The sequence below is a fragment of the Phalacrocorax carbo genome, chromosome 1 (genome assembly GCF_963921805.1).
Source record: "Phalacrocorax carbo chromosome 1, bPhaCar2.1, whole genome shotgun sequence".
NCBI lineage: Eukaryota > Metazoa > Chordata > Aves > Suliformes > Phalacrocoracidae > Phalacrocorax > Phalacrocorax carbo.
The window spans coordinates 181,044,343-181,116,431 of NC_087513.1; the positions used below are offsets into that span (position 1 = coordinate 181,044,343).

Here is a 72,089-nt window from a genome sequence, read left to right on the forward strand (position 1 = left end):
TCTTGGGACCAAAGTCTTGCATCCTGCTTAAAGGCCAAGGAAAGTAACATTACATGGGGATTACAGGTTCAGCAAATATGACTTCAGACTGGTTACTAATATGATCAAGAGTTTGGGAAACCTTTTTTGTGGAAGAAGACTTCATCTTAGTAAAATGGAAATGGAAAGAAGATCTATTTTAGCTAAAGAATAAGTCTCCACACAGAATAAAAGGATATGCACTGTCAATTAATAACTTTTGTTCATAAAAATGGTTCTTAATATCCAAATGTTTCACTATTACAGCTGTGAGTCATGAGAACACAGGTGAGTGAGAACATATTTTTAAACTGTAGCTTCCTAAATTTAGGATGAAATTTTATGATAGAGTTGCTTACAATAGCAGGGATTAGAACCAAATGACCCATGAGCTTCTGGGAGGTGCTTCAGTAGGGACTCAGGTCTTTTTAAACCAAGCTACAGCTCTTGTTTGGCCTATAAGTTTCTTTGCATGAAAACTAGGGCAGAAGGGGCATTTCTGAAGGGGAGGGAAAGAGCTGCAGTGTACCTGCAACCATTAGCTTAAAAGCACTCCCAGATCCAGTAATACAGAGATAGCCATTAAATGCTTTTCCGGTTCTATATGCTATGTTCTCATGTTGGTAAAGGATGGCATTTCCAGGCACACCAACTGAGGACTATTTAAAATGAACACTTTAAACAGCAATGGGGTGAAAGGGCAGTCTGCTGTGTTGTTAACCCCTCTGTTGTTAAAATGTAAGGTTATATTTCTAATTGTGACTTTAATGGCTACTTCCTACTCTGTGTTTCTGTTCCCCATGTGCTCTCCCCTTATATCTGCTACTTCAATGACTACAGCAAATTTTCTCCATGACCATTAGTACAGTAGAACAAATGCAGTGGTGGAAACACTATTAATTTTTTTCATTATTCACATACCACCAGTGAATTTGTTACTTGTTTTCTTATTACTGAGTCCATATCATTCAGCCAGAAAGCATAATTTCCAGTTTCCAGCTTGCATTTATTTTATCTCAGAAATCTTACTGAGCTGGTCAACATGCCAATGGCCACAGTGGTGGGCAAGAAAGCAGGAAGTGCCAGGCCACCTCTCAAAGCCGTAGATCTTTACGTTTTTATTATTTTTTTTTTATTGATAAGGAGTTAAGTTGAGAATGGGGAAAATGGAAAGTAACACCTTTTTATTTTACCCTCTTACAGAGAGTAAAAGATTAGGGCACATTTCTTGGAGATTTTTTTTCATTATTGTAGTTATTGTTTTTTTGGATTATTTGCTTCCACTGAGTTATTCTTTGCCTCTCAATGTGCTCATGCTGAATTCAGATTCATATACTGTATGGATGGAAAGAACCATTACGATTATCTATTCCAACCACCTGTGTAACAGGCCATAAAATCTGAACCAATAATTCATGCATCAAGTTCATATCTTCTGCTTGAGGGACAATAAATCTTTTAGAAAGACATCCAGTTTTGATTTAAAGTCTTGATTCTCTCTGACTAATGTTTACGCCTTTCTAAGCCATCCAGCAGGCCTGCAAAGGGGCTGTAGGGGAATGGTATCTTGAGGTTCTCCCTCCATTGACTTTCATGTTAGAACCGATCATTTAAAATTGACTTTTACAGTATTTTTTCCAGTACTCAACAATAATAAAAAAAAAAGAATATTGAATCATATTTTCTCCTCTCCATAGACCTAACTTCAACAAAGATTCAATGAAGGACATGATTTGGAAAATAAAATCACTTGCAGGAGCTTCATATTAGCAAAATATATTAGGGAGTCAGTGATGACGTCTGCACAAAAAATAATATATATATCGTATTTTAAATAATCAATTCCAATTGGACTTTTATAAAAAAAAAAAAAAAAAAAGCCTTTACCTTACAGCTCCAGCTACTACAGAAACAAAGCCTGGGCAACAAATTATAAGAAAGCTAGTCAGAAAGCCCACCTTGATCTTTGTCCTGCTTCCACTGATTGCTAAATTACATGAAGTAGATACACACTTCCATCAGTCACACTAAATCTTCCTACAAGATTGTACTTATATAGTTTTTGTGGCTAATCAAAGAAAATGTCTGCAAACTTTGTGAAAGTGACCTTTTTTTGGTGTTCACTAAAAGGCATGGAAGAGGCTTATGAGTAGATTTCTGTTCTTCAGAGATAAAATAATTTACATTTAATAAAAACAAACATGCAAACAAAACCTAAAATAAACTAAATCAACTTGAGAAAAATTCAGTTTGCCTTATGATGAACCTTATTTTTGAAAGCATACTTCTTTTCAGATCAAAGGAAGAACAAAGCTTGCTTTCATTCAGAATGAAATAAAAAAGTCTATATTCAAGAGTCTTACTAAGGTTCTTTTGAAGAAAGAATAATATTTTTTTTTGTGTCTGACTACAAATCTAATGAGATGTTATATATCCATTTTCTCTACCTATCTAGAAAAAGGGGACATTAAGGGAGTCATTAGTCATAAAAAATGTTGCTAGAAGAAACTTTGAGAAGTCATCCAGCGCATTCCTCATTCCAAAGCAGGATCACCTACCAGTATGTTGCTCCTGATTGACACTTCCTCAGTCTGATCTTAAATGCTTCCAAAGACAGGGTGTTATGAGATCCTTAGGAAAATCTATCCTAACACTTTGCTGTCCTTACAGTTACAAATTGTCTTCTGTATATCTGAACTACAGCTGAGTTCCTACAATTGCCTCTCCAGTTGTGCTACCTTTAACTTAACTTGTTGGGCACATTGCTGGCCACAGAATCCAGCTAAGGCTTGAACAGTACTGAGTAAGCAGAACAATTACTGGATGTGTTTTGCAGAGGATGCTCTGCTTGAACATAGCAGTCTGATATTTGCTTTCTTTGTAAAAACATGACACAGTTGACTCATGCTCAGTTAGCAATCCGCTATAATTCCCAGATCATCCCCATTTGGCCAGTTGTTCCATGCCTTATATTTGTGCAGCTGATGGTTCGTACATAAGTAGAGTACTTTTCACTTGCCCTTTAATCTTGTTATACTGGATCAAAATCAAATTATCGGCTGTTGCATTCGGTGCTCCTTAGTGATAGCTAATTGAAGAAATATTGCTGGACTTGTATTAATTTTCTGTGGAAAATTACTTTCTGACACCAGATCTGCACAGCACTGTATCTGTATCATCCCATTCCTTTTCTTCCACTGAGTCTGGCTTCTAAAGCAGTGAGTTCTATAGATTTGCTATATAATGAGAGGTGTATACCTTTTTAATTCACATTACTAGGCCATGAAAATGCTGAAGAGGGTGTTTTTTTATTTTTCTTTACTGATATATATATATATGACATACAACATATTTTGCTGGTTAACAGAAAGACATGAAGAGGCCTGGAGGATCTGACAATCATATTACTGTTCGTAAACTCTTTTAAATCATGAGATACAATAGCAGGACTTAGATCCTTGTCAGGAAGTGTGTGATGTTATTTTTAGTTATAGTTAATTTCTTTCTGCTTCAAAACTATTAATACTCACATACACAGATGCTGAGTGAAAGACTCCAAATGTCACTGTCATGTATACCTGGGGTCATTGCAACAGAATTGTGTGGAGCACAATCCAAAGGGTTTAGTCATACACCATATTGAATATTTTACTGGGATGCACCAAGATATACATATGGAATAAGAAAAAATAAATTATTAAATTGCATATCTGACCAATTAATGTTTGTACCATAGCCAGCTAGTTCTCAACATAGCTTTGGTATAAATATGTGTTTTACATGATACTGTGAAGGATTCAATGACTGTGCTAACCAGGACTCCATTTAAAAGAAAAGACATTGCCTAGTAAATTTGAACTACTTTGTTTTCCAGCATCTATACAATTTCATTTTTTATATATTTCATATTTATTTTTATATTTTATACTAATGTATATAACTAGTTGTAGCATTATGATAAGCATACTAAAGTAAAATCTTTGGAAAATTATAGGTGATCCACCCAAATCCCAGGAGCTTTTATGTAATAATAATAATAACAGTAATAGTAATGGTAATAGTAACAGTAATAACAATAATAGTACAATACCTTTTTTTAACTATCTGCCAAAAATCTCATGCTGCATCAGTAAACTTAGTACAAGATCAAACCTTTGTGATGGGAAGAAAATCTGACTGTGAAGCAGAAGGATTAAGTGTTTTGTCAAGGATGGTGCTGCAGTTCTGAATTATTTACAAAACATGGAATCCAAAATAGTAAAATTCAGAGTTTCAGAGTCACAGTTTGTAAACTGCACATCTGAGAAATACACTATTTGATGCTTCCCAACTTTGGGGCCGAAGTTAAACACAAGTCATTTCTCCAGTCATGAATACTTCTATTGATTTTGGACTCGGTGTAAAAGAAAACTCAGCTGAGGTCACAAAGTTTCTAGTGTGGCAGCCACAGTGCAAGTGATTAAAACCCTGTCTCTCACCTTAAGCGTTCCAATTCAGTCTTGTGAAGTTTAACACCTCACCTCAAGTCTCAGCCAAGTCTCAAGGGACTTTGAATTGACATCGCAAACACACCTCCAAGTTTAACAAAGAAGCCAAAAAAGACAAACAAGGAAAAGAAATACTTATATGCCAGGAGGAGCTATTCCATAGAGATTCAACCCAAAGGAAAGCTGGAAGAAAACACTGCAAAACCACATTTTTTTTTTCCTTTCAAGGCTGTAACTAGTCCCTGCTCCTACCATAGCAGGGCTCAAGAGTGTCCAGATAAAACACTCTCATCTTTTACCTTAATGAACTCTGAACTGACAAGTCTTTTATGACAAATTCAGTGTTCTAGCAATAGCTTCAAAACTATATGAGATTTGGAGCCCCATTTAAAGCCATATCTGGTCTGTCTTGCCTCTGTGACAAGTTCTCTCAGTTCTCATCTGGGTCACTAAATGGAGATCCCATGATAGAGAAAACTGACATCCCATTCATCTTGCTTTGCATGAGTGCTTTGCCTGTCAAAGGAGCCACATAACAATGTTAGTTTTATATACTCTCAAGAAATGCAGCCCCAAATTGGCTGCCAAAAACCAAGCAGAAACAGCACAGACATGAGAATAGAGCAAGATGAGGAAAAAAATTGAAAATTTAGATGACTACAAATAAAAAACAAAAAGGGGGTTGTCATGCTTCTTTTTTTTTAACCACAAAGATGAATTGTCGCCTTTTCCCTACATGCTAGTCAAAACCAGGTGCATGAAAAATGTCATGGAGTTTAAGGTCAGACAGGATGATCCAATCATTTAATTCATCCTTCCCCCAGGGTCTTATATGTGTTCCAGTACTCTTAAATTGGGCTCACTGACCTTGATTAAGATTAGTTATCCTTTTCAGCACCCCAGAACAATTGACATAGGTCTCCATTTTAGATAGATGTGGAAGAAAGTGAAGCACACGAGGAACAGATCTGACTACTTCTGTGTAGAGGGATGAAGAATCCTTTCAGACCCCAGCATATGTCTGGCTGAAGGTGGTGGGGTGTGTCATTTGACTTAAGGTTTTTTTTATTCAAAATGGTATGTGTTAGGGTAACGCTGAGGAGACTGCTTTTTGTTCCCCAAAGCCCTTCAAAACAAGGAAGTCTACCACAATTTTCAAAAAGCCACAGATTTCAGGGGCAGAAGAATCCATCAGGCACTCTGCAAAGTTCAAGCTCAACAGAACAAGAACTAAGCTAACTAAGGTTATCAGTGGGAAACCTTCATTAAAGGGGAATGTCACAAGTGGCACTCAACAGGTTTTGAAGTTCACGAGGATTTTTTTCCTTTTAATTCGAAACAAAAAATTAATTCTAAAATGTGTGAATGACACAGATGAGCGGAGTGGTAAATCACATAGAGTATAAGGCTCTTAGATGCATGAGTAATCCAGAGTTATCATCAGAGTAATACAGAGTTAGTGCAAGAATTTGTTAAGCTGGACCCACTAAGTATGTATATCTGTCTAAGAACACTTCATTTTCAACAATGTTCTTGACATGGTAAACACGTTTATTTCTGAAATAGGAATGCATTCTCACTGAACAGGGAGAGTCGTTACTTTGAAAATGACTAAGGAAATTTAATACAAAAGCAACTCAGACAAAGTCTGAAAGGCAGAAACAGCAATATGCTCTTTGGGTGCATAAACTATAGGAGTACTACTTCTGTGAGCAGGAGTAAGACAACAATGTGTCTCCTTTAGTGTTGCTTGGCATGTGTAATCTTAAAGATAATGAATAAAGTTTTGCTGAGGTTCTTGAAAGAACTGTTCAAAGCCTTGAAAGGCTGTAAAAAATTATTCCTGGAGAGCAGAAGAGAATGATTTACTTTGAAAAGAGTTTAATATATTTAGTTTATCAAAAAGAAAATGGAGATGTGGTTTGATCACAGCATTTATATTGTGGGGTTTTTTAACAAAACCATTGTACTAAAATATCAAAAGAATGAACGAATATTTTTGCTGTGTCATCATGCTGAAACTGCACAACCATTTTGAAGATAAGCTTTTAGTCAAATACAAATTATGGGAACAAACAGGTTAGTAAAAACCTTAGTTTGTGATATACATCATGTTAAACAAGAAATTATTGTGAAGCATTTATTTTTAAGTTCTATATATATATCTATAAAAAAGAAATTAGCTAAGAAGAAAGTGGAAAATTAATCATTTGTGCAACACATAAACATTCGGCTATCAGCATTTTAACTCTTGTGGTGGTAGAGAAGGGAAAGGAGAGATGAGAGCAGGAAAGAAAAGCCTTTTTTGCTATTAATCAAGATAGAGTAATTTTCATTTGAAGGCTACAGGATTCTTTCTCTTGTTGCATTTTGATTATGAAAAAAAGGAGAATTGATTTTATTTGCATTTTTCTGAAATATTTAGTAGGTACTAAAATAAAACCTTTCAGATTTTTGGCTACTTTGGCAAGATTCAGCCTAGATAAAGTGAATAGCTTACTGTGGAAAGTTTAAAAGACCTTATGCAACTCTTAATACACAATATCTTGCTTTAACTAGTGTCTAAATGATGTGCAAGTCAAATTAAAGATGACATTTGTCATCTATACAAGTAAAGTGACTCATGCACAAAATTAAAGAAAAAACACTTTGTCATCAAAAAGTCTTTTCTTTGCTGCTTCATCTTTAGACAGCACATGAGGAAAGAAGGGCACAACCACTTAAACCCTGATAATGTCTGAAACTAAGAAACAGATATAAGCCAAATCTAGTCAACTGTAAGTTCTTATTAAAGATGAGTTATAAAGAAACGGTAAAGTCACTAGGCTCAAAGATAACCAATAAAAAGATTAATTGAAAGGGGTGGATGAATGGCACGCTTCACTTTACAGGAAAAATAAATACAGACAGAGACTTCAAATTTCAGAAGCTTATGTTTGCAACATTTTGGTATGTTCTCTACTGAGACTTACTCTGACATATCTCATTGCAATTCTTTCTAATCTTTTAACGATCATAATCCCGATACGTATATAAGAAATTATATACAATGTTTTCCTTCATTCATATGAATGGACATGTATTTTCGTTCAGTTAATTGCAATTTTAAACCCTATTACCCGGCCCAAAGGGAAGAGGGGTTGAGACTGCAATGGATATACCTTTAAATTGTAATGTTTACTGTAGCAGGAACAACCTGAACCAGTGGAAAACAAATCTTACAAGAAGCAGTGCAAGTGCAGCTGCAACTCGACCTGAGCTGGTTTTGGTGCCCAATAATTCCACACAAACATACCACCTCCCCTGTCCTGAGTGACCACAACAGATGGAGCCCAAAGTCATGGACTAAATTAACCCAGTGGACACTTTGTAGATTTTTGTGGACATTTTATGGATATTTTATGGACATTTTACAGGGGTGGTCCGTAGACTAAGGGAATGATATCTGTGTAGCATAGCAAAGGATGGGAAGGGGTGTGGTGATTAATGAGGTTGTACTGGATAACATGATACCTGAGTGTGATGTAAATCGTATGGAATAAGGGGTGGAGAATGTGCTGGTTTTGTCTGCGGCAGAGTTAATTTTCTTCATAGTAGCTAGTATGGGGCTGTGTTTTGGATTTGTACTGAAAACAGTGTTGATAACACAGGGATGTTTTCATTACTGCTGAGCAGTGCTTACACAGAGTCAAGGCCTTTTCTGCTTCTCACACCACCCACCAGTGAGTGGGCTGGGGGTGCACAAGAAGTTGGGAGGGGACACAGCCGGGACAGCTGACCCAAACTGTCCAAAGTGATATTCCATATCATATGACATCATGCTCAGCATATAAAACTGGGGGAAGAAGTAAGCAGGGGACATTTGGAGTGATGGTGTTTGTCTTCCCAAGTAACCATTATGGATGATGGAGCACTGCTTTCCTGGAGATGGCTGAACACCTGCAAACTGATGGCAAATAGTGAATGAATTCCTTGTTTTGCTCTCTTTTTGTGTGTGCAGCTTTTGCTTTATCTGTTAAACTGTCTTTATCTCAACCCATGAGTTTTCTCACTTTTATTCTTTCAATTCTCTCCCTGATCCCACCAGAGAGGAATGAGCAAGTGGGGCTTAGTTGCTGGCTCGGGTTAAACACCACAACTGGTCTGGATTTTGGGTCTCAGATAAATTTTTTCTGTCATGAGGACTTCACAACACAATCATAAGATGGGTTTTTCAATTTTTAATCATATCAGTATACTTCTAAGCATGTCATTTTGTCTGTACATTTAATTCAGGTAATACTACAGTGTTTGTAAAGAAACATCCCTTCTTTAAGCCATTTACTGGAAAGAAAATTTTGCACATCTAAGTCTTGAAAAAAAAAAAGAAAGAAAGAAAAAAAAATCTCTCAAACCCTACAGATTTCCATAACAATCCTGTTATAACAGCACTCAGAAGAACTAGAGGTACAACCTGACAGCTTCAATGCAATAAACTTTTAGAATCTTCACCAGAAAATTGTGGGAAATATTTGGATTATAGGGTCTGATACCTTCACCACTGTCATCACCATCATCATCATTACATACAAATGTTTAAGCATTTTCAGGACAATGAACCTTTTTCCACTTTAAAAACTTTAGAAATTTTTGTTATGTATTGTACTGTATCTGGAACGGAGCATAAATTATACAATAGTAAATAACAGTGGGATGATTAAAGTCAATAATCTTTTTAAAGGAAGTGAGAATTTTAAGTAAAAAAAAATAAACAGCTAAAATATGAGTTGTTAATTTGCTTGGCTTTTGGAGGGGTTGGCAAGAGGGATAGCAACTTCCCTGGTAGTTTTGCTACGACTGTCATGAAAATTAATTTGTGTGTTTGTTTAAATGTTTGCCAAGGGTACAGAGAATGACAAACGGGATTCTCTTAGTTATGTTAACATTACGAATGACAGTAGTTGTTAATGTAAGCCCGAAATTAATTGCACTGAAGCTGTAAAGTCAAAACTTATTGCAAGTGTGAGTGAAAACAGTATTTTAAGTCCAGTACATCCTTGAATGATACCCATAGATTTTTTTCATTTCATCTCAATTCATTTTTTGTCTTTGTTTTACATTAGTCATTCTGCAGTAGCAAAAGTGCAGGAAGGTGGTAGACAGACTTGTGTGTAAGAGATTTTCCCTGATATGGCATCTTATGGTAACATGTAGACCTGAAATTCCATAGCAATAATTCTGCTGAATATTAAAGAAATTGCTTTCAAAGGTGTAATGCCTCTAGGCACTTTACTCAAGGCCTGTGCTTCCTTCCTCTGTCTCTTGAAGGGGGCCTCAGCTCTACAGAGCTACAGCTGGTCCTTCTCTGCAGGATATGTAAATGTATATATCATACTAAGATATCATGGAAATATAATACATCTGAAACATGCAGTTCATAATACTTAGCAAATGCTTCCACAGTTTTTAGGTGCATACTGTGCAATCTTTTTGCCTCCTGTCTTCTAGACAGTTTTCCTTAGGGTTAGCTATGATATTCCAATGTCTCAGTAGTTTCCAAAAGCTGATGTTGTTTATGATATTTTGAACACCCTCTCCAAAATACTTTGTTCATTTCTTTAAATACAGAATACATCTTCTTACTGATTCTACACAATTTCAGTCTAAACTGTAGATGAATGATGAATTTAAATTTTCATGTTTTCCATTAAGGCTTTAAAAAGGATCTTCATGCCACTGGGATATGGGCATTCCCACTTTCAGGTAGTATTCAGTGGTTTTTTGCTTTTGACAATAGTTTTGAAATTATGTTCCAGAAAAATCTTTTAAATATTATGGCTCCCTTAAACCTCATATACTTGTTTTGAGATAAATGGATGTAGAATTTTACAGAGGAGAGTAAGTAACAATTGCTACTTACAGCTAACTTCCTTAATTCCCTGAGATATTTTTCAGAATGATTTTCAGCGGGCATGTGGAGAGGACATGATGATGTAAGTATGGTTATGTTAGCAAAGATTACCCAGAAGACTGTAATTCTTTTATGGCTTCACTGTCAGTTAATAATATGGCATGCTGATAAAATATTTTTACCACAACATCTTAGACTGTATTTCATACATATAAAAGTTTGAAGCTTACAGGAAAACATGAATTTATTGGTTATGCAATCTACCGCTGTGACAATTCTGGAAAGAGAAGTCTTTTATGTCTGCAGAATAGGTACAGAACAAGCAGTGCATCTGCAGACTTCTTGCCAATGTTCCTTAGTCTTGACCTCAGGAGGCTACTTCTTGAAATGAGAATGAATCTGTGCTCTTTCCGCATCTTTTTCCTTTGCCGAGACTGCTGTTGAAGTGCCAGTTACTTTCTAAAGTATGTAGTGTCTTCAGGAAACTATAATTTTAAAATATATCTGAAACTCTTAAGTCGAAACTGTCCAACGTACAAAACCAGTGAAGGAAAAGAGGCAAAGGAATGGCACCAGGTATGAAAACAATTCATTACCTTTTTAGTAGATTTTAGCTCTTAAACCTTGGTAAAAACATAGAGGCATACCATACAATATTTCTGTTTCTGAATAATGTACACTTTTATGTTTTCCATGATACCATCTTCAAAGTCAAACTCACATGAAAGGGTTATAAATCAAATATTTGGAAAAAAATACAGCTATAAGCAGACATCCCACAACCACCCAGACAAACTTTGTCATGCAAGTCCAAACAAGTCAAATGAGATTTATCTCACATCCAGACAAGTGACAGTGGATTTGTTCTTCAAGCAAAGAAAAACAACAAATCTCTTGGCTTCCTTCACCCTATTTATTTTCTCGAGTTTCAAAATAGGATTTATTTACATGTTGCGTGTTACGTATTTCCCTATTAACTTTGGCTTGTGCGGTTTGTTGAGTTAAACTTGTTTTGTGAACAAAAAGCACAGTAGTCCAGGTTTTTCTTTCAGTGGAACTAGTATCTATTTGGGACCTGCTCCATAGAATAAACAATTAATTCTATGCTTTTACTTGACTCTGTTTTGTAAGTTAGAACTGCTTTAAGACTGCTCTGGTTTACTTTTAACAAGCAAACCTTAACTGGTATTAGATACTCATGCCTTTTTGCATAACAAACATTACAGTCACTCACTGCTCTACTGATTTTGTCTGGGATAGAGTTAATTTTGTTCATAGTAGCTTGTATAGTACTATGTTTTGGATTTGTGATGAAAATAATGTTGATAACACACTAATGTTTTAGCTATCGCTAAGCGCTTACACAGTGTCAAGGCTTAGCCCCGCCAGCCAGCAGGCTGGGGGATACACACAAAGTTGGGATGGGACTCAGCTGAGACAACTGACCCCTAACTGACCAAATGGATATCACAAACCATATGATGTTGTGTTCAACAACAAAAGATAGGGAAAGAAGGTGGAATGGGTGTTATGACACACATTTGGTGTTGTTATGACATACATTTGGTTTCGTGACATTTGTCTTCCCAAGTAAGTGTTATGCATAATGGACCCTGCTTTCCCAGAAGTGGATAAACACCTGCCTGCCAATGGGAAGCAGTGAATTTATTCCTTATTTCTCTTTGCTTGCATGTGCAGCTTTTCCTTTACCTATTAAACTGTCTTTATCTGAACCCACAAGTTTTCTCACTTTTGCCCTTTCAATTCTTCCCCCAATCCACTGTGGGGGGAGTAAGTAAGCAGCTGTGTGGGGCTGAGCTCCTTATCAGGGTTAATCTACAATAACTGCAAAAAGTTCAGGACCATTTTAAACCTGGTAAGATTTTAAATGTAGTAGGATAGAAATAGATACTCCAGAATGGCTACCATGATAAGTACAGAACTCTGCCTTAAGTAAGGTAGAGTTCTTGGGCCATTCTACAGGTTTTTGTAGTTTGATGACAGCAAAAACTGACTGATTCAAATTTAACATGTGATGTGTAGTAGAGACCTTACAGAAAGCAAATCCTCCGTAGCCCACAGGGACTGTTCTTTGTTCCACAGGCTCATGGATTCTTGTGAAAAGAGCAAGTAAAAAATGGCTGTTCATTTTCTGACATCAGATTGGCCTTTGCCTGCCTTATAGGGATGAAATGAGGTAATAAAATATCCTGAATTGAAAATTTAGAATCATAGAACAGAATCATGGAACAGCCTATGTTGGAAGGGACCTGAAAAGATCATTTTGTCCAAACTTTCATGGGAAAGGGAGCCTAGATGACATTATCTAGCACCCTGTCCAACTGCACCATGAAAACCTCCAGTGATGGGGATTCTACCACATCCCTGAAGAGGTTGTTCCAATTGTTTTAGTTGTAAAAGATTTCTTTCTTATGTTGAGATGAAACCTCTCCTGGTGCAACTTGTACCCATTGCTCCTTGTATTCTCCATGTGGTTCCTCGTGAAGAGAGAGCCTCTTTGTCCTGTTTGTAGACAACGTTTAAGTACTGGAATACTATGATGAAGTCCCCCACAAGCCTTCTCTTCTCCAGGGAGAAAAGACCTAGTTCCTTCAGTCTTTCCTTATAGAGAAGGTTCTCCAGCACCTTGATCATTTCTGTGGCCTTCCTTTGCATCTGTCTTGAATTGAACTAGACACAGTATTTGATGTGGGCCCTGATAAATGCCAAATAGAATGGGATGTGCATGTCTCTATCTCTGCTACTAATGCCCCTGTGGATGCAGCCGAGGTTCCAATTTGCCTTTGTTGCCACAACAGTGCACTGCTGACTCATGTTCAGCCTGGTGGCCACCAAGACCTCCAGGTCCCTTTCAGCAAGGCTGCTCCTCAGCCACACAGATCCTAGCCTGTACTGGGCTCTTTGGTTATTCTGTCCCAAGTGCAGGACTTTGCACTTGTCTTTGTTATATTTCACACTGTTTTTTCTAACCTACTCTTCCAGCCTGTCCAGGTATCTCTGTAAGACTGCTCTCCCTTCTGATGTGTTCATCTCACCACTCAGTTTGGTGTCAGCAAACCTGGTGAGGGTGCTTTCAATCCCATCACCTAGATCATCCAGACTTCTAACAGCATGAAGCCCAGTATTGATCCCTGGTAGGTCTCACTTGTGACATGCTGCCAGCCTTAATAAAAAACATTGATCACCACCTTCTGAGTGCAACCTGTTAGCCAATTTCCCATCCAGTTTGTATCTTGCTGGCTTGTACAGGAGAAGACTTTGGGAAGCAGTGTTGAATGCCTTGATGCAGTCCAGGTAAATAACACCCACTGCTCGCCAGATGTTGACAGAAAGTGTTACTTTGTTGTAGAAGGTGACAAAGTTAGTCAAGCATGACTTGCCTTTGGTAAATCTGTGCTGGCTTTTCCTAATCACCTGCTCTATTTGGCTTGCAATGGTTTCTAGGAATCAGTCCATTAGTTTCCCAGTGATTGAAGTAAGGCTAATGGGCCTGTAATTTCCTGGGTCCTCTCTCAGGCCCTTCTTGTAGATGGATACGACATTTGCCCTCTTCCAGTCATCAGGGATATCCCCTTATCTCCAAGACTTTTTAAATATTATAGACAGTGGCTTTGTAACAATGGCAGACACTTAACACCTTGGAGTGAATTCCATCCAGACCCATAGATTTATGTGGCTTGAGCCCTTGCAAGAGGTTGCAGACCAGCCCTTCCTCCCCTACTGGAGGGTTGACACATGCATTGTCGTAGGTACTTGATCCTGTGATCTGGGGTCCACCTGCACTGGTAAAGACAGAAGAAAAGAAGGTATTGAGAACCTCTGCATGTTAACATTATCACTAACTAGTTTCTCTGCCCTGTTTAGTAATGGGCCTAAGTCTTCCCTGTGTTTCTGCTTACTGCTCATTTACCTAAAGAACCCTTTCTTCTTGTTCTTGACATCTCTGGCCAATTTCAGTTCTAACTGAGCCTTAGCCTTCCTGACTGCACATCTGCCTGCCCTAGCAAGGTTCTTATAGGTATTGATGGCTCTTTGGCTGCCTTTGCACAGCCAATAAGTTTAGTTTTTACTTTTAAGCGCACCCAAAGACTCATTATTAAGGCAGGGTGTTCTCCTGTTCTGCCTTTTTTCTTCCTTTTTCTGTTCTTGTGCTTCCAGGAGGCTGTTCTTGAATAAATCCCATCAATCACAGGCTACTTTGCCCTCTGTGGGTGCTTCCCATGGAATCCCTAGGCTCTGAGCTCATTGAAGTTGGCTCTTCTAAAATCCAGGGTCTTTGTCCTACTACTGGTGTTCTGTAAGCTCATCAGGATCTTAAACCCTACATTGTTGTGGCCATTATATCCAAGGCTACCATTGGTAGTTATGTTGTTAAGTAAGTCTTCTCAGTTTGTGAGCAGTAAATCTAGTCTAGCAATGCACTCTTCCTAGTTGGCATGTCCAGCACCTGTAGCAGGAAGCCTTCGAGGAACCTGACGGACATGTCTTGCACTGCTGTGTTGTTTTCTCAAAAAATGCCTGGGTAATTGAAGTCGTCCATGAGGATCAGGTTCTGTTGGCCTGAAACTTCCTTGAGCTGCCAAAATAAATGTTTTCTTGACCTCATTATCCTGATTGAGAGGTTGGTAACAGATACTTAAGATAAGATCATCCTCGGTGTTGATCTCACTAATCTTGATTTAAAGGCATTTGATAAGAACTTTCATGGTCTCCATAGCTCACCTACACACACTCAAATTTTTCTTACATAAAGTGCAACCCCACCTCATATTCTTCCCTTCCTATCTTTCCAAAAGGATTTGTTACCATCCATTGTAGTCTTCCAGTCATGTGAGCCTTCCCACCAAATTTCTGTTATTCCTAAGATATCATAACTGTCAAACTGGGTGAAGAGCTCCAGTTCCTTCTGTTTGTTGCCCCAGACTACATGTGCTGGTATACATATACTTGAGGTGGCTGGACTCAAGGTTCTTGCTTTTGGAAAAGGTTGGGGAGAGTTACTCGGTAGCCTGGTAGGTCTGTTCATCCACTATGTTTCATATGAATATGCAGGTGTCACAGCTTTGGATACTACTTTGCAAGTTTGATGTATTAAAACATGATTCACTAAGTCAGCTGATCTGATAGCCAAGATCTGTCTCTCTAGATAGGTTGATCCCATCTACCCAGTAGGTTGTGTTCTTTGAAGAACATCCTGTGATCATAGAAACTAAAGTTCTGGTGATGAAACCAGCCATGAAGTCAGGTATTGATCTACATGTTCTCAGAATCACAGAATGGTAGGGGTTGGAAGGGACCTCTGGAGATCGTCTTGTCCAACCACCCTGCTTGAGCAGGCACACCCAGAGCAGGGGGCACAGGAACGCGTCCAGGTGGGTTTTGAATGTCTCCAGGGAAGGAGACTCCACAACCCCCCTGGGCAGCCTGTGCCACTGCTCTGGCACCCTCACAGGAAAGAAGATTTTTCTCCTATTGAGGTGGAACTTCCTGTGTTCCAACTTGTGCCCATTGCCCCTTGGCCTGTCATTGACATTATTGAAAAGAGCCTAGTCCCATCATCCTGACACCCACCCTTTAGATATTTATAAGTATTGATGAGATCCCCCCTCAGTCGCCTCTTCTCCAGGATGAACAAACCCGAGCCTCTCAACCTTTCCTCATAAGGGAGATGCTTCTGTCCCCTGATCATCTTGGTAGCTCTCCACTGGACTTGCTCAAGCAGTTCGGTGTCCTTCTTAAACTGGGGACCCCAAAACTGACCACAGTACTCCAGATGTGGTCTCACTAGGATAGAGTAGAGGGGGAGAATCACCTTTCTCTATCTGCTGGCCACACTCCTTTTAATGCAGCCCCACGATAACATTGGCCTTCTTGGCCACAAGGGCAGAGTGATGGCTTAGGTCAGCTTGCTGACCACCAGGACTGCCAAGTCCTTCTCAACAGAGCCGCTTTCCAGTAGTCCAGCTCCCAACTTATACCAGTGCATGGGGTTGTTCCTCCCCAGGTGCAGCACCTTGCACTTGCTTTTGTTGAATTTCATGAGGTTCCCCTCGGCCCAGCTCTCCAGCCTGTGCAGGTCTTGTTGGATGGCAGCACAGTCTTCGGGTGTATCAGCCACTCCTCCCACCTTGGTATCATCAGTGAACTTGCTGAGGTTACACTCTATCCCTTTGTCGATCATCTAGGTCATTGATGAATATGTTGAACAGGACTGGACCCAACGCAGACCCCTGGGGAACACTGGTAGTTATGGGCCTCCATCCAGACTCTGCCTGGTTGACCACAAAACTCTGAGTTCTGTTGATGAACCAATTCTCTTTCCACCTCACTGTCCACTCACCCAACCCATACTTCCTTAACTTGTCCATGAGGATGCTATGGGAGACAGTGTCAAATGCCCCACTGAATTTGAGATAGACAACACGATGTTGACTTCTGCCTGCAGCCGTACCCCTGACTGGCAAGACAAAGAAGCTTACTTTGGCACCTATCCCTTTCACTTGTGCTCACAGGGCTCTCTAGTCCTGCTTGATCGTGCCCAGGTTTCGCTTTACCATGTCATTGATGCCCACATGGAAAAGAAGTAGGAGTTAATAATCTGTGGTTTTAACCAGTTGTGGCAGTCTCCCTGAGACGTCCCAGATCTTGTCTCCCAGTAAGCAGCAAGATTCCCTTGACTGTATATCAGGCTGGCAGATGGGTTCCTCAGTGGCTCTCAGCAGAGAGTCACCCACTTCTAGCACTGGCTGCTTCCTTTTGCAGCTTTTTGTGTGTGTTGTTAGTGCTGTTTCTCTGAGTGGCTCTTGCTCGTTGGTTTTGTCCACTGCCAAAGCTTCATGTCTGTTGCTGGGTGGTACATACAAGGAAGGGGAGTGAAGTGGTATCTTGTTCCCATGGGTCACCGGAGACCATGGCACTGTCTCCAAGACCATGGCACCTTCTCTAAGGTGCTGTCTGTTCACTGTCGAAGCTCTTTGCCTGGTAGTCCTTGGAGGTCACTGCCATGGGGCCTTAGTATTTCTCCTTGCAAAGTCTCACATAATACTCTCTTGTTCACCCTCCTTAATACAGTGTAGCCTGCTAACTTCCTCCTGCAGCTCCTCCACCCTCCACCTGTGTGACTCCACCAGAGCACACCTTGTGCAGATGGAGCTCCCACCCTTCTCCAAGCAAGCGGCAGGGGTGAAGTCTTTGCAGCCCTCCAGCTGGACAGCATCTTCCATGATAGGAAGCTCTGTCTGGGTGGCCACCTCCACTGGTCCCAGACTAGCCTGGCTAGGCAATTGATTCCCCTCTGCTGCAGAGTGCAGCCCTCACCTGGTCTCTACCACCATGATTCCCACAGCGTCAAAGCACTGCCTAATAAGCCCTTCTCATTCCCTGGAGACCTCAAGCTGCTGGGTAGGCTTGCAGAGCTGGCAGCTACCGGTGGTGACCTTCAGAGCTGCAGCCTAAGCCTGCAGGTGAGCAGACCAGGCAGCAGCCTGACAACAGGCAGAGTGCGCCGCCCTTCCCATGTGTCCTTCCAATGTACTGTCGCACAAACTGCTGACACCACTCTGAACCAATGTTTCTCCCTCTTTGTACACCCTGTTTGTGCACCCTGTCTGCAGTACTCCCTTGGGGATAGTTATATGTGGCTTTCCACTGTTTCAAATGGCTGCGGAGACAGTCAGCACCACACAACTCTTGCCTGCACCTCTTGTGAGACCTGGCTGTTCCCTCCATATACACACAGCCCAAGGGTGCCGGGGGCCCAAAAACCCCTTCAGCCACCTCCCAGGGACCTCGCACACTTCACACTCCTCTCAGCATGTGGCTTGTGGCTACTGCTGCTACTGGCAGTGTCAGCTTCCCATGATTTGGTCTTCTTTTTTTGCATCTCCTGAGTATAAAAGTCAAAACCAATAGAAGCTTCACTCCAGATAACAGGTTAGGCTGCTGTCTAGCACCTCTGCAGAGATGTATCTGCAGAAAATACCAGCAAACAACAGAACTGAATCTTCATTTCAGTGCCATGTTAAGGTCTGTAACAATTATCCTTATTGTTCCTTGTTTTTCTTCTCCTGAGTTCTAGCAAAGGGCAACCATGTCATCCTGCAGGTATGTGGAATGAAGGTCTTTTCCAGAATACTTGCAGCCAATATACAACTAATACAGCTGATGTTATCAGAGAAAAATTATTTTTTTAATTTTAGCTTCCATCTCTTAAAGCTTTACTGGATTTATTAAACATTTTTATTATTGAGTTGGTAAGCATTATTGGTTGATAATTCATAATCTCTTTTTTGCTCTTCGTGGTTTTGTGATTCAGTTTTAGAATCTTTTTCATGCATCTGTTAGCTTTGTCTTCATTTCGTAACTTCTGATACATTTTAAAAGCCGTGCCTCTAGGTACTGATCATTACGTGCATTCTTTTTTTATTAAGTAGGAGTTTAAAAACATCTATGTTCATATGATTTAATTATCTTGAAAATAACTCAATTTAATACCTTCCTGAAGTAGGTTACACATACCAACTTACGCAACATAAATTGTTCTGAACTTAAAACCAGACATGATTATTATTAATGAGATCCTCAATAGTTATACTGGATGGGAAAACTCAGCATACAGTATTGTCTCTCTTGTGTTAGGTATCTAAATTTCTAATATTTGATTAATACTCTTACATCCAAACTCAGGTGTGTATCTTTAGATACCTAAAGCCACACTAAACTTTACACTGTAGGTAATTAACTATGGAAACAAAAACCCTTTGTTAATGGATTTCACCTAAATACTAGCTCTTATTTTGTCTTTTCCTGCATCAAAATTCTATCTGTGTATGAGAAGTCTGTTTTGGATAAAATCTTCTCCTGCTGTTTTGCTTGTTTCCCCATAATTGCTCATCTTTTGGCGGTGGGTCAAATCCCGGTCCCATTGACTCAGTGGGAGTAGAGCTAATGATGACATCAATGGGACCTAGATTTGGCATCTTCTTCATTTATACTGTGTCTGATCAGCTCTGTTAAAAAGAAACATGTTCTGAATCAAATGAGAGGCCTGGCCAATTCTATCTGAACAAAATTGTGGCTTGTAAACCCTTGTCAGAAAGAGGGTGCTCCCCAGCAACATATGAATCTGTTAGAAATCCTCAACAAAGTTTTCCATCTGGAGCATACACAGGCTACATTAAGTCTCAATCATGCAAAATCTTGTATGCTGAACCCCACTAATTTCACTTAAATCAAAAGGACCATCAATGGGAATATATATTAGTCTCACTGTGATGGAAAAGTCCTCCTGCTACAGCTTATGCAGCCAAGGTAAGCCTTGATTTTCCATCTAAGGTGTTGATTGGTGTCAAGTTTAATTCAGAACATGCTGCTTGGATCTGACAGTCTGATAGAATACGATTCCACATTCTAGTCTTGTGAAAGTCAGTGGCAATAATCCCATTGACATCAATACAGCTATGATTTGGCAGAGACAAGGTCTTGTGTCCGTTATGTTATCATAATGACACATAATGACACATCTCTGGATGTTACAGTGCAGTGAATAGTACACAATCATCCAGAGGAACTGGTATCAGAACTAAGGAAGAATACTTTTCTACCTTTGTGAGCATTTGGAAATATTTTTGTCACAAACATCTATGTATTTACAAAAAACCCAAAGAATTCAGAGAGTTCACAGCATCATTCTCTTCAGATTAATAATACACTAATCTATTGTACAGTATATATAATTAAAAAGTAGTACTGTTTAACAGAAGAAAAAACAGTCAAATAGAGTATTACTATAGTGATATTTCGGGGTTACTTTGGTTTTGGGGAAAATAAGCTGTTGCAAAGGAAGAATGGATGTCATTCGTTTAATTTAATTTTAGGCATCATTAAATCATATAAATCTAAGCTGGTGATCAGAGGACCTTATATATAGTCACTGGAGGGATACTGACATCTCCAAGGGTGATCTTAGATACTTGTTTTAGAAGGGAATGCAAGCATTATTTCTATTCAAAGAAAGGGAAATGATATGACTAGCATAGACATAGATAATTACTTTTTCAGATGTCTGAAGGTATGTAAGATGAATCCTGTTCTATGAAGTTAATTAAAACACCTTACAAAATATGAGGCTGTCAGATTACTGTTTTCATGCACATTTCCTCATCATCCAGTCTTCTAAGGGGTTGTCTTCACTCCTGAGAAGACGACAAGCAAACAAACAAAAAGTTGTGTTTATTATAGACTCAGGGAAACTAGCATGAGTAAAATGAGAATACTTTTAACACAAGGCATTCACTTTTACTCTGAAGTAAACTTACCCAAACCAGCTTTAGGCAGAGTAAAAGGCTGATCTTAATGTGCTTGCAAATCTCTAAACTTCCAATCCTTTCTGTGTCAGAGAGGGCTACCAGCTTTTTTATGCTTGTGAGACTCTCTATTATTACCCCTTTCATTTTGATATTCACTACCCCCTGCGGTAGGACAAGTTCTTTTTGATTATACCTTTCAAAATGTCTATATGAATATGGGATTCAAATAGATTTCCTAGGCAATTCACCCATATCTGATTATTTACCAGACTTCAGGAAAACACCTTTGCTGGGAGTAATTGTTTTATGCCAGTACAGAGAGCTATCACATTGACATGTTAAGTGTGTGGCCAATCTCAGGCTCTGTCCTTTGGCCTTTAGCTAACTTCACTGTATTAATGCTGATACATTAATGCTTTGCTAGTCAAACTAGTTTCTTTTAGTGATTTAATTTTAGACATTGACAGATTCTGAGGCCTGAGGTGACAATTATGATGCTCTAATATGACTACATAGCATAGGATGAGAATCCAAACTGAAGTCCAGTGATTTGCATAGACAACCCCCTCCCCTTTTGCTCCCCAAAAGTCATTTTACATCACAGTCCCCAGAGATTGTTGTCTGTGGTTTCATAATGCAGCAAGAAGTTATGAAGTTCTGCCATGCTCATTTCAGAAAATTCACAATTTAGTGATATATGTTCTAGTGAGGTATATAAACAACTTCTCCCCTGATATTCTGATAGAAACATTTATTTCAATATACCACAAACACTAAAATAGCAATATTCCTCTGATTCAGCACTTGAATTTTGTAAGTTCTAATATACAGTTTTATTTATGACAATTAAAATGATGAGGCTCCATCTGCTTAAACAAACATTCCTACTACCTAAATTACTAAAGAATAATCTTTGAAGGGACCTAGTACCAACTGTGTCTTTACTTACTGATTATCTTACACTAAATCAGAATATGTTATGAAAAATGCAATCTAGGTACAGAATTTATATTCTTTCAACAAGAGGTGTTGTCCTCTTATTGCAGCTTAGAAATAAGTATGATAAATGTAATGATTTTTACACCAAATCTTGGTCAGCTCTAACAAATTCTGAGTGTCTCATTTTAGTGGAAATCCTTTATGTTTACACTGTCAAATAACGGAAAACAGAGCTTGACTATTAATTTCTCTCCCTGTTTTATGAAACTCCTTAATGAAGGCAGTATTGGGTTTACGTACTTGTCCACCTACTGTGATTCTTCTTAATTAAGGTTATAGAACTTTTAAAAATATCCATAGATGTTATTTTTATTTTTTTTCATTTAAAATAAGCTCAAATTTAAATCAAGGAAAGGAGAAGCAAAGAACCACAAACTCCTGAAATTAAATACAGGGAGAAACTCCAAAATCTCACAAAGCAATTTGCCACTAGCACTAATTACAGCTATCAAAACGGTTCAATATCACAATTATAAGAAAAAATACCAATAAGGGTCTATTCTTGCCAGTGTCATAATTATAATTCTGCCACCTTCTGGAACCATTATGAGAAAAGTACTTGAGTCACCAGATAATTCTGTCATAGCAGGAAAAAAGACGATTTCCACTGTATGCCATGACTTGCAATGAGACTCATGTCATTATGGACTTCTTAATCAAATCTGGATTGGAAGATCATTCAAGTCTACCTGTCATTTTAAATCAAGTGTTTTAACCTTGGGATACAGCTGACAGTAGTATTGTTGTCATTCTTTCAATCAAAGTCATAAATTAGTAAAAAAAATATTTTTACAAAGTCTACCCAGAAGTTAAATTGCAAATGGTTGGTCCCTTTTGTACGGTGAGAAGTTAAACCATTTTTATTTTATAACAGTGTTGGGGATTGAAAACAAAACAAACCAAAAGGTAATGAATTGGTCTGTATCTAATACATAAAGCAGCAGCCAAATTAAATAATTTCTATTGTCCAAACCCTTATATAAAAAACCATATTTTATTCTCATTTTAAAATGGTGAATTAAAATATAGACCATTTACATGGTGTCAAGATGAGGTAATATATCAGGAGAATTCTTTATTTCTTATGAAATATTAGTATATACATTTCTGATGTCTCCCTGGGGTCAGTGTCTTGCCCTCCTTCAATATTCAGAGAAACTATTGTGGTTTGGTTTATTTTTGACTCATTCTTTTCCTGCTATATTTCAGCTTGGTTCAGACATACGTAAATGAAGATACTGCAAGAAAACAACGTAAGCAATGTTGAAAAAGTAGTGTTACAGTAAATGCTTAAAAAAATGGAAACTGATCTTTGAAAAACAAAGAGAAAAAAGCAAAAATTAAACAATAAGGAGATTAAACATGGGAGCTTAATATTATACAACAGATGGAAGCTTTTGCCTACAACATGAAGGAAATAAGGCAATAAACAATAATACCTTTAATATGTATCTGCATTTACTTATCATGCTACACGAAGCCAGCTTTATTGCTGATGGCCTGAGGATAAACATCTATGTTCTCAGAGCCAATATTACCTTTAATATTTATATAAGGGTTGAATTATGTGTAAAAACTAGAGAGATTAGGGATTGCTGGGCATCTGCTTGTTTGGCCTTGAGTGGGTTCTTATGATAAACTTTTATTTGTTGATATTATTTTTAACTTTCTTTAATTAGCTTTTTGACAATATAACAGAGGTGTTTTAATTCTCCTTTTGTCTCTAGAAGAGATAAACATAATAAGACAGAGAATAGAACTAATAACAGTAGCTTTGCAGCCTGTTTTCTGTATTCGTGCAGCAGAATCCAAGTATTTTTGAGATAACGGCTGAAGAATAATATTTATGTGTGTGTATGTGTTGAGTGTGTGTGCTTCTGTGAGAGAGAGGAAATTACAAGATAAATCATTACATGACACATATTAGCTGAGATAGTCTGGTTTATGTGTATGTGTCCATGTAGCTGGATTATTTGCATTGTTTTGAACATACAGAAAATAGCAGCAGAAAAACCTTTCTTCCTTTCTCCACAGTACTGTGTCTCTATCAACCATTTTCAAATGCAAAATTTGAGTCAACACAGTCTGCTTATACATAACTTTTAACACAATAGTCCCTAGTACATAAAATCCTTCATGACTGAAGACTTCAAATCATATTTAATTGACTGTACCTGTTAAGCTGACATGTCACACAGAGAAGAACATGAAGGAAAGAAAAAGCATCAGGAACAAAACTCTCTAGTTATCTCAGTGCAATCATTCAGTATTCAGAAATCAGGTTTTCAGACCATCCAAAAAAACCATGTTGGTGGCTTAAAAATCTCAGATTTAAGAAATGCTGAATGCTGACAACTTTGATTTACCTTTACCTTCCTACTTGTGAGTAGGATATTTTTTCTCCTGAAGACTCAGCAACTATAATCTCAATAGAGGAGACCAAAAGTATTTGTGGGGAGAGAGGAGAATCACAGCTGTTAAAGGGAAAAAAAAGTATGATAGGAATTCTAACAAAAACAAGAGATCTAACTAGACACATGCAAAGGAAAGATTGTGCTAACTGGGGGAGAGGAGTTGCTTGAAAGACATTTTGGAAATATTTTTGGGAATGACAGTTAATGGGGAGAAAAGCATAATGCTAACCCCTTGGAATTCTTCCAAAACTTCTTTCTCTGTGCTTACCTCCCCATCATCCCAGTATTGCCAATGCTCAGGAATCTCTTACAAATTACTTGATTTTAGGGGTGGAGGAAAGTTTTAGAAGAACAATTCTTGAGAAAGACTGTTCTCACTCAGCAGGTAAGCAAAAGGGCTGCTGCTGAAATTGGCAGATGAATTTTCCAGTTCTCTTGCTGTTACAGCATGTCAGTAAAGGAGAAGAAGACAGGTCAAGAGTTTTAAAATTCTGTTGTTTCTGTTTTCTTCCTGTCCTGGAAAATGGGAAGAACCAATGATAGAGCAGAGATGAAGTTACAGGGAGGCAGAGCTATTCTAAAAATGGCACTATGCAGGCAGAAAGGTTTAATGACCAGAAGGGATGTGAATTCTGGAAAACAAAATAGATTTGGAGACTGAAACAGTAAATTAGCAGAAATAATATGGGCTAAAGAAAATGTAAACATACCTTTTCCTCCAAAGGGCTAAAATTCCCTTTCCTAGTGTTGGTAAGAAGGTGAACAAGTCTATTTGCTTCATGAACATACATATGCCCAGAAATGATTCAGAGTTAAAATGAGGTATTAGAGAAGTATAATCTCTATAAGAATTATTTAGGCAACCAAGTTCATCATCCCTTAAGATTCATGCTACTGTTTTCTCCTCTTTCCTCCCCACTCCTCAACACAATCACCAGTACAAACTGATCTTCATCCCTCAAACCTGTTGAGACTTCCTGGAAAAACCTGGTAAGGGAATTCTAGTCTCAATAATATACTTTCCACTAGGACTAACTCTCCCCAGTGTTTTCAAATCTGACATTTAAAGCTACGAGCAAATTATTTGTGACTGAGCAAATTAGCTAATTAAATAATTGGCTTAGGGCTTCATAAAATTTGGCTGCTATGGAAATGAGGCTGTCTGCTATCTTACAAGCTTCATCTAAGCATTAAAAGTACTTCATGTCTCTACTCCAGCTGAAACTGCAGTAGTTGCGGATTTGTTTTTAAAATGGTTGTTTATGGAGTTGTTCTTGCATAGTTTCCAAAACTGTATGTAGTGGGATACTTCTCCTGAGAAGGACTGTACCCAAATAAGACTGCAGTCTACCTTCCTCATACCATATGTTTACACATCAATAACTTTATAGAACAATTTCAAGTGGAATTCAAAATCACAGCTGTTTTTCAGTAGTTAGTGTATTATATTGAGATTTGGGCCTCTAGATAATGCAGAATGAAAAAAAGTAAGGAGTCAATTTTATTTGGAATGATTCAGGATAAAGATAAACCATCCCATCTTTCCCAAAATGCTAGACAAAAGCAAGACTGTATAAAATAAGTTAATATAAGTTTAGAACAAATTCAGGGTGATTTCACTTTTCCTAGCCCTTTAGCCATCTGTCCTTCATCACTTCATTAAGTTGTAAGGATAAGTACTACTGCTGTACACAAAAAGGAAATGTGTACCTTCATACTTAATAAGACAGAATAATTAAATAGCCTGTTAGAATCAGAAACATATATAAAGTGAAACATAATTGAGTGGGGGGTTTCTGTCTGTCACCTATTAAAGAACATGGCACTGGTACATGTAAGAGACTGTATATAAAAATATTTTACTGTTGTTGGGATCCTCTGAAGTCCAGCCCAGCACGGCTCCCCTGTGCCTTCATCTCTGTTATAGAGTGTGCAAAACCGCACCTACTCCCTGCCACCACTGAATCTCTTGGACTGGTACATATGGATGAATGTTGCATGTTTTCCAATATGCAGCTACTTCTGTCCATTATACCTTAGAACATGTGAGAGAAGAAAACCAACCATCTACATGGGAAATAGTCAGGATCTCCTCTGAGACTCAGCAGCCTGAAAAGCCCCCATGCCCACCTGCATTAGAGAAGCAGGCAGTCTCTACCCTCACTATGAAGGTAAGCAAAACCTCAGGAAAAGGGGAAGGATACTGGCATGAAAAGGAAGGCTACTGCCCCACCTAACTGCTTAAAACTGCAAAATAGGTTCACCATTCTCAAGATGAAGAGGAGTCAGACATATCTCCAAGCAAAGAACCTGGTCCACCTAACCCTAAACTATGCAAGACTGGTAAGAAGAAATGGCAAATCAAAGACACCCATCTGCCAACCTGACCAGTCATCTTGAGAGATATGCTGCCTGCCAAGGAACAGGATCCGGAATGTTGTGGAGGGATGGCCAAAACTCACCAGGCCCTCTGACTACCACACCCATTGTTCTTATTCCTGTGGCAAAAATGATACTGCCAGGGGAAACCTGGACAGTATCAAAAGTCCCCTGTAGGGACTCTGGGCATGATAGACAAAGGCATGTGGGCCCAGGTGGTGTTGTTAATCCTGCTGGTGAGGAGAAAGGCTGTGAGGAGAAGGGCAGTAACAGGACAAGTCAATAATTAGCTGCAGAACTGCTGTTTAAGACAGGTTTGGCTTCTCTAACTATGGGACCCTGTTTGCAGATCAGCATCTGCTAAAGAGAGGTGCTATCCACCTCATTAAGCAGGACAAAGCTATTTTTGTCAATGGGATGCCTGACCTCGTAAGAAGGGCTTTAAACTGAGAATAAGAAATGGATACAAGGCACCATTATGGAAAAATCCCTCAAAGCTTCTCCAGGAACTCAACATGCTGAGGTGCCTCTTTAAAGTGCCTGTACACACAGATACACAGTCATTGGAATAAATATGTTAAGTTAGGGACATGTGTGAAGCTGAAGGGCTACGATCTTCTTGGGATTGTGGCAATGTGGTGGGATGGCTTCCATGACTAGAATGTTGCAGTGGTGGGGTATGGGCTCCCTAAGAAGGACAGGAAGGGAAGATGTAGAGGGGAGTTCCCCTCTGTGTGAGAGAGCCCATGGAGTGCACGGAGCTCTACCTGGGGATGGGTGCAGAACCAATGGGGGTTTATGGGTTGCGACTAAAGAGAGGACGGACAAAGGTGACATTACAGTGGGTGTCTGCTACAGGCAGCCCAACCAGGAAGAACAAGTCAATGAGGACCTCTACAGAAAGACAGAAACAGCCTCCCGTTCACAGGCCCTGGTCCTCATGGGGGATTTCAAGCACCCTGGTGCCTGCTGGAGGGAGAGCACAGCAGGGCATAAGCAATCCAGGAGGTTCCAGGAGCACATTGGTGATGTCTTCCTCCACCAAGTGGGAGGAGAGGCAGTGAGGAGAAGTGCTTTGCTGGACCTTCTACTGACCAACAAGGAAGGTCTCACTGGGGATGTGAAGATCAAAGGCAGCCTTGGCTGCGGTGATGGTGGAGTTTGGGATCCTGAGGGTGGAGGGTCAAACACAAGCTCACAGCTCTGGACTTCAAAAGAGCAGACTTTGGCCTCTTGAAAGGTCTGCTTGGAAGAGTCCCATGGGATAAGGCCCCGGAGGGAAGAAAGGACCAAGAAAGTTGGCTAATAGTTGCCTCCTCCAAGATCTGGGGAGCTCAATCCCAACAAATAAGAAGTCAGGCAAAAATGCCAGAAGGCCTGCGTGGATGAACAAAGAGCTCCTGGCCAAACTCAAATAGAACCAGGAAGCATACAGCAGGTGCAAGCAGGGATGGATAACCTGGGAGGAAAACAGAAATATTATCTGAGCACCCAGGGATGAAGTCAGGAAAGCTACAGCCCAAATGGAATTAACTCTGTCCAGCAATGTCAAAGGCAACAAGAAGGACTTGTATAAGTACTAGGTGATGAAAGAACGAATAGGGAAAATGCAAGCCCATTGCTCAATGAAATGGGTTTGTGGACCTGGTTACACAGGACATGAAAAAGGCTGGGGCACTGAATGCTGCCTTTGCCTCAGTCTTACTAACCAGCCTGGCCTTCAGGAACCTCCGTAATGAGCAGTGTACCCCAGAGGTCTATAGTGAGTCCAATCCTGCTCAGCATCTTCATTAATAATCCAGCAGAGTGTACCCTCCAGCAAGTCTGCTGATGACACCAGACTGGGAGGAGTGGCTGATATGCCAGAGAGTCATGCTGCCATGCAGAGGGACCTTGACAGGCTGGAGAAATGGGCCAACAGGAATCTGTTGTAGTTCAACAAAGGGAAGTGCAATGTCCTGCACCTGGAGAGGAAGAACTCCATGCACCTGTACAAGCTGGGTGCTAGCCAGCTGGAAAGCGGTTTGGCAGAAAAGGACCTGGGGGCCTATTGGACAGCAACTTGAACATGAGCCAAAACTGTGCTTTTGACACAAAGATCGTTAATGGTATCCCGGGCTGCATTAGGAGTGATGCAGCATGTTGAGGGAGGTGATCCTTCCCCTCTACTCAGCACTCGTGAGGCCACACCTGGAGTTTTGTGTACAGCTTTGGGCTGCTCCGTACAAGAGAGACATGGATATAATTTGTGGGTAAAAATTAAGGGACAGCCAAATATGGGTGACACTGTTGTGGGTTTTGCTACAGGTCACCTGATCAAGAAGAGGAAGTTGATGAATCCTTCTACAGACAGCTGGAAGTAGCCTTGCAATTGCAGGACCTGGTCCTCATAGGGGCTTTCAACCATGGAAAATCAACACAGTAAGCCATGTATGATCCAGAATGTTCCTGCAGAGCATTGAGGACAACTTTTAGTTGCAAGTGTTGGAGGAGCCAACAAGGCGAGATGTGCTGCTTGACCTTATCCTAACAAACAAGGAAAGGCTGGTTGAGGATGTGAGAGTTGGGAGTAGCCTTGGCTGTAGTGACCATGAGATGGTTGAGTTTAGGGTACTGCGAGGTAGAAGCAGGGCTATGAGTCGGGTTACAACCCTGGACCTAAAGAAGGCCAACTTTGGCCTCTTCAAAGACCTGCTAGGAGGAATCCCATGGGCTAGGGCTCTGGAAGGCAGGGACGTCCAGGAGAGCTGGACAGTATTCCAGGACCACTTTTTCCGAGCTTAGGATCGGTGCATCCCTAGAAGGAAGAAGTCAGGCAGAGGAGCCAGGAGACCCACATGGATGAGCAAAGAGCTTCTAGAGAAACTCAAATGGAAGAAGGAGGTTCACAGTATGTGGAGAAAGGGACTGGCCACTTGGGAGGAATATTGGAATGTTGTCAGGGTATGCAGAGATGCGATGAGGAAGGTCAAGGCCCACTTGGAATTAAATCTGGAAATGCATGTCAAAGGTAACAAGAAGGGCTTCTTGAAATACATCAGCAGTAAAAGGAAGACGAGATACAGCAGGCCCACTGCTGAACAAGGAATGGGCCCTGGTAACACAGGATGCAGAGAAGGCAGAGTTAGTGAATGCGTTCTTTGTTTTGGTCTTTACTGCTAAGGCTGGCCCTCAGGCATCTCAGCCCCCAGAGAAGAGAGGACAAATCGGGACAAAGGAAGACTTATCATCAGTTGATAAGGACTGGGTCAGAGATCACCTATGCAAACTGTATCTTCACAAATCCATGGGCCCCGATGGGATGCACCACAAGCGCTGAGGCAGCTGACAGAAGTTCTCGCTGAGCCACTCTCCATCATTTTTGAAAGATCATGGAAGACAGGAGAGGTACCTGAGGACTGGAGGAAAACAGGTGTCATGCCAATCTTCAAGAAGGGCAAGAAGGAGGACCTCGGGAACTATAGGCCAGTCACCCATCACCCAAAAGGTGATGGAGCATTTCATCTTGGAGGTCATCTCCAGGCATGTAGAGGACAAGAAGGTTATCAAGAACATCCAACATGGATTCACCATGGGAAGATCATGCTTGACCAACCTGATAGCCTTCTATGATTGTATGACTGGCTGGGTCGATGAAGGGAGAGCAGTGGATGTTGTTTATCTTGACTTCAGTGAGACATTCGACACTGTCTCCCACAGCATCCTCACAGGCAAGCTAAGGAAGTGTGCATTGGATGATGGACAGTGAGGTGGATAAAGAACTGGCTCAGCAACAGAACTCAGAGGGTCGTGATCAACAGCACAGAGTCTGGTTGGAGGCCTGTCACTAGTGGTGTTCCTCAGGAGTCTGTGCTGGGTACAGTCCTGTTCAACATATTCATCAATGACCTGGGTGATGGGATAGAGTGTAACCTCAGCAAGTTCACTGATGATACCAAGGTGGGAGGAGTGGCTGATACACGAGAGGGCTGTGCTGCCATCCAACAAGACCTGCACAGGCTGGAGAGCTGGGCCAAGGGGAACCTCATGAAATTCAACAAAAGCAAGTGCAAGGTCCTGCACCTGGGGAGGAACAACCCCATGCACTGGTATAAGTTGGGAGCTGGACTACTGGAAAGCGGCTCTGTTGAGAAGGACTTGGCAGTCCTGGTGGTCAGCAAGCTGACCTAAGCCATCACTCTGCCCTTGTGGCCAAGAAGGCCAATGTTATCGTGGGGCTGCATTAAAAGGAGTGTGGCCAGCAGATAGAGAAAGGTGATTCTCCCCCTCTACTCTATCCTAGTGAGACCACATCTGGAGTACTGTGGTCAGTTTTGGGGTCCCCAGTTTAAGAAGGACACCGAACTGCTTGAGCAAGTCCAGTGGAGAGCTACCAAGATGATCAGGGGACAGAAGCATCTCCCTTATGAGGAAAGGTTGAGAGGCTCGGGTTTGTTCATCCTGGAGAAGAGGCGACTGAGGGGGGATCTCATCAATACTTATAAATATCTAAAGGGTGGGTGTCAGGATGATGGGACTAGGCTCTTTTCAATAATGTCAATGACAGGCCAAGGGGCAATGGGCACAAGTTGGAACACAGGAAGTTCCACCTCAATAGGAGAAAAATCTTCTTTCCTGTGAGGGTGCCAGAGCAGTGGCACAGGCTGCCCAGGGGGGTTGTGGAGTCTCCTTCCCTGGAGACATTCAAAACCCACCTGGACGCGTTCCTGTGCCCCCTGCTCTGGGTGTGCCTTCTCAAGCAGGGGTGTTGGACAAGACGATCTCCAGAGGTCCCTTCTAACCCCTACCATTCTGTGATTCTGCGATAATGGAGAGAGTCCAACAAAGGGCCATGGAGGTGATTAAGGGACTGGATCATGTCTGCTGTGAGGAAAGGCTGGGAGAATTGGGGCTGTTTAGCCCGGAGAGGAGAAGGCTCATTGCTGATCCTATTAACATATATAAATACCTGAAGGGAGGATGCAAAGTCAATGGTGCCATGTTCTTTTCAGTGGTGACCAGTGACACAACAAGATGCAATGAGCCCAAAGTGAAACATGGGAAATTCCATCTGAACATCAGGAAACACTCTTTTTACTGTGGGTATGACTGAAGACTGGCACAGGTTGTCCAGGGAGGTTATTTAGTGTCTATCTTTGGAGATCTTCAAAAACCATCTGGACATGGTCCTGGGCAACCAGCTCTGGGTAGCCCTGTTTGAGCATGGAACTTGGAACAGATGACCTCCAGAGATCCTTTATAATCTTAAACATTCTGTGATTCTGTGGATTTCTATGGAGAAATATTCCCTATTATTTTAAGATTATTTTGTCTATTCTGACATTTTTTTGTAGCTGTCATCCTGGAATACAAGTACTGCACAAATAAATCATTATGCATTGTTTACTTTAAATTGTTTGACTAATATTTTGGGTTTTTTTTGCTAAATGAGCATCTGTAGTATCTAGGGTTCAACTACATTTCCCTTTCTATCTCCATCAGCCATTAATTTATGGATATCGTATTGTAAAAATAGTCATGTTGATAATTTTTTATTTCCTTACCTATTTTGATTGAGTGTTCAAAATTTTCTCTGCTGCTTGCATTGCTGAACTTAACAGTAGGCATGGACGAGGTTACATAGTTTGGAATGAGATGGAGCCCTACCAGTACTCTTAAATAACAGAGACAGTTGAATATTTGATTTTTGTAAACAGGTGGTGAGATAAATGATTTATGTATGGTTGGAAAATACAGAAACTTTCATGAGTAAATAAATTTTATTTGCTGCACAAGACTTATTTCAAGAAAAAAGATAGCATTCTCTCTTATTTTTGTGGATATACCTGTAGCCCAGTAAATATGACTTGTGCAATTATTAGTAAAAGGCCACAGGAGCTGTATTGACCTGGCACTGCAGGGTCTCAGCAGTTATCTGGGCTTGTCTTGGCCTAAGCTGGTTTTAGCTGTTATAGCAATTGTCTAATGGTCAAGTGTCAACTTGACTACTGGCTAACATATTTTTGCTTAACTCTTTAAATGCTGGATATTGTAGAGATCTGACAAACCTAGGCAGTCACTGTACAACAAACAATGACTCGTTATTTTAGTCCTTTATCGTTAACTGAGGCCATTAGTTGACAGGGAAAAAATTAAAAAAATATCAGTTATGTTTCTCTCTATATATATATTACAAATTCTAGCAAGATATTTAGTTCTTCTGTCTTATTATGCATTAACATACTGTCATGGTTTTAGCTGGGATAGAGTTAATTTTCTTTGCTGTAGCTGGCATAGTGCTGTGCTTTGGACTTAGTATGAGAATAATGTTGATAACACACTAATGTTTTAGTTGTTGCTATGTAGTGCTTATACTAGTCAAGGACTTTTCCAGCTTCCTGTGCTCTGCCAGGTGCACAAGAAGCTGGGAGGGGACACAGGCAGGACAGCTGATCCAAACTGACTAAAGGGATATTCCACACCATATGATGTCATGCCCAGTATATTAACTGGGGGGAGTTGGAGTTGACCAGAGTAAGCAGTGATCATGGCTTGGGAACTGGCAGCAGCAGTTGGCAGTTGGTGAGCAGTTGTATCACTTGTTTTGTTGGTTTCCCCCTTCCAAGGTTTTGCCTCTCTCTCTCTCTCGTTATTTTCCTTGTCTTTATATTATTATTGTTATTATTATTACTGCTATTACTGTTTTATTTTAATTATTAAACTGTTCTTATATCAACCCAAAGTTTTCTTACCTTTTCCCTTCCAATTCTCTCCCCCATCTCACAGGGGTGTGAGGAGTGAGCAAGTGAAGTGGCTGTGTGATGCTTAGTTGCTGAATGGGGCTAAACCACATCATTTTTAGTACAGCAGTAGTACTTATCTTTTTAACTTTGTATGCAATTTTCAAACTTCATCTGCAAGCCAATGGAGAGAATACCAACATTAAGAAAACAGATAAAAATTACCCTAAGCAGACCCCAAGACTGGGGAAAAAATATTCCCAAGTTATCACTGTTAACGCATCCTGGACATTGTGGTCATGACCTCTCATAATGCCCCCTTACATTTAATTGTCAAAACCTAACACTGTTGACCCAGAGAAACCTGGGAAGGGTTCCAGAGAAGGCAGACAAACAGGAATTTCACACATAACACTTTCACTGGACCATTCTTGAGGAAGTGATTAGATAATTTGGTCTAGAGATTTTAGTGTCTGTTGTAACTGGACTAATGATTACCACTGCTATTTTGGTTGCAAGGTTAAGACTTCACTATACTAACAGTAAATTCTTGGCTCTCCATATATGGTGTTTTCCCTTTTACCCATAAGAAGGATTTGAGGAAGAACATCTGATTTCCCTGGTTAGTTTTAATTTTATGAGAAATAAAACTACATTCTTACTTTTGATTAAATGTTAATACTTTCACGGTGACCTTTTAAATAGTAGTTACTCAGTTGTTCACATATAAAGCATTTTGGTCTAGCTACACTGTCATAGTTTAGTTTTTCATTATTACTTTTTATTATTTAGAGAAGACTAGTTTCTTCATTGCTTCAAACATTTTTAAGCTATAAATCTAATATATGAAAAATAGCTATTTCCCATCCAAATTGTTTACTTGAAAACTTTGCCTATCATCTTTCAGGCTGCAGCAAGATAATAGAATTCCTTCCCTATTGGGAATAAGCAATCTAATACTGTTATAAGTTGTAAAATGAGTTTAGAACAACTATTTTTCACTAAGTATATTTATATTTATTGATTTATTGTGCATGTATTTTAGTGCGACAAGTGAGTTAAGATTTTTTGGTTTGCAATGCAGTGCTGGCTGGAATATAATCTATTGATTTCAGGAATCACTTAACTGATACCTGAGGCTTATGACTCCAGCATCATAGGGAGAGAATGCAGTCCAGTAGGTCTAAAAAACCTGTCTGTATTCCCTGTATGCTCAATATCCATAGAAACCTTTGAGGAGCTGAAGAGGGTGATCTGGTATACCCCAATTATTTGCCTCCCTGTCCATATTGATCATCTGAAGATCTCCTTTGATTCTAACTGCTAAATTAGTTCACATGTTCTAGTGACAAAAACTTGATCAATTCCGAGAGGTAGATATTACATTTCTCTCTTACTGACACTTCTAGGATGTTTAGGTCATCCTCATTGCAGTTTAGGGAGCTGAGACGCTATCTGCTCAGTATGTTCAAATCTTCATTTTAACCAATGTACAGAAAGCTGCATTTCCACCCAATAGTTTTGACAATAGTTTATTTCATACTGTTTGTTTGTTTGTTTAGTGAGTGCTGTGGTTTGGGTTTTTTTTTCTTTGTCCTAGACCTAGGATCTATTCAACAGAGAAGAGGGCCATTTATGCTAACCACCCATCAGAGAAAGGAATTACAGCAAACCACAATTTCAGTTTTAAAGGATTTTTAAGGATTGATGGCTGAAAGAACATGTCTCTTGACTCTTCCATCTGCCCAAGAAAGTGCCAATTTTACTATTCATTGAAATGTATAAAGCGATTTGATAGTCCGAAACCCTGAATAAAACCAAAAAACTTTTCATCATCACCAAAAGCTCAGTTCTAAAATCTACATTTAGGATTTGTCAAGCCTTCTGGCCCAGGGGTCGAAATTCTTCTGTCTTCTATCCTATACTGTATATCACATGGTGTGTTCCAGTTAAAGCCTGTTTGATGAGATGAGAACATCAGTCTGCTTTTAGGTGCAAAAGGTACATTATTTTCCAAAGCATGAATGAAGCCCACAAGACGCTTATTTATCTTATTCTGAAGTGCAACTAGCTCAGAAGCAGGAAAATTCCTTTCTGGTCATAATGCCTCTTTGCTAATATGCCACCCACAAAAAGGAAGTATTGCTACAAGATGCCTCACTTGTTTTCCAGAACACCTTGTAAGTTTAGAAAGGTCTGATTCTCCCATTCCTCTCACAAATTCAGCACCTGTGTGTGCTATGTGCACAATGTCAACTGTTGGGGTCCTTGGAAATGGCTGATTCCAAGTGAGAAAAATAAACATTAACACCTAGGGTATAAAATGGAATGAGGCACCTCAGCTAGCTGTGTGAAAAACAAACAAACAAAGAAACAAAAACAAACAACCAAAAGTGTTCCTGAACTAGTTCAGTTAATTTAATGCAAGTAACTCACTCTATTAATCCCAAACTATCTGTTCATTCTGGGTAGAGCTCCATATTATTCTTCAAGTCATTTTATCAATGGTTGTGGTACTGAAAACCTTGAGCGAATCAGCTCCTTACGCACAGGCTTTCCCTTTTAAGGTTTCTGCTATCCCAAACGTCTGGTGGGGTCTAGTACAAGTTTGTATTGGGTGCAGGTGTCAACTTGTCAGCTGGGGTGCTGCAGGGATAGCCTCTGTGAGGAGAGGCCATGCTGGACACGACCAGTTCCAGCTGGCTCCAAAGGATCCACCACAGGGTACAGCTGAACCCATCATCCAAGATGGTGGCATATTTAATATGGAAAGAACATTTAAGAAAGGGCAGGAAATGCTGGACAGGCAGAGAAGGAGGAGGCAGGGGAAAAGAGTATGAAACAGCAGAGGGAACATCAAGCTCAGAGAAGAAGGAGGAGGAGGTGCCTCACGGAGGAAGAGATAATCCCTGCCCATGGAGAGCCCATACCAGAGCAGGTTTTCCTGAAGGACCCATGCTGGAAGAGAGGGAAAATGTGTGGAGGAAGGAGTGGCAGAGGAACTCTTATGAACTGACTGCAATCCCCATTCCCATCCCCATGCACTGATTGGGGAGGAAGAAGTAGAGAGGTCAGGAATGAAGGACTAAGGTTGAGCCTGGGAAAGGGGGAGGAATGGTGACATTTTGATGTTTGCCTTTTTGTTTCCCACTACCCAAAAATATCTATTCTATTTGGCAGTAAATTAAATTAAATTATTTTTTTCCCAAGTCAATTCTTTTTTGCCCATGACAGTAGTTGGTAAACTGTCTTCCTAATTTTATCTTGACCCATGATCTTTCTTATTCCGTTGTTCTTATTTTCTTTCCTTGTCCTACATGGGGGGTGAGAGAGTGAGTGAGCAGCTGGGTGGAAGTTCAGTTGTCAAGGGTAACCCAGCACAAAAATATTAGGATATTTGTTAGTAGGGTGAGATATTAGGTTTTCCTTGCATATGGGATGACTAAAAGAGAAATAAAGTTGGAGACATTCATGTGAAAATTCATATATCTTTTCTGAATAGCATACAGAAAAAGCTTTCCAGTCAAAGACATTACAGAGAGCAAGGTTTACTGTTCCTTTTATGAGAACAAGAGTAATAGTTTTGATTTAAATACATAGCATAGGAACACTGAATTACCCAGTTTGGATTAAGGCTTTGTATGTAATGCACAAAATCTCCTTTAATTCTGATTTGCTCCAATTTTACCCTAACCTTCAATATTACTCCATATGTGAATACATTTTAGGACAGCAGAGAGAGTTGGAAACAACATTAAGTGGCTTCACAGAGAATAGGACTGATGGTGTTTTTAATTGTTTTGCTAACATCATTGGAGCCATTACCTCATAATCAAAAGTGCTGAATGGTCACCTTTTCCCAACCTTCGTTACCACTCATCATCAAAAAGCAAAGCATAATGGGCAGCAGCTGTTTCTGCTATGCCATGGATTTAGCTACGCTCCCTAAGTGAGCAGTTTGGTTCACCAACATCCATTTCTCCATAAGACCGTAATTACAAAACCAGAGTTAATCTGCAAAACATTAGTATCTATTTTTAAGACAGATCAAGGGAGGCTTTTAGTTTTCATTATGATAATTTACTTTTCTTGTTTGGCCTTTCTTTTTCCTTCTTTGTCTCATTTCGAGATTCCACTCCCACATCTTTGCTCTTTTTAACTTTCATCCTTATTATAATTCTTTCAGCCTTTTCTTCTTCATGTCTTTAAAGTTAGAAAGCTACAATTTTGTGTGTTTGCTGGCTTTGCATCTTTATATTTCTACTTCTATTTTGTTTTATTTTTTTAGTTTGTTTTGTTTCTTTCTCTTTATTTCTGAGACAGTGCCAGTGTCTGAGTGAAATGATAAACAAATTCTAGAGAACATGTACAAAAGTCAAGGAAACTTTTACAGTAGAAAACTTTACAGCTGGAAAGATGAAAATATAATAATATGTAATGATACAGTAATTGAAATATTTTCAGTCCAAAGGGACAGAATGTACTGCTGAGTTTGAGGTTTATTAGAGAAAATCTTTTTTTGCTCAAGAATTTTTTTTTTTCCAGAATGAATTTTGCAGGAAATAGTTTTCTCATTTAAACTGTGGCTGAAATTAGGCTTCCTAAGTTCACTATAAATATTCATTTTTCTATTACATGAGGTACCTAAACAAGATGATCTCAATTTTCTCTCTTCATCTAGCAGCCTATTTTTTGAGATCTCCCTGTGATTAACTTTGGCAGTTTGGGTTATGTTCTATATCTCTCTTAATGAATAAAAAAGGTGTTGGTTTTTGCCTGGTTTTGGCATAAGTCATGTCAAATTATTAATCAAATGCACTAAAAATCTGTATCTTTTAAAGCTGACTTGATATTCCCTTCACACCTGAGGGGTTATGTCCTGACTACACTATAGAGGTATTACATTGTGTATCTGGTTCAGAGAATTGTGCAGCTGCCTTCTCTCTTTCAGCCCACACGGTTTCCTTTTGCTGGAAAATAGAAGCGCAGAATGTGATCTGGCTGCATCTTAAATCCATGTCAAAAGCCTGGCCATGTACCCAAACCAGATAGCTAGTCATCTATTTTACAGAACAGTTGTTGCCTGTGGATTGAGTTCCTGAAGTAGACACAGCTAGAATCACTCATTGATACTGGTTGTTATTTTTAACTGGGTATGTCACTAAATCTCATTACTCAAAGGAAAGACAATGAATACTTTGCATTATTTCTTGAATAAAATGAGTATTTTTTAATTTAATTGTTACATATGCTGGTCTCTTTTCAAATAGATAAACACTGTTGTCACAAAAATCATTGTAAATTTGGGGGCGGGGCGGGGGGGGGGGGAAGTGTTCTTTACAATACAGACCTATTTCAGACATTTTCTTTTCTTTCTGCTTAGTTCAGACCAGCTAAAATGTGGTTCTTTCTATTCCCCCAGGACATTAGTGGAAAAGTTGGAATAACGCAGATTTATGTAAACTAAAATACAGCTCAATGACTAAACACTTTTTATAATCTTCTGTCCCACTCGAATGGCAAAGCTGTATCATTTGTAGGCAGCCTAAGAAAGGCTCACACTACTACTTAAAGTGCTATAGAAATCAGAATGCTTTTTATTCTTATATCAGTGATGAACATCTCGGTCAATCTTTATGTTGCCCCTCTGACCACTAGAGCTTGCATCCTGGCTGTCAGATACAATAGAATGAAGGACCGTTAAAACACTGACCTACTGCTAGGATGCAGAAGACTGCTTTCCACAGTGCTACAGGTCAATCTCTTTTCTATGTGTAAGGCTTAAACCTGTAGGTGTGAAATTCAAAAGAACATCTCCTTTCCAAAGAGAGGAGTCAGACAATAGTCATTGTACAGCACGCACACTCACTAGTGATAGGAATGTGGCAAGTCATAATGAGACAAAATTTTGTTTGTTAGCTCTACAGTTGAACTTGGTGTAGGAGTATGACAGTGAGCTGCTGATTGTTGGTCCTGTAGGATAACTTGAGATCCTTCTGGAGCATATGCATGAACTGAGAAATGGGTTTGTCCTATCCCTGTGGAAATCAGTAGGAATCTCGGTAACTTCAGTGACATCTTGGAACAGGCTGCACTCAATTTAGTTTTTAAAGAATAGGGGACAAGCATTTATGTTTGGTTACTTACTACTACAGAATAGAGCATAATATGCTCAGATTTTACCAATTTTATCTGACAGTGTTAGAAAATAAAGACTATTGTTCATAGGTTTAAAGAAAAAAAAAATTATTTTTTTACACTGTTGACTCACCTGACACTGAATTACTGATACGTTCTTCGGTATTTTTGGGATAAATTGTGGAAACCTCTTCATGGTTAAATTCTTCTACTGATGTTTTTTTAATATACTGCATCACAATGTTTATTTTCCTCATGGAACATGCTTAGACCCCTAAAAAAATATCATCAACCAGATTCCCGTGTCTAGACTGGGGGGATAATCCATTCTTTGTATGGCTATTTGGATTTTTCAGCTGAAAAATGTTCTAACTTTCAGCATGGCTAATCCACCACTAATCCTTAGAAACCTTTTACCATGAAGCTGCAAGACACAAAAATATGTATTACTCATTGTGTACCTAATACCCATATGTTAATTTCATTTTTCTTACCTTTCATTTTGAGGAAGAGCTAACCTCTCCAAAGATGGGTTAATAGTTCTGGTTCTTAATTATGGCAAAGAATTACAACATAAAGAAAGATAATTACCCTATTTTCTTACTGCAGAATGGAAAAGATGAAGCTGCTCACACTGCAGGTGAAATTTAAAAGACCTCTTACTTTGTAGAATTCTTTTATCAATTTGGAGCAGAAAACAGGAGATTTGAAAATAGATCATTGTGAATACCGTTCAGTGTTTGTTGCATAAAATAAAAAAGAAGACCTCTCAGTAATGAAAGCTCATGATTTTCTATGTTCCTGTAATTCTTTTTTTCCTAATTTCACATCTCTCAGCCTTCTTTACTGAAGGGAAAATATATTGTTTGTCTTCACAAACACTACTCATGTAACTTTGACTTGTTTAGAATGAATAATAACATGGTCTTTTTTTGTTGTTGTTTAATGTTTTGGGGCCATTTTGGTGATTTTTGTTTGTTTGTTTTTCAAAGAAGTTTCTGCGTTATGAAGCAGAGCTGAGCAAAGAGAATTCAAATTCATCCATAGAATGCACATATGAGTTGTATGAACCAAACAGTTACATTATTACATTATTATTTTAGTTTAAGAGCACACAGCCATTTTCCTGAATGTTTTTTTTCTTTACCTTCCCCATCTGCGGTGCTGTGTTTTTTCTGTTTATGTTTCAGCATATATGAACTGGAACACATCCTGAGATAGGGTCATCCACAGTGGAGGTGCATGTTCCAGTCTGATTAACTGATTAACTTAAAAACTTCTGACCTCAAGCTTAGGGTGTGGAAAAAATAGAAGATACTGGACATTATTATTTTAGTTTAAGAGCACACAGCCATTTTCCTGAATGTTTTTTTTCTTTACCTTCCCCATCTGCGGTGCTGTGTTTTTTCTGTTTATGTTTCAGCATATATGAACTGGAACACATCCTGAGATAGGGTCATCCACAGTGGAGGTGCATGTTCCAGTCTGATTAACTGATTAACTTAAAAACTTCTGACCTCAAGCTTAGGGTGTGGAAAAAATAGAAGATACTGGAGGGAAAAAGAAAAAAAGGAAATAATTTCTTCCCTTATAAAAGAAATGAAAAAACAGTCAAACTACAGTGGTCAGAAGCATGTGAAAAAAAATGGTAAGAAATTGCTTGTCTCTAAAAGTATTTATAAACTGATTTGTCAACAAGCACAGATGATAATTTTTGGAAAGGGGTACAAAAAGTGAAACTTAATCATGGACAGAGAAATGTCTGTATCATTTTATTAGGGTAATTATATTTCATAAGGGCTCTTGGTTGGAACTGTTTATACATTCACAATTCTCAAACATCCAAGTCTCCAGCTCATGGGAATTTGAAAATGGTTCATGGAATTGGCTAGAGTCTTACAGCAGAGTATGATCCACAACATCCCTTAATAAGGAAACAGTTTAATTTTACAAGCATGGATGCTTTTCATTTTGTAGCACAGCAGTTGGTAGATGAAACATGGTGACAGGAGTCAAACTGGTGAGATCCTCCCCAACCCAGAAGATGCAAAAAGCCTTCTGACAAAGGCAGACCAAGGGACCCATACCAATAACAATGTTGACTTTCCAGACAAGAAACCATACCTATGCCTGGAAGCAATGTAAGTATTCAACCTCTTCATAGAAATGTCAATAGGAGGAGAATAAGGAAGAGAAAACTTGAGTGAGACCAAAGCTCTGAAACATTCAAGCAGATGATAAAGGCATTTAAAGAGATTTTCTTTCCCTGATTTTCAAGTGTTGTTTTGGGGTTTTTGTTGGTGGGTTTTTTTGTTTGTTTGTTTTAATTCAAATGAAGAAGCAAACCAGAATTAGATACTCAAATTCCTGATTTAGAATTCTAGAATTTAGCTATATTCTCAAGAAAGAATTAATGGTGGGACATCTGATGCCACTGTGACAGTAGATATCTGTTTCTCACAAAAATATAATACTAAAAAAAATATACAGATAGCATGAGCATCCAAAGCAAAGAAGTAAAAGAACAACGCAAGAACACTAATACAGACAATCACACAGGCTGAAAACATGACATTCGGAACTGAAAATGTGGAAAACACAAGAAAGCAAAACACTTGATCCAGAGTTTACTACGAATTAAGCATAAATTAAGAAACAAATGAAGTTGTGGGCCGAAATATTGGGTGGTTGTTATTTTTTTTTTTAATTTAGAACAGTGAGAAATAAAGCTACCATATGTTCAAATAATACAACTACCCAAGGCCCACACAGTGACCAGTGGAATTATTTCAGTGAGGCATTGCATTGATGAAATCCAGTTTTTGATCCTATGTGCCCCACACATTCTCTGTGTAATAGACTGTATCCCACCCAGGTACGTCCTGCATATTCATCACAATTTGTTTTGTTTCTCCTTTATTCCTCTTTAACTCTGTAGTCAGCAATACAATAGTTTCATATATTCCCCATGTTTCAAACTACCTTCCTTTCCTCAGTCTATGATTTCCACCAATGTTCCAGAAGGAGTGTCTAAAACAGTTTCCCTAGCTTTCCCCCACATCTCTAATTACTAATATGTGCTTTCTGGTCCAGAGATGCAAGTGTGTGAATTGGATAGATCAAACAAGTTTGGTATAAGTTTAGTGCTGCAGCCTGTCCCTCAGTGGGTACCTCTACTCTGTTTTGGAAGCCCATCTTTAAGGTATTTGTAGGGAAAAACTTACCTTTGAGAATATGCTATCCTCTGTTAGGTTTTCTTGAACTTATTAAGGTTAGGCAAGCAGAATGGAAAAAAAAAAAAGATAATATTTTCACATAAACCTTTGAATAAACTAATTAGAAAAGCAGAAGTACATTTGGGGACTGAGAAACTTCCAATGAAGAGTGCATCTGCAGCATAACTTCAGCAGATCCAAAACCACTTCACTACAGAACACTTCCAGCCATTCAAAAACCATATTTGCAGCTATACTTTCAGAGAAATAATCAGTTTGATTGTAACTAAACTGTGGAGCCAATTTCATTATAACCCCAGCCGTGATACTGAGCAGCAATATTAGATTGGAGGAATGTGAATAAGCATTAATGATGTAAAATAAAACCATTGCAAGGGCAATATAAGGAAATGTAAGTAACAGGTAAGAAAGAAGAAATATTATTTCATCAAATTTATAGCAGTTAACATACAGAAATATGCCGTACTTAACAGAAAAGATGAATGATAAGCAGAAGTTGAGTCGAGCTATTGCGAAGCCACAGTTAGAGGTGATCAGAAACATCAAACCACCAAATAATCCAACCATCAGCTCATACAATGTCATGGCAGAAAATAAGACTATGTACTGCAGTAGAATATGTCATGCCTTAAAATAGTCTTACCTTGAGAAAAGATGAAGCAAAGCGATGAGGTTCATATGGAATACTGTGTACCGACAGCAACCAGCAGAGCAAAGGGAAGGGAAAAAAATGCTCCAAAGCTGAAATTCCCATATCAATGATGGTAACCGAAATAAGATAAAGAGAATTGATCAATGCACTTGAACAATACAGAAGCTTAAGTACAGATAGAAGTAAAAGTTACGTGATTTCTTTTTTTAAATCAGACCAATTAAAATCACATTTTTCTTTCTTCTGTTAAATGTCTCATTTGGGTCTAAATAACAGCTTCATTTATATTGGTATGCAAAAAGGTTTGTTTTATAAAAAAATAGATTTTATAGATTCTATCATTCACGTAAACTGATCTCAGGGATTATTATAATGTAACTTTGTGGCTTCTGTCATGATAATTCTTTTCAGAATAATTTAGTAAAATGCAAAAAAGGAGGAGGAAAAGGAAAATAAGTGACATGACCACACAAATATGTAGGATTTTGTTTTCCATCATGCTGCAAAAATAGGTATAGTAATTAAATATAGTTTATTTTTAAGGTAATTTCCCTAATCTTTTGTCTGGTCATTAGTATTTCTCTTTTAAATTAACAGATTTAGGAATAAGCTCTGAAGACTTTCCAAAAGTAACAACAGGTAGCCCGAAAGACTTTAATACTATTTATTCATAGCCCTCAAAAATATAATATTTTGGGTCCGTGCTGAAACATTATCAAAAATAAATTTTAAAGGTTAATTTATTTGGGCCTTCAAAAATGCACATGATTTTTCACACTTAATTCAGTGGGAAAAGCATGTGGGTGTCTGAAGGCAAAATTTGGCCTCTGTGGCTACAAGCTCTCAAAGAAATTGGTCTTGAACACAACATGCACTATACAGTAGTTCTATTATACTGTAGAACTGCTGCCCTAATTTAAATAGAACTGTGATCTTTAAATGGGACTTTTCCTTCATACCCTTTGGGTCCTCTATTGTTTTGTGGAAAGCAGATGATCTACTATTAGGCTGTACAACTAAACTAATTTATCATAAGTGATTATGTCTTAGAAACCATTGGAATAGAGATACATTGTCTTGTGTTATCACTTAAATTTTCCTAAAAGTTTGAGAAGTCAATGTATTTCTTTTTAAAAAAGTAAATGTAGCAATAATTGATAATATGTCAGCAACCTAGGGAAGAAACAAAAAGTAAAACATCAAACTAAAAAACTCTAGAAAAATAAAAAGAAAAAAGAGGAAACCTGCAAGGACATTTTGTGCAAGACATTCCCACTGAGTTATTTTAAGATGAAAAAAAAGCAACCATGAATAAGATGTAATAAGACAAGGCTGATAATAAGCAGTCAAATATAGGAAGTGTCTTGATTAGTTCAGATTTTTCAGTTATTCTTAACACACTGAACAATATATAATAGAAGCAACATTCTTTAAATCTTAGAATTTTTGTCAAGATTTTCTAATTATGAGATCACTATTACTGTGTTCTTCATTTCTCTCCTCCTTCAGTGATTTTACTGTTGTCTTATGCTCTGCATTTGGTGATTGCTGAACTGAGGCACTCCTTGTTCCTACAATGCATTCTTTAAACTGTTAACTACTGGGAAAAGGTACCCCTATGTCTCTCGCTGCTCTTGGGTACTGAAAGAGCCTAGAATGCAACCTAAGCTTTCACATAAACTATATCAGTGCTTCTCCTGTAGCTCATTTTGAAGTCTTTGGGGTTTGGTAATGTATCGAAGAGGTTATATAGAAGTACCTACACGCTGTATTCTATCTGATACAGTTCCTGTCTTACTCGGCAAAGGGCAATTGTTGTGGAGGTTGTTTTTGTTTTAATTGAGTGCTACATCTAGCAGCAAAGTCACTAATCAACTTTCTTGCTAATGCTATTTTGAGAGCTGGATCTCAGTATCCAAATGCATTTCTTTTTATATATTCTGAACAAAACACTAGACTGTCATCTACTTGTACAGAAGGAAACAGTTATAAATATATTATCACTTCTGTGTAAGTGTTTAAATACCTAAGATCACAGTAATGATCACGATAATAATACCTCTACTGTCTTTGCTGTGCTCGGTAATGCACGCCAGCACATTGGCTGTGTCTAGCTGATACAGAGTAGCATCATAGAATCATTAAGGTTGGAAAAGACCTCTAGGACCATCAAGTCCAACCGTCAACTAAGCCATGTCTCCTGAACCATGCCCTGAAGTGCCACGCCTACACATCTTTTAAATACCTCCAGGGATGGCAATTCTACAATCTCTCTGGGCAGCTATTAAGGCATTCTTAATTCTCATTTCTTAACATCCCTTTGTGGGATGCATGCATCTTATGATATTTACTCAGATCCCTTATCTTGAAATCCCATTTACACAATAGTTTTTTTAAAACTGAAAAATGTTAAAACTAATAGATAAGCTTTTTCAAAGGAATATGTTGTAATTCCTGCATCTGTCCTAGAAATTATGGGGGGAAGAATTTTTTCCTCAAGCCCAAACAACTTATCCAGTCACTTCATTTTTATTCCTTTGGGTATTTTTATGAAAAGACAAATTGTCTATAAGACAGTGTCACACTGAGTCATCCCACTTGGGTCAGATGCCTACATTTCAGGCAAGGAAATGTCAAAGTGAAGTGCGAGAAAATCACCCTTACTGAATACTCATTTAACCATCCTATAAGGAATCTGAGGGCTCCCAGCAATTCTATTGACAGATTATCTTCTGTCAATATACTTGTGAGGCCACAGGTTTTCCTTTGGAATAATCTACCTTTTTTTTTTTTATGGAAACACCATAAAAATTAATAGAAATGATCCCTGAACTGAGGATTATGCACGGAGATATGAAATGTGACTTTCTGAGTAATAAATGAGGCAAGTGGCAAAGGCTGTGACAGACGGGTGGGTTATTACAATGAGGTAATTTGGTTACTCATCTAGAGCTAGAACTCTGATGTAACATCACAAAAAATATTTTAAAAATATAATCACAGCAGTTGCTGCCTTACTTGGCTAATACCTTGGAGTCCTGCAATAAAAAAAGGTGATTGCTGGGTCTTGAAAGAGATCTTTAACTCATACTCCACTGAAAGAGGTCTACCAACACTCTCCTGAAGTCGATGAGTGAGATATTGAGGCTGATATCAACAGTGGCAGGTATGAGAGACAATCAGAGATAAAGTCCAACAACAACAAAAAAAGATTACTTACAGAAAGGACTTGGATAACTGGATCAGAAAGATGAATTCAGTGCACTGATATTTCAAATGGCTCAAGACTTATGAATAGAACAGGATTTAGGCTTTCCTCCATGGAATTATTCCAAACCAGAAAGATCCCTGAAACAGCCTGACTAAGAATTCTTTCCTGATTTAGGTCACAAACTAAGTTACACTCAATTTTGTCTTCTGTGTTTTATAAATACTAACTTGTGTTTTTGGGGTTTTTTTCCCCTACTTTAGCTTTTAAATGAGAATAGCTTGTAACATGCAATGTGGAGAAGTAGTGATAGTGTCAACTATCTCCAGCTCTGTAACTTGTCCTTTTTGAATGGCTCTTCCAGAAGTTCAAATTCTCATTTTCAGAACTGCAAGGGTCTTTGGAATAGATAACCTCCTCAAAGCACAAAAATGGTTCATGTATGAAAAATGTGTATGAAATTAAGCAGGTACAACAAAAGGCCAGCTTTGCTGAACAGGGAACACCAGTCTGAACCCAGCCTGAAGAAAGCAAGCTTATGAAAGGTGAAAGTGGGGACAGGATACCTCAGACAAATAAGGAAGCATTGCCCATGCAGGCACTGAAGGAATTAGGAAAAGCCAAATTTCAACTGCACTTGAAGCTGGGAAGGTTCTGTGAAAGACAACAAGGACTTCTGTGAGTACACCATCAGGAAAAGGAACACCAGGTATACTGTGGGCCTTCTGCTGAATAGATAGGACAGCTTAATAATAAGGGTCATTGAAAATTTGAGGTATTTTCCTTGCCTCAGTTTTTGTTGGCAAGGAGTGTTCTCAGGCCTCCCAGGTTTCTGTGCTCAGCTGGGCAGTTTAGGGAAGAGTAGTATCACTAGAAGAAGAATATCTAGTGATGGATTCTTAAGGAAATTGGACATGCACGAGTCCATGAGGATGGATGGGATATATTCAAGGGTGCTGGGGAAGCTGACAGATGTCACTGTGGTAATTGAAGATAGGCCTGTCAAGGCAAAAATGCACATTATAATTGGCTTCAAAAAAGGCACTAGGAGGATTTAGAGGACTACAGGCTGGTCAGCCTAATATATTTAAGAACCAAATCCTTCTGGAAACCATTCCAGGGACACGAAGTGCAAGAAAATGGCTTGGAATAAACAGCATGTATTTATCAAAGGAAAAATCATGCCTGACCAACCTGAATTATGATGAAATAGCTGGACAAAGAGAGAATTGTTGTTGTTTACCTTGACTTTAGTGAGACATTTGACATTTGGCATTTTGGTAACCAAGGCGAGGTAATATAGACTTGCACCCTAAAGTGGGTAAAAAACTAACTGTTCTCAAAGTGTAGCAGTCAACTGTTCCAAGTCTAAATGGCAGCCACTTGTGAGTGGTATTCCCTGGGATCAGCTGTGGGCCTGGTACTGTCTAACATCTTCACTGGAGACCCCTGCCACAGAAAACCAGGCATCTCAGTGAATTCTCCAAAGACTCCAAACTGGAGGGAGCAGACAGTGAGCTAGAGGTCAAGGTCCAACATTCAAAAGGGATCTTGACAGGCTGTAGAAATGGGCTGACAGAAGCCTCATGAAGTTTAACAAAAGCAAACAAAAATTCCTGAATTTGTGACAGAATAACACGTTGCAACTAAACAAGTTGTGGTTAATTAGCCAGAAAGCATCTCTGGAGTAAAAGTGGGGAATCTGGGGGTCTGAAGGACAACAACCTGAAAAATATCCAGTGGACAGCAACCAGCAATGTGTTCTCATAGCGATGAAGGCTAACTACACTCTGGTTAGTGCAGCAAATAGGTTGAAGGAATTGCATATTCTTCTCTTCTCAACCCTTCTGAAACAGTATCTGAAATATTGTGTCCAAGTTTGGACTCACCAGGAATGAAAGAATAAAGTCCAGATGAGGGTTCTAAGGTGGCCAGGGGTCTGGAGCACATGGAGTATGACTTGAAGATGAGGACACGTGAAGCAGACAAGTTGGGGGAAGAGAGAGGAGAAAGAAGAGGGTTTGAGTTGCTCTTTTCAACAACATAAAGGATTATTATAGAGCAGTGAAAGGGAAAGACTCTTTTGAAGGTGCACAATAAAAAGGTAAGAGAAGTTGCTGCAAGGGATATATATACAAATATATCTCCATCTATATATATACACTGGATATAATTGTCACAGTGGAGGTGATTAAGCACTGGAACAGGTTGCCCACAGAGGTTGTGGTATCTTCCCCCTTTCAAAACTCAACTGGACAAGACCCAGAGAACCATGGCCTACCTTTGATGTTGAGGTTGCTTTGAGCAGGAGGTTGACCTGCTCGGGTGGCCTCCAGAGGTGATGAAAGTTTTGTTTCCCAGACTATTTAAAGTTGAACAGTTTTACAGTGTAGTAAGTTTAAGATGCAATGCTCACTAGATATTAATCAGGAAGTGGTATGAAATGTCCACTAATCAGCAAAAATCACTGAAATTTCCATTGTGTGAGGAATACTGAGGAACAATCTCTGGCATGTGTATTATGTGCAAACTGTGGGAAGTTTTAAACAGCAAGAAATGAACATGAGAGCTGCTCATTAGACCATGTCCTCATTCAGCTTTGCCCTTCACTCTCTTTTGCCATTTACAGTGGTACAAAACAAGGTGGAAAAGGCTCACAGATAGGAATTACAACATTTTACGGTTCCTTAGCAGAGTAAGTGTCTGTCCATTAAAGTCCGAGAGATTACGATTCTCTGCTATGTCAGTTTTACATCTGCACAATGCTGTTTATTTCAACAAATTTTCTTATTCCTACCATTTGGCATAAAGTAGTGAAAAATCAAATACCTCTTTGTAGAGTAAGCCATTAGGCATACAGATATGTATATTCATGACCAGTCTCATGGAAAGAAGCTAATTTCAAAACTTTCCATTATAAAGTCTTATCCCACTGGAAAACAACAGATCTGCAAAGAAATGAATTCTTTTATTCTTTAAAAAAAAGGAGCCGCGACAAAGTTATGCTTTCCAAAGTCAATGTGAATCCTCCTGTTTACTACAGTGAGAGAAAAATGGGCTCCAAAGTAGTTTGCATAGTTTCCTAATATGAAAAGCAACACAGAAGTCTATTTTTTAAAGGGATTTATTTCATTTTATTGATCAGTTGCTTACTCCCTACTGGCTTTTCTCAGTCTTTATAAGGAGCTTCACATCTTTGGGTCAGAAAGATAAATTATTTAGACGGGAAGTGCTGAAAGCAAAAGAGCTACTTGACCTAGCGGCAAGCTACAGCCTTGCTGGTTTTCTTGTCCCCTTTAATGATTGTAGCCTGTCATTCTGTTTGTGCAATGTGATAAATGTAATTTTGAAAGCAATGCTAGTGTTTCGAAACCTAGATAGTGCACCAGACAAATAACGATTTAACTAGACACTAAGCTTATACCTTTTGACTTCTGTCTAGAAAACCTAGCTGGTTAGAGTAGTACTAGCTGCATAGATAATTTAGGAGAAAAAGGGCATCCATATCCAACAACCTCAAGTCTTTTCCAACATCATGTTATTGCAGTTTTAAGTTTGTGCACTGAATCACACCTGTTACTGGTGCCATACAGCACCACTGTGAACATCTGAGTTCCTAAGCCAATAACTCTGCACCCTGTTCAACCTCAGTGTTGCAATATGAGGACCCTGTGGGGCACTGCAGCTGGAGCCATATCTCCTAGGGACATGGCATATGGTACAAAGCATGCTCGCTACACTTAATCTTGTTTTATTAATAGACCCACCATGCAAGTGTCAAAACAGAGCTTGAGGATGCATCAGCATTAGACATTGTGACTGACTAGGACTCAGATTCAGGAGAGAGTATACCATGTAAGCTGTAGGCATGCACATGACAGCACCACTGGCCATAACCATGCCGAACATGATTATATGTCAGGAGTTTTCAAACTTTTGTGATTTCTGGGTGACATAGATCACTTCAGAAATATATTTTATTTGCTGTAGAGGATATGTGGAATTGGTCTTCCCAGCCATTTATCTTATTTCCCTTAGACCCGTCTCTAGGACCATTGTAGATAATGAACCACAAGTAGAAAACACCAATACATACAGTTGAAAAAGTTACTTCCTCCTATGCAGATTCTAGTGTAGGGTAGAAATGAGAATGCGTGACTAATGAAGTAATCTTTTTCATCTTCCTGGTGCAACTCTTCAGCTAATCTGGCATAATTATAAGACGGTCTGTGCATCTGCAGTAGTCAACACCTTCACAGATCTGGTGCTTTTCTAGTTGGTATTAAAAGGTGTGAATTTCCTGTCAATTACCCTTATGCAAGGAAAGAATATTTCTGCTGAGACCAGAGATATAACTGAAGCAAGATTCAAATTTACCGGCTTAGGACCTCATTGTTTTCTACTTTGTATCTTCTGTAGTTTTTCAAAGAAATTCAAAGACACTATGAAATGGTACATTTGTCCTTGGTAATATTTTATACTGACTTACTCAATAGTCAGTGATTACGGAAGAAAGCTTGGGTCTGAACTACATATAAAAACACATTTTCTTTTTTTTTTTTTTTTGTTGGCTGTGAGGCTGTGAGAAGTGGCCTTGAAGAATATATGAAACATAATTGCATTACCTGAAAAGTGTAAAGGTACTCCACTGGAGCTGTAAGTGAGGCTTAACATACAAGGCCATGGAGAATCAAACTCTTCCATCTAAAGTTTGGACTCCATATCTCTGAGTATAAAGCCCCCATTAATGTTTTAGTAAGGCTTAAAAGCTTCATTTTCTGTTGGGAAAACTTATTATAGCATTAAAACATACTCAAATAGGCTTTTCACAGGGAAAATGAAGTTTTAATGCTTCAAAAATTGCCATGGGGACTTCCTGTTTTGAGAACTTCCAGCACAACTACCCTCTGTTGCTTTAAATAAGTTTTTTCTAAACACTAAAAGAATTTAAAAATAACAAATTGCTTTTCCAGTTAAGTTGGGAGAGGCATTAATTATGGAAATTTAAGGTAATATAAATAGACTATAAGCTTCTGCAGTTAAAATATTTTTTTGGTAGTATTAAAACTATATTGGTCTCAGAGGGTGTAGGTACCAGTTGTGCTGCTATACAGTACTGAAGAGGAGAATCAGAGGCATTTTTAGGGTGTGATTCATCTGGCTTATTTTAGGCATCTGGTTTAAGATTAAAAAAATTGCATCTTAAAGGTTGGACCAGACGATCTTTTCAGGTCCCTTCCAACTTGGGCTGTTCTATGATTCTATTGATTGACTTAAAAAATTCCAGTTCTCTGCATCGATTGTAAATGCTTCATGAGGTGATCCCACTGTACGTCTGTATTTTGTCGGATTAACCTTCCCATTTTAGAGACTGACATAACAGTATTTCAAGTTGAAACAGTTTACTGCACAATCATTACAAGACATGGAAACCAATTAAATTTTTGTCTGAATAAAATGTGTACACTCTTCTCTCCATTCCAGAATATTGCAAGGTTTCCAGAGACAAAACCAGATTGTGTTTTATTTCTTTTGTATCCAACAGTAGACAATTCTTCTTCCCAGCAATTTTTTCTCTGCTAAGAGATGTGTTAGTATATCTTCTTTTTTATAACCTCAAAATGGTTACAGAGAAATGTATGTGTTAAAGGATTTATGATGCATCAACATCTATAGGTAAATTTTATGCATTGCTGACTTTAAGTATCTAGACATCTATCAACATGAGAAGAAGTTGTAAATTGGCTGAGGTTATGAGACTACTCATCAGGCTGAAAAAAAGATCACGTCTCTAATGGTAGATCCCAAGTAGCTAAGAAGGAGTGAAACCTTGCTGACTCTAGATAAAATTTAAATCATCCTTAGTTTCTGCATATTCGATTAATATTTTCTTCTGTTTTTCACATTTTATTTCTTCTTTCTTAATTTGTTTCTTGCTATACTGTTTTTTATTTCTTTTCTGAGGAAGCGGCTTGCCAAACAATCATTTCATTTTGGGGAGCTGCAATGTGAACTGTCATAGATGTATTCTGAGAGTAACCTAATCTTCACTTGGTATCATTTTATACCCTCTTTGTGGCAATGGAAGTTACCAACAGTGATGCAGAAAAGAGGAGAAGCACATCTCTTAAGAAACAGATTAGAAGTATTTTTATCTTGATAAGTAAATGGCAATATCAATGCTTACCAGTGGAAGAAGAAGAAATCTAACAAACACTAGCTGGATACAGGAGTAAAAATAAAAGAGAAAAAGCTATTCCAGAAGCCAGGCTCAGCTCTTGTATGGAGATGTCTTGGTAAAGGAACTACTGGAAAGCAAAGGTAGCTTTATGACACCTTTGTGTCTGGAGTCTTGTCTGGTCTTTGATGCATGTCAGCAGCAGATTGATTGGGAATGTACACAGAGCTGTCACGACCTTTTCCTCTCTCTCTTTTGCCCTCAGGACCAAATCAACAGGGAGAAAGTAAAATAACAGAGAAGACAAGCCTGGGAAGAGTTTACTTTTACCTCTGCTGACAAAAAGTTGTGAGGTAAAAATTTCATGCTAGGTTTGCATTCAAACCCTATTTTTCACCACTCGTCTTTTACTAGCTTTTCATATCGAAGGAGCTAACAATCCTGGATGGTCCTCAAATACTAAAAATGACAAAGAAAAAAATATCCACAAATCATTCCTCAACATAAATATGGACACAGTTGCCCCAGAGTTACAGGACAAGTTCATAGAACACTCCTGGGTGAACTGCAAACATTAGAGCAAGCTGAACTGTCTGCCAACACAAGAACGTAGGTCACCTGCCTAAATCTCTTAGAGTATTGACAAAAAAATTCCTTCAATATTGAGAAAATCTATAGGGTTTTTAAAATTTAAAACTAGTCTGAATGGGATATAGTAAAAAAGTGGTTTACAGCTCAATTTAAATTCATAATACTGTATTTTTATTACAGAAAAAGGCAATATGAATACTTGTACTGTGACTTCATAAGAATGTCAGTTGTTCTTTCAGTAATTTTGCTGGTTAGTTCCTGTATCTTTTACATCCTCTTACCTCTCTGGATATTAAATATGAATCTAGATGAGCAGTGGACATGCTTAAATTCTGTACGTGTGTCTGCAGGCACATATATACATAATAGATCCAAAGATCCCAAAAATTTTTGCAACAATTACAAATTAAAATTATAACAAAACAATTGAAATAGTGGACAGAATAGGACTGCATAGGGCATAGATTGAAATACTGTTGACTTCATAAAATGAAACTTGAAGATGAAAGGCTACCATGCATTTCAATTTGCCTGAGAAAAAAGAAAACTTGTGGCTTTTCTTTTCTTTGTTTTTAGTTTACTGTTCAGTCCCCTGGGCTAAATATGATCTGAGATGCTTCATCCTGACTTTGTGATCAGACAGTGAGAAGGTAATTTTGTCAGAAGAAAGTCTACTATTTGAGTATTTGAACATATTTAAGCTTGAGACAGGCAACAAGTTTGTCTGCTTTTCCATTGTAGCTGCAGTTCAGGGGATACTCAAGATAAAGGAACCTAGGGAACTTCGTTGCTGAAACAATATCATTTTCAGGCTATAAGCATTACATTCCTGGAATTCAGGACTATACTCCAACTAAGCCCTACTTCAAGCATTTCTCTTGGATAAAAGCCAAGATTTTCTCTATACAGTTTGAAGCAAAACTAGTGATCCAATTTTTTGGCCTCATTTTCCCTTTTAAAACCTGTTTTCCTAACTTTCCTAAACCATCAAGCTCACATTTTCTGGTAGGCTTCAGGATAATTTTGGAAACTGTTTCCAAAAATGGTTAGATTCTTCCAAGAAATAAATTGGAAAAATACTTTGTCTATAAAACCTTTTACTAAACTGAATGATAATTTAAAAAAAAAAAAAAAAGGAAAAAAGGTAAACCGTAATCCCTGTATAAACCAGTTACTTAAGCTATAATGACTTCTTGTTCTGGAAAGGGGGTTTGGTATTTGGAAGGTGAAGATTTGTGTCTTCTTTTGTGTTTTCCATAAAGAGGTGCTTACGTTTTTATTGAGTATGCATCTTTGCTTCCCTCTTCCTCAACAAAGTATTGATAGACACTTTTCCAAATATTTCTATGTACTGTACATGTACGCCATCATAGAATCAATGACTAAAATTTCATAACAAGGGCATCACCACATGAAGAATATTTCTCTCATCATATGGGGAACAGGGTAGCCAGCCTGGTCATATTAGCTGAGGTTAGCTGCCTTAAAAACTAACAGAGGTGTTTCTTACCATTGCTATTCTCTACTTGATATCAGGCAGGGGAAGAAGACATTAAAATAAAATAAAATAAAATAAAATAAAATAAAATAAAATAAAATAAAATAAAATAAAATAAAATAAAATAAAATAAAATAAAATAAAATAAAATAAAATAAAATAAAATAGGTGTGCCTTGGTTTTGCTTGAAAAAGTGGAAATAAATATGGTTTTCTGTGAGCATTTAATCCTCAAGCCCTAGATTTTTCTTCACCTTGTCAGGTCGTGCTTCCAACATGCTGAGGCTTTTTATACCACAGTAAATCAATGCTTTGGTTTTCTAATAGGTACAGTACCATACTTCTTTTTACATATTTCTTCCTAAAGCCTTTGTAGGCCAATAGATTGAAGATCTCTACTTTTAACACTTAACTCTTTTCCTGCAGTTGTCACAAGGAGTTATCTGGATAAAGAGAGAGCAAGGTTTTGTTTGTCGAATCTTGCTAAATAACTTGTGGGAGGAATGAATACATCACTCTATTTTACCTGTAGTATGGAAGCACTTCTTGTCATTCTGGTGGTTAAAACCAGCTTTGACTAATTATAGTACGAAAATCTTCATAAAGACAAAATTACTGGTAGCTTGAACAGATGCAATTTAGTTTACTTCAGAAACATTTTACCTCTCTGCATCAGTGCTAATTAAATGTTGCTTAAATCAGGACCTAGAGTTCTCACCAAGCAGTTGATAACAGCAGAATTAAGGAAATAATCCCAGTTCCCTTTAATAATGGATTTTTGATTACTGATAGAAACTACAACATTCCATCTGACTGCCGACAAGGGGTGCATCCATTACACATCTGGGTTCCCAATATGCTAGAATTATAAAGGAGAAAACCACAGCTGCAAAGCTAACACTCTGACTCATGTCTGAGTTGCACAAGAGAAATCTTCCCATGTGAAAGTTCATTCAACTTTTGAGCAGAGCAACTAGAAATTCAGGAAGAGAACAAAGGTAAATGTTCATATCTGACTAGGTCAGGCTGGGTTCCTTCATAATCGATGTAAGGCATTCTAGGGCACATTCATCTCAGGCTGCAGTTGGTATCTACTACAGACCTTAAACATCAATGATTTCCCTGATGAATACTCTGATGTCTGATAGCAATTTCTGTGGGTCATAGCTCAGATGTTGCAGAAAACCTCAACAAAAGGGTAGGTCAGTGAAATAGTAGCTGTGATACAGACAGGTCCTCATGTGGACAGTGTGTGGTGGGGTCAAGATATTACAGTAAGATTTAACTTAGTATTTTTTTCTGTGACAGATGTTGTGTTATTACATTATTACATATTGGTTAAAAATATCCTTTTAGTCTAAAATCATCCCTAACTTTGGAAGTAAATAAAATTCTCTTAATCTAGATAAAGAATTAAACAGCAGAGCATTTTTATAAATCTCTATTTACAATATGTTCAAGATGGGCAGTTATCTTCATGCTATTTGACAAAACCTCACCGAATGATAAGTATAAACTCAATACTTGATAAATTGCTAGAACAATTAATAAAGCAGATAAATTGTAAGCACCTGGAGGAAAATAACTTGTAAATAGTAGGCAACATGGGCTCATCAAAAACAAATCATGCTGAACTAACCTCATTTCTTTCACTGATAGGATAACAAGCTTAGCGGATAAAGGAAATGCTGTGGACATACTACGTCTTGATTTTAATAAAGAATTTGATACAGTTCCACATGACATTCTCATAAGGAAACTAGAGAAATGTTGATTAAATGCAATCTCTGCTAAATAAATACAATGCAGAAGAGAAGAAAAAAAAAAGTAACAACAAATAAAACCAACCCACAGAGCAATTATTAATGGTTCAGTGTCAGGTTAGGAAGAAGTATCAAGTGTGGCCTACAGAGGTCTGTTCTGGGTCATGAGTCTAGTTCTGCTTAATGTTTTCACTGTGTGCAAGGAAAACAAAATAGAAAGTATGCTAATGAAAAAAGCAGAAGACAAAAAATAAGACCAAGTTACATCTCCTTGGATTCCTATAAGTAGTGCTACAAAGCTTTTAAAACAAACCAGAAAATAGGCAGCACAAATCCCTGCAAAATCTTTACCCACTCTTTGAATTGTCAGCAATGTCATAGGAAGGAAAGCTGATTTTCCCTGGGCTGGGTGAGTCAGGATGGTTCACTTCCCCACACAAGAATCTTCCATAGAAAGTTCGGGCTGGATCAGAAACTCAAAGGGCTTTTTATGAAGCAATGAGCTTCACATTGAAGTAAATCCTGAGATGTAAGCAGATCGTAATCAAATCCCATCTATACTCATTTCTAACCTTTTGAGAGTCTTCTGGGGCAGAATGCACAGTACAGATACACTTGTTTCTCTCACCTTATGAGTTTATAGTATATAATTAGTACTGCTAGGAATGGGGATAGGTTCCAAAAAATGTGAAATAGTCAATTTTAATCTTTAGTTATGTCACTTTAAAATTGGTTCAGGTAAGTAAAAAGAATCATAGATAAAAGTAACAATTATATATGTGGTCAATGTTACCAGCGCAAAGAAAGGCCTGGCTCATGATTACCTAAAGGCTGATGAACTGTCTGATAACATTACAAACCCATGAATATTACGAAGTTGTAGTGTATGTACAATAATCAAGCAAACAGACAATTAACTGCTTGATAACAATCGAACTTTAGACAGAGTGTTGCATTCAGTTTTAGGTTTCACTTAGAAAAGAAGAAAAAATAGAAAAAGTTAGAGGGAAAAACAACTATAATCTAGAAATATATAAAGAAATATTAGGATGACAGGGACATTTATTCTTATTAATTGATAAAGATAAAATAAAAACTAATGGGCGGAGTCAACAGGGATAGATTAGAATAAATGTTAGACCAAACAGAACATACAAAGCTTCAATTACATAATTTTATCAATTGCTTTAATTATGTAACTTTATCAATTACAAACAAGTCAGTGCTCCAGCTCTTCAATTATGTAAGTTTACTTAAATTACATAAAATCATATTACTTTTTGTTTTCAATTATATACCTGTAACTTTACCAATGCTGCAATCTCCATGGTCTGGAAGGGCATCATAGGAAAAGACTTCACCTATAGATATAGTGCAGAAATGCACAGAACAAGTAACATTAAGTTTGTGGAATACCAACCGCAGTATGCTTTTACCAGTTCCATACACATTTGAAGGGCTACACAGATACACAGGAATTTTAAACACCAGACAGTAATTACCCCCTGAGGAGCATTAGTGATTTCAGAAGGTTTATTTTCTGAATAAATACTGATAGGAGGCGGTATGATTTGCCACCTAAGCAGCAGAGGTCTGAACAGACATGCTGGGTTAAGGAAATAATATCATCACCATCCTCTTACAGGATGGAGAATTAGAGCCCAATTGGTGTTAAGAGTCCATCATATCTGAATTAACACGTAACTTGTTGGCATTTCTGCTACAGTGCAAATGTTGGCATATGTAGGCCAGATAACTCTCACTCGTCTTCAGCTACCTGAGACATCTAAGTTAGGTGTTTAAACCTTGTATTTTCCTCTTATAGACAGCATAGATCTTTGCAAATATTTTGTGAGGAAGACAAAGCAACAAGTCATAATCCTTTCCCTGTTTTGCAGAGCAGTTGAGGAGGTGGCAGATATTTTAACTTTCACAGAGTCCTTTTAACTATATTTTTTTAGAGCTAAAGTTGGTGGTTAAAGAGGAAAGAGAGAGCAAAAAATGGGAACGTATGTGCTTGTCTGCAGGTGATTAAGTGACAATGTTATTCTCAGCTAGAAAAGAGGTATGGGAGAAGATTAAATGCTCTGTGAATGACAGAGAAGCAGGCTTTGCAATGAAGAAAGAAGAAAAAAAACAGAAAAGGAGTAGAGGTAGTAAGGAAATAATAAAGGGATAAAGGAAATAGTATGTTTGAAATAAGGAAAAAGAGACTGGAAAGAATGGAAAATAGCAAAAAATGAAATGCTGCAAAGAAGCACAAATTTATGCATGTAGGCAATAGCCACGTTTACATATAGTTCTGGTAAGTTAGTGTTAAATGTTGTTAAATTAACAATGACTGTTTAATCACAGCTATTTCTGCTATTTCTTTTTCACTAATGTTGTCTAGCACGGCTGGGATAGTCTTTATGTGAGCCATAGTGTTCTTTTGTCAGGTGAATGAGAAACAGACTATATTTGCTACAGACTGTCCTGGGGGCTCGAAGAAGATAAATATTTACACTAACACGTTCCAAAATCTATTTTTGAAGTAAACCTGTAAGCTGCACTGGATTCTTTCTGATGCTCCACTCCATCAAATTTTATTAAAGCACTAGCCATTTGAGGACATGCAGTATGTCAACTCTTACATTAACAAGAAAAGTCTGTCAGATAAAAATCAGATAAAAATTCTGAAATTTTAAGTAGGTATTACCCAGAACTGCTAATACTGAAGAATTAGTCCCGATTTAGCTAAAAAGAAAAAATACTTCCACTTTTGGAGAAAAAGAATTTGTCTGTTTTAAGATTGTCTTATAATATACTCTTACCTATAAGGCTACTGGTAGGGCACCTCCTAATATAATTTTTTGTGACACAGTGTTTCACTGTTTAATGTGTGCATTTCAGTGAGTCTACATTTACAGTTTACTTTTCCAGCTTTATTCACTTTAATCATTAATTTTAAGTTATTTAGCTCTGCGACAATACATCTTCAGCACCATCTTTACCAGCTATATAAAAGAGTACAGGAAGATTCCTCTCTGTTCTCAGTCATACAGTTTTAGTAAGAGGAAGATGACAGTGTAATCTTCTAACGATAACTCATGTAGAAACATTTTCACAGTCTTAGAAGTGAAGTGTCTTTGTTACAGAGTCAGCAAATGAGGAGATGTGCAGAAGTCAGATGTGAGTGAAGCAGTTCTGGGCTTTTCTTCCAGTTGTTCTGCAGGTTCCAATATTGCTTCTTTACCGTACATCAATGCAGGATTAGTTGTATTAATTTATGTGAAAATGTTTGGGTTTTTTTCCTCAATCCAGCTAATATAAGGATGGCTGCTTTTTTCTGTGTGTATGCAGTTTTATTTCACTAAAGGCTCATCTCTCATGCATATTCACTGTTGGTTACAGGCATGGAACAAAGCTCTGAAAAGGTAAAAAGGAAAATGCCCACTGAAGAAAAACATATGGAAACACATGCAGATCTCATAAACACTCCAACATTCATAAAGCCAGAGGAAATGCGTGTATTAGCTGCTGTGACATCCTTGCCACGATGCCCACTCTCATTGGATGCTGTATAACAAAAACATTTCTCCCAAAGAAAAGTTGCTTTGACAGTACTGGCTCCCACTGTGGGATATTTTTGTCAATTTAAAACCAAAAGCAGTCTATATAATTTCTATGCTACCCTAATTTCAACCAATGCTACATAGTAACTAAATTCACATCTCTTTTAACCCAAATTTCCCAGCCTCTATGAGAAACCAGATTAATATATATTTCCAAACTATATCTGAATATGTATTTTTATATACTTCCTATACCTTAGATACTATACCACAAAGGAAGAAAAAAAGGAGAAAAAAAAAAAAAAGAGATTGCAGAAGAGAAGAGGATGTTTTGAAACTAAATTGAAAAATGATCTTTATATATAACCTTCCTAGATCTCTCCCAGTGAATCCCATAAGCCTCAAGAAAGGCTGGAAGTTAAATTATTTTTCTGGGTATTCCTTGGCTATCTAGACTGGGAATCTAGGTGTTAGTGTACTACTTAGCAAGTATGTTTCAATATGCATGTCTGAAAACTGGGCACTAATGCCATATCACCCTGTGAACCTCACATGTGTGAACCAGAGCTCTTAAGCTGTAACTAATGATGAAACCACAAGAGGAAGTTAGTTTCTCAGGTAAAAAGGCACAAAATCATTTAAGGATTTCTAGGTCAGAATCAACTTTGTGTGTTTACCTGTTATCTGAAACTCTTTTAGCTGCTTCTGCATTCAGTGAAGTAGGTATTCATGTCTCTGGGATAAACTCCAATTGTTAATGAGTAGCTGAAGTTTCCCATTGGAACAACCTTATTCTTAATTATATAACAAAGATCATCTTTACACTGAAAATATACATTCTAGTACTAGTATTGCAAACTACGCTGAAAAGACTGCCATTTTTCATTTAATAAAGAGTACTTCTAGACCTGGAAACACTGGGTTCAAGTTGTGGTCTTTTGTGGTAGATCTGAGTAGAAAAAGTGGATAAATTTGAAATTAGTGCTTAAATATTTATCCTATAGGGAATTAAATTAGCTTAATGATTTACAGTAAAATAAGGTGATCTGGGGTGGTTTGATTTTTTGGGGGCCTATTTATAGAGAAGATATAGGTAAGAAATAGTGAAGAACCCCAATTAAATGAAGTTGTATTTAGTCAGGACACTGTAAGAATTGGACCAGTCAGGTCCTAATCGAATGTATGTGTTCTTCTCTTAAGTTTAGAATTAACAAGTATATAAAAAACCTGATAGAAGTGAAGATACTGTATGAGATACTGCAATATTAGGTTACAAATTAGATAGGGGTGATAGGTCAGATTGTACTGGTGAGTGGGTATTTACTATACCTTAAGTTACGGAGATACAGAGATACTACTACTATATATAACATCCTAGCTCCCAAGTTCACTGAAGAGTTTATATGATCTTCATGTACACTGTCAGCTACCCAGCTGGTTGGTTTTTTTTTTCAAGTGAAATGAAACTTAACCTCTGGATTTAGATTAAGTCAAAATGTATGAGAATACATTTGCTCCAGGAATACTCAGATGCATCCATGCACACTATGTTTTCTTCCAATCCCCATTCCAATGTATTGCAGCATAGCCATCACACTATCATCTCAGGTACTTTGGAGTGAAAAATCATGCACAAAAATAAAAATTACATCTTAAGACCAGAACACAGGAGCCAGAAGAGACATTGGCCAAGTTATAAACCTTGTAAACATATGCATTTTTCTGTAAAGAGGGCTAACTCTAAGCAGTGTGGTCACAGTCATTTCTGCATATCCTGACTTAAGGCCCGAGGTTGTTTAGTGGCATAGGTGCACATAAAGAAAAACAAGGTAAACAAATTAACAGTATCAATAAGAAACATTCCTTCTGATTTGAATATTTCATGTCTAAATAGAAAGAGTACTGTAGGAAGGTTGTATTATTAATCACCTGAATAGAATAGGTACATTGACGGGGACATGCTAAGGGAGATGAGAGATTAAAATGGCAGAAAATTTGGTAATAATGAACAACTCAATTATTCCCATGAAGACTGGTAAAAAGCAATTCTGGGACATGTTCTAAAAATTAATTTTAAATGCTGTAATGATTGCGTCTTGGAGCAGCTATTTTTTATATAATTCTGAGCAGAACATAAGAACTTACTGAAATTTTTGCTACTGAAAAGCCATTCTGAAATCCTGACTATAGTACATTTAAATTCCTCTTCCCTAAAGGAATGGAAAAAATAAAATGTACAGGCACAGATATATACAAACAAGGAGAACGCTATGAAAATGAGCAATACTAGAAAAGCAACCTAAGAAATTAAAAAGAAAATCTTAAAAGGATAAAATCGTAGCATGTGTAATGGAAATTTTGTGAAGTTCATGGTAATCAACAGAAGTATGGTATTGATAAACAGCAGAACAAAGAAACTCTTAGAATTAAAAGCTTTCTCTCAGAAAGTGGGATTTATAGCCATGTAAGGAAGATCTGAATATCAGGAACTCTGACAAGTTTAAGGTATAGTCAAGCTAGAGACCAAAAAAAGGTTTAGAGGACAATCTTGTGAGAGGCATGAAAACTAATAATAAGCCTTTTTTTCCAACCCATCAGAAGCAGAATGTGTGCCAGAGAGTCTGCAGAGCTGATAGATGATGGAGGTGTAATAGGAGAACTCAAAGGAGATAAGACCATAGTAGAAAAATTAAATGAGTTCTTCACGTTGATACTCACCACTGAAGAGTTTAGGAAGGTTCCCACAGAGGCTGTTTTCTTTGAAAAAGATGAACTGGAGGAACTATCTTAAATTAAAGTGTCAATAGAAGTGATTTTAGACCAAATAGATAAATGAATACTAACAAAATGCCAAGAGAAGAAGGTATACACCCAGGACTTCTTAAATAACTCAAATATGACCTTGTTGTTTGATCATAGATCTTATACTTTTGCCTAAGTCAGCTTCTGTCTGAGAAGAATAGAGGTTAGCAAATTTTATTCCTTTTTCTTTTTTTTTTTTTTAAGGATCCTTAGAGAAACTTAGCAGGGGAGATGTAGGGAAAATGCAGAAAATTAAGAAGATTTATGTCTGATTCTTTAGAGGTAGATTGGTAGAATAAGAGTCATAGACATATAGATAAGTGCAATAAAATGGGGAAAAATAAAAATTATTTTTTGGAGAAAATTCTGGCTTCTTGAAATTCTTAGAAAGAATAAATGAACATATGGGCAAGGGTGATATGTATCTGATTGATACACTGTGCCTGGATTTTAAAAAAACTTTTCAACAAGGTCCTCTATAAAAGGCCCTTAAATAAACTAAACAGTAATGGATTGTAAAAAGGAACCTCCACCTGTGGATTTATAAATACCTGAAGGACAGGAGATTAATAAATATCTAAATGACAGCAAACAACAGCAAGAGTAAATGATCAGTTTTAACTATGAAAGTCCCACTCTTTGTGAAAGGTTGCAAAAGCTTCTGGTACAAATACCTGGGTGATAAAAAGGCAAAGGCGACACATAAAAAGCTATGCACATGGGAAAAGACAAATGAAAGTGCTCTCCATCTATTAATGGTGAAAGTCTCTACATTAGGCATTACTAACCCAAAAAGATATTTGCAGCTACTCTGGATGCATCTATTAATATTTCAGTTCAGTGTTCACCAACAATCAAAAACAAAACAAAGAAACAAACACAAACCCCTAAGAATTATTGGGGAAGGAAAATAGAACAAGATACTCTTTTACATAATAAAAAAAAATATCAGAGCCATTAGATGAGATTGTAATGTAAAAGGTTTAAAACAATGAAAAAAGTATTTCATTTAGCATATGACTAAACTTTGGAACTCACTGTCAGAGGATAGTTTGGATGCTAAAATTTTGAGTGAGTTCAAAAACCGATTGGACAAATAAATGGAAATTTGTCAAAAGCAATTAAACACCGAGATACAAGCTCTAGTTAGGAATTTCCCATAAGCCACAGAAAGCTGGGAAAATATCCTGAGGAGCATGTTATTCTGCTCTTGCTATTTTTTTAACAAAATTTTAAACATTTTATTATTACCTTAAGTAGTTGACATTTGTCACTGGGTTTGGACCTTTGATCCAATCCAGAAGAGCGACTCTTCTTCCGTTTTCTGTTCCTGTGTCACCAGAATGTTAAAAAAAAAACAACCATTCTTCCAATATGTGGATTCAGCTGTTCAGGCAGTGTAAATTAGTACTGTACTGAAAAAGTCAATGTGTTATCTTGGTTTAAGCTATGTATATACCTGACCAAAGCTCCTTATTTGGGACATATACTTTTCTACAGAAAAGCTTTTGATTCGATTTGGAGTATGTAAATGTATATAAATGCAGATAAAAATATTCATACCGATTGTAATATTAATGTAAATGCAAATAATACAAACACAAACATTAATATAAACATAAATATAAACATAAACACAAATATATATGTATAATCAGTTCTTGCATGTTTCACAGCATGACTTGACCAAGTACATGAAGAACCCAAGGAGTGATTCAATAAACATTATGAAAACACACACAACTCAGATGAACTATGCTTCTGCCTTGTAGGTATAGAAAAACTGCAAAAGTAGGCTTACTGTTGATGCTTACAAATGTAATGTTGATGTTGATGCTTACAAATACTACATAGTAATAAGACAATTACTACTACTTCTTAGGTGAATGAGCTAGGAAAAAAAATCAAGTTTTAACTAGAATTAAACAGAAAAGATTTTAGAAACAATTACTTGCTTCAGTTTACTTGCCTGATAAAACATATTTTAAAGCTTTCGTTGCTGTAGGCAGAGTAAGCACAATTAGAAGGTAAATGCAAGCTTAACACAATGAATAATGTCAACTAGGCAGAAATAAGTACATCAAATTGGATAAAGTTTATTATGCATTTGTATGAGAAGAGGGATCCTCTTTTTTACTTTATAGAATTAAACCTGAGGTAAACCTGAACTCTTTGTGACCCAGCTCATTTCCAAGACATTCTTGTCTGACAAGAAAATAATTAGAAAAAAAATCCCAGACTGCTAGAGAAGAATGTCCCCAGAAGCATGGTAGAAAGGTGGGCTATAGGAAATGAGTTGATGACAGGATGCCAGTATTTATTTCTAGCAGGTTATTATTTGCTTCTGAGAGAATTTCATGAGTAGTAAAAAACTTTCAGTGAGTTCTTAGGCTACAACTCTTCATGCTGGTCTGCACAGACTGGAAATCCAAAGCAGCTTTCATTCTCTGCAGATAAGACAACCCTGAAAAAGGAACTGGGAAGATCTGACATGGGGCTCAGTTGTCTCAAAGTCAGTTTTCATGTGTTGGGAGACATGTTTTCATTCTTTCAGGAGATATACTCAAGGGGAATATTTCAACCCTTCAAGGGGCATATACAAGGTAAAATTATTCCAGGGAGCTGAACAGTACATGAACTTTGCTATGAATCAAGTGTACTCAATTTCTTAACATTGAAATAGTTAATAGGTTCTGAGTTACTCAGATTTTCTTGCTGCAATACCTGCAGCTTCTGTTAACAGGGATTCCAGCTTTTCCTGAAAGGGAAAATCCATGTCATTTCATACAAGGGATTTGCCTTTGTCACTTATACATCACCCATCGCTAATTGATTTATACTTATTAGAGTGTCATATTTTCATTTATAGTAGGGAAAGTGACTGCATTGCATGGAATTTAAAAGACCACACCACAGAAAATACCAGGAAGAATCTTCCAAAGCATTCCAAGGGGTATTAAAACACCTATCAGAATCAAAAATCTTGGATTTAGAGCAGTCCTGAAAGCACCTAAAAACCTTGCTGTGCAAATTGCACAACATGCAGTGTTCCCACTAATGTATTTTTAGGACTAGCATGAAGACTGGCCTCAAAGGCTTCAGTAGATACAAAATTTAGCAACACTGTCTCTTGGCGGGGCCACACAAAACAAATAGTTTTGGTCCCATGAACTCCCTCTTAATTTCTGGCCATAGATGGAAGTGGTAACACTGACCTTTAAATTTCTGTGTAATTTGAGTCCTGGATAGCTTAGACGTCACTTCTGTTCATGAACACAGCTAAAAGAGTTGAAATCAGCAAGGTCATGCCTAGCAGCATATTTGTGCCTCTAGGAAATGGTGTTAGGGCTTGGAGAATGACTATTGACCTGGGACTAAGGGCTGCTGATACTGGGATTTGATTCTCCATTTGTACAAGAACCACTGATTTTAACTTGAAGCATGGAACCTTGTCTTAACTTTTTCTAGTATAAGCAAGCAAAATATATTCATATTTCTGGGAGATCTGAGTTTCGTTTTGATAAACCTTCTTATTTGTAACTTTTTAAAGTAGCAGTTGTGCTGTTTTAATTCTAGACCAAGCAGATACAGAAACTTAATATGCATACATTTTAGGAAGAATAAAATAAGTTGTCTACCAGAAAAATACATTTGCTGCAGACTAAGGACTTAAAAAATATATATATTCTATTTGAGAAAAGAAATTACAAACTAAGCTTCTTAGAAAAGGTCTTTTATAAAGAAAATAATTTAAAACATCATCTGTTTTAAACTACGTCATACATTCAAAAACACTTAAATTGCATATTTCATTAAGATTTCACTCCTTCAACTACAAGAATACCTAGCTGCACAACATTTGTTTCATATAAACACAATTATTGCCATTTCGCAGGCTCTTCAGAAAAGATAGCACAGTGTTGCTTTGACAAAACAGTGCATCAAACTAAGGAGGTAGAAATCACTGCTTTGGTTACATAAATTAAGAATGAATTGCTTATGGCATCAGTTATTGGGCAGCAGGTGTCAGAAAGCCACATAAATGTGCAAATGAAAATTGAGCTGCTCAGAGCTTCAGGAGTGGGTTTCAGAATGTTACAAAGACATGGCTAGGCTTTAAATCCTAGATATCATCTTATAAGTGTCTCACAATTAAATTACATTTCTCAGAATTATCTACGCTGAGTGCCTAGCAATAGGTGATTTCACATGATATAGCAGACCACTAATACACAAAATAGATGCACAATACAACCCTTGGCCTGAAAATCTACTGAGATGAGGCATTTAGTATTGCACTAGGAACATGCTGCATGAATCTTGCTGTAGCCAACAAGCTGAACCGCATGTGTGATGAATTAATTACTATAATTTCACTTTTAGATAAGATTCAGGGCAGAGCAGAGAGGAGGTTAGAGGCAGACAATCACAGGGCCCAAGAAAAGGTTGTGAGTTAAAACCTTCCCAGGCATAAATAGGGCAACAGTAGAGAGGCACTAGAAAGTGTTTCTTTTATTCTGATTGCATGAAAATCAGGCTGGACTGAGAACAAAGTATTTTTATTTACAGCGCATATGTGTCATATCTCTCCCATTGGGATAAGCCCATATCTTGAGTCTCTTTTTGTCTGCCTCTCCTGTTTATTTCTGTGCTCACGTCAGTGGTGATGCTTCACTGCTCATCTGAGTGCCTCCATCTGCCTATGAACAAGAAATCTTTCTTAAAACATTTAAAGTTCATTTCTTATTCTTTCCAGGAGATATAGCAAGTTTTTGTAGACATAAATATATGGTAAAGCTGAGAAATCAGAAAAACCAATGACACTGGAAGTCTGGGATCTACACCTTTTTGTTTGTTTGTTTTTGTACCTTGTATGATAATATGATTTTTATTTGATTTCACATGCACTTTTAGTCAGCTTAGCAATTTAGTTTTTCTTATCATTTGTTTTGAACTACAAACATAAACGAGTAATAATACCCTAAATTCATAGTAAAACCCAAGAACATTACAGGTCTGGTTGGATAAAAATAAGAAAAGAATGGGATAAATTAGGTGTATCTCCCATTTGTGAAAATGACAGTTTAAGAGTTTTCTCAGATTAGTGTCCTGTCAATGCCAAATGCATTAAGGAAAACGTCATTGTACAAGTTTATTTATTTATTTATTATTGCATTTGTAGGGGAAAAAATAAGAGCAGATGAAGGTAAATCTGATCATCCTTATGGCAGCTGATAATGTGCCTGAATGTCATCAAGGAAAACCTGAAATGTTACGAAACTAATGTGTACTGTTCGCCCCACTTCATTTATTCAACTTATATGTTCTGCATGTGTTATGCATCTCTGCATTTATTCACCTTGTACTCAAATATGATTAAGTAAAAGAAGTCTAAAAATGAGATATTCTTTCCTGTCTTAGAGGGTTATTTTGGAGAGTGTCCAGAGGTCAAAGAATCTGATGAAGGGTCTGGAGAAAAAGTCTTATGAGGAGCAGCTGAAGGAACTGGGGTTGTTTAGCCTGGAGAAGAGGAGGCTGAGAGGAGACCTTATCACTCTCTACAACCACCTGAAAGGAGGTTGTAGCAAGGTGGTGGGTCGGTCTTTTCTCCCAAGTAAAAAGTGATAAGACAAGAGGAAATGGCCTCAGGTTACACCAGGGGAGGTTTAGGTTGGATATTAGGAAAAATTTCTTCACCAAAAGGGTTGTCAAGCATTGGAACAGGCTGCCAAGAGAGGTGGTAGAGTCGCCATCCCTGGAGGTATTTAAAAGATGTGTAGATGTGGTGGTGCTTAGGAACATGGTTTAGCAGTGGACTTGGCAGTGCTAGTTAATGGACTTGATGATCTTAAAGGTCTTTTCCAACCTAAACAATTCTATGATTCTAGAGAAATGTATCAGTGGCTAATTAATTATTTGTATAATTCGCTCTTTCTTTACTAATAGGCTGCATGTAGCATGAAATTTATTTTTTCAATTTCCTGATGAAAAACATACATAATCAAGACCATCCAATCTCTCTTTACATGGTATAGACTTGGGTTGTTCTTTTGTCTTCTGAGGTGAAATGTAGGACAGGGAAATAACTAGTCTTCTAATTTGTACTTTTATTTTACACTGATCTATTACTGAATAAAACAGATTCTTGATTTGAATGCTTGAACGTTTTTCTGTACTGTAAACATATGCGCACATGCATACCTATAATTACTGTCCTCTCTTGTTATAATGCTTTCTTCCCAGTTAAGAATTAACAGATGCTGCTGACCTACTGATTTTTTTTGTTAGCTGATTGCGCACCTATTTATACATGCACAGACACATGCAGTCTGAAGATTTCCTATTTCATACAGCTTTTAAGAAAGCAAGAACTAAAATTTTCAAGCTCACAATAAACCGTTTAATTTTTGTTAATTTTATGACATCTCTGGTTCTTGCGTTTGCAGCAGCTATAAAACATATGCTAACTTCCTAATAAAACCTGAGTAATGCTTTATCTGTCACCTTTTCTTTTCCCCTTTTTTTTTTTTCTTTGCAGTGGGAAACAGTGCACAAGTTATTACCTAGGGAACAGTTGTTGCTGTCTCCTGTACAGATCCATATCATTCTCAAATTTGCATTCTGATGGAGAAGCAACAAATGTTACTTAAATCCCATGAAGTGTGTTAATTACACTGAGCTCCGTGAAATTATGGGTGAGAGAGCCAAAAAGAATTCTACAATTGCATCTTGAGTCTCTTGAGCATATCTTGTCAGATTAATGTCTTTGTCACTCACATGATAACCTTAAAATTGCTTTTCTCCCTAAGTGATATTCCCTAAATCTCAGTGATATGGAAAATCTCACACAAAGCTAAATAGCAGATGCAGTTTGTATTGTTTACATAAATAATGTTGGTACTTTTATGAAAATAAATCAAAATTGAATTTCATTAACAAGTGCAGCTTGTTACTTTCCCTTAATTATTTTACAGTCCTTCTTCTGTGCTTCTGCATACAAACCACAGTGTGAGTCTCTGAGCCAAGATCTCTTCCTAGTGTGTCCCTGGAACAAAGGCTAAAATCACGTAACTGCCTAGGATGTAATGCTTCTTTTTTTTTTTTTTCTCCTTTTCTTCCTCCTATTTATTTGCAATACATAAATAACCATAGCTGCCTCATTATTTGAATCCAGAAGCCACTGTACTGTGTAGCAGTAATTGTCCCAGAAGATTTGACATGGGTGTCTCCCCACAGGTCAACTGAAGGTTTCTTAAAAACAGGTGAGATGGAAGATCTGCTCTGGCAGGACTTGAGGTGCATGCTTCAGTTCCCCAGCAGGGGACATACTCCACCCTCAGAAAGCTGCAAGTCTTCTCACAAAGTCACAACTATGACTGGCGAAACTCAACCCATTGGAAATCTATATTAGATGTCAGACCCGTCTAAGAGACAAATCTAATACTTTTGGGTGAAAAATAGCTCACAGCAGTCTGCTGCTCCTAGTTTACTGATATTTGGAAGAATGGTTTGGTTTGGTAATCAATGTCTTAGAGCCACCAAAGACCTTGATATTATCTTTTTTTCTTTAAGCCCATAAAGAGGATTACTGGAAGGGAAAAAAAAAAAAAAAGACATTCTGTGATGTTGTATGAGCACCACCAGGATTACTTATCTTTAGGTTTTTGCTTTCATAAAAAATAGGCTATGTTACTAAAGCTTATTAGTAATATTTTTATTACTTGTAATGCATTGTAAAGAGTTTTAAGCTTTCTTTCCTAAATGAGAATGGCAATACATAATCAGATGTGTCCTATACAATAAAAAGTATATCTGAAATCAAGTAAGTTCTTTTTGTCTTACGACTATCTCAGTAGTGGTAAGTGATGAACTCAAAAGGTAAGAACCTGGAAAAAATGCGTTAAAATCAAAAGAACCATAGCAATTTACACTGGTTAAGAATGAAGCCAAAAGTCTTTGAAACAAGGACTTCATTTTCCACAACTTTATACTATAAACTGTTTTTTACATTGGTGAATGTCAAACAGTAAAACATGACCGTTTAGGTTTTGTAATGCTGTGCTTTTTCTCTGTGCTTACTATACACAGAATAAACACAAGAATCATGGCATTGGTGGCAAGGCCTACAAACAGAATAGAGGATTACGTTCATTTTCCCTTTTAAATTAAGTGTCCTTTCTGAAATATTCAATTTTATAACGTAGCTTGAAAAGGAGATGGTGGGAATGAAAGAGTTATGCTTATGGAAGTCCATCCATCCAGTCTCTGCAAGGCTACCAGATCTATAAATAATGGAGAAAGGCCCTCAAGCTAGGGATGCCAAATTTAGTAGCGTCTAATGAAAAGATAGGAGTAAAGTCCTGAAATCTCTTTTCAATTAACTTCTGCAGAAATGGGGACCTAGATTGAAAACTCCTCAAGAAGCCATCAGGAGAGGTTTGTCTGACAATCTTTATATTCTTTGTACAAATAACTTCTCCAAGATCACAATTAAAATATCTGTTCTTGCTATGCATTTTAAAACCTGATCTGTTTACTTAAATCAAGGCTTTTCAAGCTTTGCTTAAAGTCACCATAAGAAGGGAAGAGGAGAGACAAATCCTCATCATTACTTTTTAAAATGACTTAAAACTGACTGACAGCTGAATAAAGGAATGTCTGGAAGGACCTATGTGGAAGTCTGTCTACAAAGTAGATTGAAAAAGTGTTTTGTTCTAAATCCTAATCTCTTCTGTGGTCTCAAGAAGGCTAACACAAGAAGATTGCCACAGAGATGAGTGATATTTGTCACCAGACATCTGCTAAGACACAGCCACAGTGCATTTTCCCTGCTGGGTGGCATGTAATGGAGGTTACCCAATCCAGTGTTTACCATGAAAACTCAAATCCAGTGTTAAGAGATTTTCTTACTGTAGCTCTTAATGAAAAGTCCCTTCTGGATCACTTATACCAGCAGGCTGACAGGAAATGAGTGGGATATCAAGACGTGAAAGCTATAGTTTTTAATCTACATGATTCCCAGTTTTACTGTACAGGAAATAAAGTACAGTGTTGCTAGCAGCCAGTGAGAGGGAGAACAACAGGACAGTGAGAATATTTCTGCATAAAACCGTGACTGGTTATTCTGAAATCACACAAGAACAAGTTCCTTCTCTGAGTTCAGTTCCACTTACTCTGTGCTTTAGGAATTGTATCACTGTGAAAGTAAATGCAGAAGTGATATACTCCCTAGTTTT

General features: G+C 37.9%; 2 long non-coding RNA genes across 2 annotated transcripts; both read right to left on the reverse strand.

Moving 5' to 3' along the window:
• Positions 1-8,857: 8,857 nt before the first annotated feature.
• Positions 8,858-43,356, reverse strand: LOC135311502 (uncharacterized). Its single transcript, XR_010371121.1, has 3 exons — positions 43,252-43,356; positions 20,468-20,609; positions 8,858-14,198 (listed from the first exon to the last, which is right to left on the reverse strand). It is a non-coding gene; the product is annotated as an uncharacterized LOC135311502 (long non-coding RNA).
• Positions 36,707-39,493, reverse strand: LOC135311503 (uncharacterized). Its single transcript, XR_010371122.1, has 2 exons — positions 38,948-39,493; positions 36,707-38,204 (listed from the first exon to the last, which is right to left on the reverse strand). It is a non-coding gene; the product is annotated as an uncharacterized LOC135311503 (long non-coding RNA).
• Positions 43,357-72,089: the final 28,733 nt, after the last annotated feature.